General features: G+C 40.4%; 1 long non-coding RNA gene and 2 pseudogenes across 2 annotated transcripts; all 3 read left to right on the top strand.

Moving 5' to 3' along the window:
* The first annotated feature begins 18210 nt into the window (after positions 1 to 18210).
* Positions 18211 to 23342, top strand: LOC125314345. Of its 2 annotated transcripts, none has more exons than XR_007197853.1 (3): positions 18211 to 18240; positions 22274 to 22370; positions 23267 to 23342. It is a non-coding gene; the product is annotated as an uncharacterized LOC125314345 (long non-coding RNA). The 2 variants fall into 2 exon arrangements; XR_007197854.1 differs by having other exon boundaries at positions 23261 to 23339.
* A 1450-nt stretch (positions 23343 to 24792) lies between these two features.
* LOC115730126 lies at positions 24793 to 42407 on the top strand (annotated as a pseudogene).
* A 1191-nt stretch (positions 42408 to 43598) lies between these two features.
* On the top strand, positions 43599 to 57914 carry LOC125314273 (annotated as a pseudogene).
* Positions 57915 to 72089: the final 14175 nt, after the last annotated feature.

Here is a 72089-nt window from a genome sequence, read left to right as displayed (position 1 = left end):
CCCCGCAAAAATGAGAGAGAAATAATTTTGCTCGAACTTCTTTGAGCGATGCTTAAAATAATTGAACTCTAAGTTAACTCAAGTGTCATAGTCAGAAAAGACTTTTGAAGGGTTGTACCATGGGTTATGATATGGGGACTTGGAAAAGAAAGGATTCATTTTGGCTCAGAAAATGTATGAGAAGCAGCTTGATGTTGGTGACCATCGGAATCTTGTCACCGACCTTGGTCTTCCGGAAATGTCTTCAGAAAGAATTCCATCATTGAATGAGGGATGGTAGTTTTCTACTCGAAAATTGCACTTTGCAAACGACTTCTTGGGGAGTCTTCTTCACAACAAGTGTCTGTCGAGGATTTGCAAGAGACACAATGCAAACATGTACATGGAATTTACAACTTAACATGCAAAAATGTACATTCAAAATTCAGAAGTACTTTACAAATGAATGTGCATTGGCCTTACTTTTGGTAGACACTTTGCTTTTCCTATGCTCTAAATTTTCATATGAGATCAGCCTTTGCTTTTCTTACTCCCGACTCTCATTTTTCTTTTTTACTTTTTTTTTCGAGAGGAGATTTTTTTTTCTTTTTCTTTGAGAGCTCTTCGACATCTCTCTATTTTGCTTTTTTTTTTTTTTTTTTTTAGAGCGGGCCCTTTTCCTTTAAGCTGAGTTTGCCTCTCCCTTTTTTTTTTTTTACAATCCCATGATTTTGAACCAAGAATTACAACAAGCATAAACATTTACAAAGAAAAATTATGTAAACATAAAAAATCTAGCATACAAGAAATGAGTCCATTCAGGAATTCTCTGTTGACCCAACCATCTCCAATTCTAATCCTTGGGAAAATGCTATCTTCGTCTTTGGAATGAGCAAATGATCACCAACGGGGGTTTAAGAAATGAATTTGCGGGTTCAAGTGGACTATGCAAAGAATGAAGTGTATAGGATAGAGAAATGAATGTTATTTATCATCATAAGGCACTTGAATTAAAATTTGAGTATAAATGCAAAGAAACACCCGAAGATTAATGTTAGTTCGAGCAAGAAAATTTCTAACCATTTACCTCGTATTGCTGCTGGAATTAACTCGTCTGGACCCCGATGTGGGGTGGTTCTTGACAGGGGTAAAGAAATGAAACCACCGCTCAAAAGGGGTAATCAATGGATCACCTGTAGTGTTTGGGATAGAGAACTGAATGCCTCAGTCATTTCGGCTATCGTACCTTTTGCGAGAAAACCTTTTACCTTGTGAAATGCGGAACTTAGCCACCGTTCAACCCGCTTGAAAAAATGGGACGTGTTTGGAAAAAGATTGCCTTTCATCATCCTTTCCCGCCCCATTCCATGCATTTGATGTATTTTATGTAGTTCATGTTCCTTATTCAGAGTTGGTAAATTAAACATGAGGAACAGTCATGCACAAATTATGCAATGTATGAGTGTTTTCGAGCATATAAAATGCAGCAACTTTTTATCTTGGTGGATAGAATTTGCAAGCACATAAGAAACTTCTTAAGGGCGTGGATCGTGAGTTGCCCCTGCTCATGCAAATGAGTTGCAAAACTTCATTATCCGGTTCGAGACATGAGATTGTCAAAGGCTTCAAAAATTTCTCATTTCATTAATTTTAGGGAGAAAGGATACTTCCCTATCTGGAAAGGCAAGTGACTCTATAAAAATCAAAAGGGAAAGCGTCAATGTATGTTCTCATGTTCTAAACGAGTTGAAACGATACCGCTTTACCCTTGTACGAATTTCTTGTGAACTTTGAATTGAAAAGATCAACTCATCTGGATCGGATTGTATGTCCGGGATGTTATCTCTCCGGTTTTGTAACCATCCGGGCTGAGCTTCAATCGGCATTGAAATGCGAAGCAAAAAGGTTTTTATTAATCTTTGTATATTGATGCCAAATCCCGAGATCGAACCCGGGACGCCTCGGATCACTCTCATTCCCTCAACCACTAGGTCGTGATGTTGTTGGTGTTCATTGGTGGTTTGCTTTTTGTTATATTGTTCTCAAAGCAGTTGGCAATCCCCCGTCGAGAATAAAATAAGCTTAATTTAGAGTTTGAAACGACCGAGAGCCAATTGGAATGATACGGAGTTACCCATCATTGAGCTCGCTTGGTCTTTTACTCGTATTCTTTCAAGTAAGGCTATTCGGAATCTCTCTTTACGGGCGTTCGGGAGCGTTATCTACAAATTGATTTGCTACCAAGCTAGCTTAACAGGGAACTTACGCATTTGATAAGAGAGGAGGAAATTCTCCATTTAACACTGGATAAATTCTAGACAACTAAAAAGTAAAAAATATCCCACACAGGGGAACTATACACGGAATTAAAGGAGTATTCATGCGAGATTGATTTCGCCTCTTTATCTGGCCACTCCAACGATCGATCGATTCTGTCTTGGACCAAACACTAACAATCGTTGTTTGAAAACTCATAATTACTTGCTTCGGATCACAGCTCTGGAGGTCCTTCATTTCCAAACAGGCTCATCAAGGTGGCAAGGTCATCATCAAAGTAATCTTCTGATTTTTCGAGCAATTGATACTCAAATTGGGCATTGTTACTTGCTAACACCGGCGACAGATTTTCCACTTTGTTTTCGCCGTGAGCGATCTGACTCCTTGAGCTTGAGCCTCCGCCGTTGCTCGGGAACTTGTAGGGATGATCAACCGGTCTGCTGGTAGAACCACCAGCGGAAGGTTGGTATGATCTGTATTCTTGATTGGGAAGTGGCCGGGTACCTTTTGCTCGTTAGGTTTTCCCGGTATTGATCTTCCAGTTAACTCAGGTCCGGTCGCCTTAGTCCCAAGCTGCATCGTGCTTCCTCGACTTATCTCTAAACCTTTGAAGGTGATTCGTGACACTTTGCATGGTGAGTCCGTCTATATTCATTGTTTTGAGTACAAATTCTGGTCGTCTTGAATTGATTCCTAGCAGTCGAACCGCCTCAATGAATATAGAATGAAGCTCGGTGGATCAAAGGGGCCTTTTCTTTTGGACAAATCGTCGTCGTCACCTTGGTCGTAGTTTTTTTGTTCGAGTAATTGCTTCCTTACAACATGTTGCCAAATGTTTTGAAACACTCGAACGCAGACCGGCTTCAGTAGGACGTCTCGGGCACCATGCAATATGGCCCTCATTATGAACTGCCGATCATCACTTGCTGATACTACGATGACCCGTATGTCCAACTCGGAATCAGTGATCTTTAAGAGATTGAAACCATCCATGTCGTTCCCTACCATGGTTGTGACGACAATGTCGAAATCATATTTGTACTGCCTCGGCACTTCTAAGGCTTCCGTTGCTTTCGCATAAGCGAAACCCCCGTACATGCAACATCTCAAGATAGCAACGAGGACCGAGAGGGAAACGGGGTTGCCATCAATGGCCATGACTCGCAGATCCTCAAGATAGGAAGCTTCCCATACTTCCGCCTGGAATGAATGTGTTTTGCTTTTAAAACCTTCCATATGTAGACCGAAAATGGCAGTTTCGACCCGAGACCGAGCTTTAGATGTTCTCGGACTTGCAAAACAATTTGCCCGAAAATCACAAAAGCGATGGTGGCCTTTCGTGACGAGTTCTAGTGGTCATTAGGTGCATAGAGACTTTATAAACTTTTTCCGATCTGTTAGTCTTGCATATAGGTTCTCGCTTTTTCTACGAAAGAGGACAGCTTTTTCTCTCCTTTCCGGTCTTAGTGCTTTGGATCCATTTCGTAATAACTCTTACCTCTCACTCAATCTGTCATCTTTTTCCTTTTCCGATATGTAGGAGCCCTCAAATCTTTTCGCTTTCTCCATGAACGAGGCGGTTATTTCCCTCCTCCTACGAACGAGGCGCTTATTTCCCTCCTCAAATCTTTTCGCTTTCTCTACTAACGAGACGGCTATTTTTTTTCAAATCTTTTCGCATCTACCTATGTGAAGGCTTTCAATGCTTTTCTTTTCGGCGTTCAATCAAATCTGACAAGGAATTCACGCATTTAAGCATGATGATATTCGCGGATAGTACTATTCTTTACCCCCTAGATTAACTCTAGGCGTAAAAAGAATAATGTCTCACATGGGGACTTTGTAACAAACAGTACATTCATTCATGCATGTCCCTACTTCTCTTGAGGATTCGTAAGGGCTAACTAATAATGCTCAAAAGAGTGATATTTTGAGAGCCCATAATAAAAAACTCAAGCTTCGTGTAGGCTACGGATTCGAAGTTCCATCGGCGTTGAATTGGCCGACCGTGACATCGGGGAAACTCCAATTGTAGTGATGCATGTCCCTTCCCTCGAAGGGCATCGATTCTGCCTCCGCAAGATCGACTTTCTAGGACTTATCCCCAACGAAATCCGATTGTGCGAGAACTTGCTCTAGGGGATGAACCGATAAATGAGCATCTTCAATGCTCGGATGTGGCTCATCGAGGAACATGTCACCAATGGGGGTGCTACGGACATGGCAAACAGCGGTGTTAAGAGCATCCATATACCTCTTGTTCTCTGCTCGAAGCTTTTCATTTTCTTCCTTTAGAGACGCAAGTTCATGACTTTCACTTTGAACCTTCACTCGGGCCCGCTTGTTTTGAAACCGGAACTTGACCTTCAAGGGCTCCATTCCTAGCTTCCGGCTCAATTCATTTTTTCGTTTCTTGTTCATGTAAGGGCACTCCTTGAAGGCAACTTCGAGCTCTTTGATTTGATGTTTTCTTTTATGGGGTTGACTACGGCTGCTGTTGCTATTGTTGTTGCTGTTATCGAGATCTTGAACTTCACCGCCAAGGGAGTTGGGTTTTACGACTTCCGCGCTGGATCTAGCCTCGAAATCCAGCAGTTCGTTCTCGGGGATGTTTAGGTTGGTTACCTCCAATAAGTGCTGGTAGCCTCCAAACATGTTGGATTGAAATACTTCTTACTGCCTTTTGTTCACTCTACTCTCCGCCGTATGCTTACTCTCTCCAAATTCTTCTCTTCTTTTTTCTTTTGAGTAATCGGGTATGTTCCAAAGCCTCCCTTTTAACGTGGATGAAAACCATCAAGCCGGCGCTTCTCCCAAGATTTCGTGTTTCCCGCTCCGTCCTCTTCCTTTCCTTTTGACATGGTGGGACCCTTAAATCTTTTCTGCAGGTGTAGACTTGTCTCTCTCTTAATTTTTCAATTATGGCGGGACCGTTAAGTCGTTTCGCAACTTTTTCAGATTTATGAGGCTTGAGATGGTAGATCCGTAATTCACGGACGAAACGTCCGTAGTTTTACCCGGATAATTAACTCGGCCCCCACCGCAATTATTGCTATGACTTTTCCCGCCCTTTAAATTAGGATTTAACGTCGAGACGATTATCGCTTTCATATCTTCATCTCCAACCTTCTAAGCACTCTTTCGCATCCATTCTTTTTCAGCCGCTTCAACAACAATGGCCTTCCTCCCCGCATACGTCTTCTCGGCTGAAGTTTTGGCCAAATGGGAGAAACTTTACAATCTCCTAGGCCAGGGCTATTCTTATATAGCCAACCATCCGGATCTTAGGCCGAAATTCGTCTTATGTTTAGGGATATGGACACTGCTTCTATTCAAGGTACCAAGTTAGAAGAGGAATATAGAACCTTCCCTACCCTCTACACTAACTTCCCGGAGGCTTACAATCATGTTCATCAAGTTGTTACCTTGACCCATCTTGTGAGAGCTCACTATCGGGATCGGTCAGACCGCTTGGTGTTGGCCAATCTTGTAGCCGAGAATTATAAGAATGCCATTGACTATGGTAATGAACAAGTCTCACTGTTGATTCGTGAGAGGGGGAACTTGGTGGAACGTTTAGCCATGTCCCGGATCATCTTCGAGCGGGATCCGCTCAATATTGTTTTGAAATTCCAATGCTCATGGCTCGAAGAAAGGATGGACGATCCGACTCTCGATATAGCCCGCGGAAGAATGCTGATCCATGACCTGGAATTTGCTGCCGAGTACCACGAGGACAAGGTAGCCAAGCTTAAAGAGAAGTGTGAGCTCCTCCTCTTTAAGCTGGCGGATCTTGATTCTCGGAGCGATCGGTGCAAGCGGAGCATCAATTGTATGGAGGATCGGTTAAACTCCTTTGTGATGCTCATCGGGGCTCGGTTTGGCTTTACGTTCCCACCCCGATGATCTATTTGTAAGGCTTTCCGATGGATGAAATGAATGCAAGTTTTTACTCATTTGCGTTTCGCTTTCGTATTATTCGATCTTCCATATGCTGATAGATTGAAGGGGCTCTTCGTTTTACTCATTTCATCTTGGTCGTCATATCTTTTTTCGCGAGATAACCCTTTTACTCTGTGAATATGTAAATCTCACGCTACCGATGGTCAATTTAATTGGGCCGGAGAGACTCCCCCATTTGAAACAATCTCTCAGCAAAGATTAGTAGCGAGAAAACAAACGAATGCCCAAATGTGAACAACTCGTGAATCAGTATTAATATTATAACTCGATTATGAAAACATCAGAGTGAATCAAGTATAATATTTCTTTACAGAGTCAGAATTGACTGGGTTGGTAAAGACACGACCATCCATCTCGGTCAGAATCAAAGCACCACCAAGGAGCACCTTCTTTACTATATATGGACCACCATAGTTTGGAGCGAATTTCCCTTCCGGGAGTGGGACTATTGACAATAATTTTCTCAAGACCAGGTCATTGATCCGAAAATATCGAGGCCGAACTTTTTTGTTGAATGAATTAGCAACCCTCTGCTGATAACACCGGCCATAACATATAGCCTTAAGTCTCTTTTCATCGATCAGATTCAATTGGCCTGCCCTCCGATGGATCCATTCAGCTTCAGTCGGCATAGCTTGAGACAAGATACGTAAGGAAGGAATTTCCACTTCAACCGGTAGAACAGCCTTCATTCCATATACAAGAGAATACGGGGTTACCCCAGTAGATGTCCGGATCAAGGTCCGATACGCCATAAGTGCAAATGGCAACCTCTCATGCAAATCGCGATAATTTTCAGCCGTCTTTGCTAAGATTTTCTTAATGTTCTTATTGGCGGCTTCTACTATTCCATTCATCCGAGGACGATATGGGGAAGAGTTCAAATGCTTGATCTTGAATTCCTTAAACAATTCGTCCATTAGTTTGTTGTTTAAGTTCGAGCCATTGTCGGTGATTATAGCTTCGGGTGAACCGTATCGAGCAATGATATCCCGATGGATAAATTTCACGATATTTCGTGCCGTGACCACTAAATAGGATGCGGCTTCGATCCATTTGGAGAAATAGTCAATCACCACCAAGATGAATCGATGTCCATTGGATGCTTAAGGGTTGATAGGGCCGATAACATCAATGCCCCACATAGAAAACGGCCATGGTTCGGATAATTGATGTAACTCATTTGGAGGGACATTAATCTTGTCACCATGAATCTGACATTTGTGATAGCTCCGGACATGCTGAATACAATCTCTTTCGAGTGTGAGCCAATAATAACCCAATCTCATAATCTTCTTAGCTAACAAGTGGCCGTTCATGTGTGGACCACGGATCCCTTCATGTACTTCCATCATCAGACGAATCGCTTCGGTTGAGTCAACGCATCTTAGCGGGACGGAATCGAATGACCGTTTGTATAAATTCTCTCCGTTCAAGAAGAACTTCGAGGCCATCTTCCTTATGTACTTTTGGTCGGATACGGTACATTTTTCAGGGAACTCCCGCTTCCGAATATAAGTCTTGATGTCATGGTACCACGGCTTACCATCGGGTTCATCGATTACGACCATACAATATGCCGGTTTTTTAAATACCTCGATCTTTAGTGGATCAACCTCAAGTCCATTGGCGACTTGTAACATTGATGAAGACAAGGTAACCAATGCATCAACGAATCGATTATGAGTCATGGACAGATACTCAAATGAGATATCCTCAAATTCCTCCACCAGTTTATCCAGATACTCATGGTAGAGTAGCAATTTAGCATCTCTCGTCTTCCACTTTCCAACAATCTGAAGGATAATTAAAGCGGAATCTCCGAACACCTTGAGTCCGGCTATCCCCATTTCAATCGCAGCCTGCAGACCGAGGATGCATGCCTCATATTCTGCTATGTTATTTGCACAAGAGAATACCAATTTTGCTGCCACAGGATAATGTCGACCACCTGGAGATATCAGAACCGCGCCCGTGCTCGATCCCGATAAATTGACAGCTCCGTCAAAATACATAGTCTAGATATAATCCTCCACCGACATGATTCAATCTTCAGAATGATAGGCATCATCATCTCGTCCCCGATTTTCAGCTAGGACATCTGCTATAGCCCATCCCTTGATTGACTTTCGGGACAAATATTGAACATCAAACTCGGAGATGAGGATTTGCCATTTGGCAAGTCTACCAATCAAGGCGGGTTGATTTAACAAGTATTTGATAGGATCGCACTCTGTCACCAGAAGCACCTGGTAATGCAAGGTATATTGCCGAAGCCTGTGCAGTACCCGCACTAACGCCGCACATGTTTTCTCCGCTTTAGAGTATTTCATTTCCGAAATTGTGAATTTCTTGCTCAGATAATAAATGGCTCGTTCTTTTCCATCCTCCTACCTCTCTTGGGCTAACATAGCACCCAAGGACTCACGAAGGATTGTGATGTAGAGGATTAAAGGTTGCCCCAGCTTTGGAGGAACAAGCACGGGTGGATTCATGAGATGCTGCGTCAGTTTCCCAAAAGCTTCTTCACATTCGCTATCCCATTAGACTAGCGCATTTTTCTTTAACGGTTTGAGGAATGGCTTAGCGGTTTCTGATAACTAAGAGATGAATCGAGCAATATAGTTTAGCCTACCCATCAAACTTCGAACTTCTTTAACCGTCGTCAACGGCTTAAGCTCACGAATAACCTTGACTTTAGAAGGGTCGACCTCGATGCCGTTGCTGCTTACCACGAATCCGAGCAACTTACCCGAGCTGGTCCCAAAGACACACTTGGCGGGGTTGAGGCGTAACTTGTACTTTCGGAGTCTGTCGAACAATTTCTTCAGCGTTTCGACGTGATCTTCTCCACGCCTTGTTTTTGCTATCATGTCATCGACGTAAACCTCAATCTCATTATGCATCATGTCGTGGAAAAGGGCAACCATGGCTCGTTGGTAAGTAGCTCCAGCGTTTCTGAGACCGAACAGCATCACCCGGTAATGGAACATTCCCCATGGTGTAGTGAAAGTGGTTTTCAACTTGTCATTTACATTCATCGGGATCCGATTGTACCCGGAGAAACCATCCATGAATGAAAACAATTCAAACCCTCGCAGACTATCAACAAGTATGTCGATATGCGGGAGGGAAAAATCATCTTTATGACCGGCCTTATTCAAATCTCGATAATCGACACGAACTCGAATACGCCCATCCTTCTTCATGATTGGGACTATATTGGCAACCCAATCAGAGTATTCTGTAGTCTCAAGGAATCCGACGTCAAGCGACTTCATGACCTCTTCTTTGATCTTCCGGACCAATTTTGGTCCGGCCCTCCTTGACTTTTGCACCACCGGCTTAGCCAAGGGATCAATCGGCAAACAATGTTCGACAATGGAACGGTCAAGACCGGGCATATCCGCATAGGACCAGGCGAAAATGTCCCGGTAATCCTTCGGGAGCTTAATCAAGCGTTCGGACATCTCTTTGGAAAGGTTTGCCCCGATCTTAACTTCTTTAGGGTTTTCCGCATCACCTAGGTTGACCGAGATAGTTTGTTCACCGGTCAAGGGCTTGATCTCCTCATGTCGTTCGAAATCCCGACGAATTTCCTCATAATCTGACGTGGACTCATCTAAGTCGTACACTTCCGAATCCACTAGGTTTCCCTCTTCATGTATCCCTCTGAAACATAAAATAATAAAATCAGAAGGACAAACAAGGCTTAATTGCGGTGTGATTTTTTTTTAATTTTTTTTTTTATTTTTTTTATTTTTTTATTTTTCAAAACCGTGGGACATGAATTCTTGAAGAAACCCAACCCTCATTTCTTACCATGATGACAAACTTGTTGGTCGTTGGTTATCGTCATCGGGTTGGTTTGGGATACTTGAACAAGATTCGAAAAATAGTGCAATTTTATTGATATGAAATTACATGTTCTAGGAAAGAAAATCCAAAAGTGCAAGACAGAATAGAAATCCAAATGCGATCTAAAACCTAAAGGAAACAGAAAATGTCCCACGTAGGGGATTGCATAAACATAAAGATGTTACTCTGAATCTAAACCCTCCGATGGATCATCATATATGGCATTAACGAATGATTTGGAAGGTTTAGGCACTAGGTAAGGTTCCTCCTCATGCGCTCCGCTCCGTCTTCAGATATAGCAGCAATAGTTACATCATCAAAACAACCGGCGATATCGAAGACCTCTTCATCCTCTTCAAACCCTATTGGCTCAACTGCAGTGCCTTGATCCTTCGGTATGTCGAGGAACACAATCCCCAAGTCATCTTCGAGTTGGGTCAAATTGTCGTAGCCTCCGACCACTCCAACTGATCGGAAAGTGGTATATAGAGATGGGGGTGAAAGATCGTATGCACGCTTACCGTGACCCATTACGCCTCTTTTATACCCACGCCCTTGACATCCCGCACCGGCTGTGTGAGATTGGCCTTTGGGTTCAATTGGGGTGCGAATCCGTTGGCCATGTCTACCTAAACCCATACCGGGCTTAAAGCCATTGCCCACCATTATCTTAGCCACCATAAGAGAAGTGGTTGACATTTCGAGAACCGGCAAAAGACTTTCCGGTGATGCATGGATGATGTGTACTATCTCAAAAGCGTAGTAGGAATTTTCTTCATCATGAGCCGGCTCAATGTAAGGGATGGCCGTTTCATTGAAAATCTGGTGGTCTTCCTCTCCATGGACAATCACCAACTTCTGTTCGACCACGAACTTAATTTTCCGATGAAGGCTTGATGGGACAGCTCCGGCATTATGAATCCAAGGTCGGCCTAGGAGAAGGTTAAAGGCCAAAGGAATATGTAGTACCCGGAAGAGAATGTCAAACAAAAAAGGCCCGATCTGAATCTCCAAGTTGATCTCGCCCAAGACATCCTTCTTTACACCATCGAATGAGCGGACGGAAGTCTTGGCCGTCCGCAACCCGGCCGTGTCAATTCCAAGACGATTCAATATGGCTAATGGGCAAATATTCAGTGCCGACCCATTGTCAATAAGTACCCGAGCTACGTGGGTTTGCTTGTGTTTGATTGTTATGTGCAAAGCTTTATTATGGCCCGATCCTTCGAGCAGAATCTCATCGTCGGCGAATGTGACACGATCTTTTAGAAGGATCGTCCCTACGAGGTTCTCTAGTTTGTCATGTTCAATATTCTCGGGTACGTGAATTTCACCGAGTACCTTCATTAAGGACTCCCGATGCTTCTCGGATGACCGTAGAAGTTCAAGTAGGGATACCTGAGCCGGTGACTTTCGCAACGGGTCAACAATGCTATACTCACTCGCCTTGATTACGACCAAGAATTCCTTAGCATCTTTTTCAGTGACTTGTTTAGTAGGTTGGTCATTGCTATAAGCGTATCCTAATCTTGTTATCAAGGCAAGATCGTAGGATCAAGGAACCGCCTTGTCACTAATGTACGAAAAAGGCCGGGGCGAGGCAATGACTATTCCAAGTTCATCGTCCGCCGCATCTTTCAAGGCGGGCATGTCTCGCTAACTCGGGTCGTTCTTGATCAAGTTAGTCACATTGGCATCTTCCACTTAAGACTCTTGAAAGGTCTCGGGTTGGGTCAAAACTGCGAGCTCCTAATTCCAGCCAATGATAATCCGGGATATAGTGGCCACTGTCCGGGTTTGACTTGCCCGCACTATGAATCCGTCCTTCGGGAGAGCAGAGACCTTTTCCTTCAACCGATGAGTGATGTTAGTTCACCGACCTCATAATATCCTGCCCTGATCGGAGCGTTGAGAACATCGGCTACTTCAACCTTAATAGCACCAACCCGTCCGATTCCCAGCCAGAATACATTATTAACTTTACCGTAATGATCCGGCAAAGGATTATTCTAGACATTCGGCTGTTTGTTGCCTTGGAACGAGAATGCTTTAGAATCGAGGAGATCTTGAATCCGATGCTTCAAGATGAAACAGCCATCGGTGTCATGTCCAAGCTCCCCGCAGTGGTAATCACATTTCTTCGATGGATCATATCTCGGCAAGCTTGTGTTACTGGGTCATAGAGGCTCGGAAGTCGGTAAACCTCTCTTACGTAGAACCGCGAGTACCTGCGACGGGATTCCCGGTAAAGGAGTAAACCGCCGAGGGGACCGTTGATTCCCTCTTTCTCGTTGCGCGCCGAAATTAGCCTCTTGCTGATTAGGAATTTGTATGATCGGCGTCCGGGTCGTGGGTTTTTGGCTGTAGGTCATGTTGACCTGTGGGGCCGGCTCTTTGTCTTTCCTTACCGCAAACCTCTTAGTCGTCGTGGCAACATCACCGTACCAACCTTCCTTCATGCCGTTCTCGATTTCTTCAGCCATCGCGATGAGATGGCTGAATGACGTGGCAATGGATCCCAAAATTCGAGTTCTCATAACTCGCGGCGGGGTGGAAACAAACAATTTCATGAGTTTCCTTTCGGGAGGGACCGGTTTCAACTGAGATGCCACGTTCCTCCACCTGGTAGCATACTGCTTGATTGTTTCTCTCTTATTCATCTCAAGCTGCTCAAGGTCTTGTCTGGTGGTGATCACGTCCAAGTTAAAGCTAAAATGTTTGATGAAAGCATTAGCTGCCTTTTCCTAATCATCCATCCGGTAGATCTCGTAGTCCGTATACCATCTCATGGCAGCTTCTTTTAAACTAGCCTGGAAAGTCCGAACCATTAGGGGTCCGTTGGTCGCATGCTTATTCATTCTTGCCTGGTACATCCGGACGTGCTAAACTAGGTTGGAAGTCCCATCATACTTCTCGAAGTCGGGCATCTTGAACTTCTCTAGCACTGTGACCTTTGAAAAGACAGACATGTCAATCTGGGGTATGTTGTGAGTTCCCTCGACCTCTCGGATCCTCTGTTCCATTTGGGCCAACAACTTGGCCGTATCACCATTCAATCCGGGGGCCACGGGGCTGGCTTGAGGGATTGGGACTACGGGCGGCGTGCTCGAGCTCACGCCCGTGAAGATCACATCTTCTAGCGGCATTGTCCGATGGGGAGCGGTTTCCAGGGCTTTACCGGAGTTGTCCATAGGAGGAATTAGAGCAGGAATGGTTAGCGGCGGGCTAGAGGTGGATGATTGAAGTTTGGCGAAAAAGGCGGCCATCATTTCCTCCATCTTTCGGGACATCATCCCTTCAAAGTGCTCGGTCAAGGAGCCAAGTTTCTCGTCTAGGGCAGCACTAACGGTGGCGTTAATGTCGGCCATCCTCTTCAGAATCGATCGAGTAATATGTGGAGGATCCGTGATAAATTACCCGTACGCAATAACAAACCCAAAATGAGTACAGGGAGCAAGAATAGCGAGCCAGCCCATGGCATCCCTCTAGACTCAAACGAACAAAGTAATTATGACCAAAGGAATAGAACAGGCAATTTTCAGTTTGTCCGCTTTTACGAAAAAATCCGTATTAATTCGTACGTTGATCGAATTTCATCCAAATTTTACGAGCTTGTAGTTGAGAAGATGGTAAACAACTTTTATGTTGGCCAATCGGACTGGAAATGAGCGGATCAAATCAGTTTAATGTGTCTTTCCGAAAAATCGCATTTAGAAAACTGTTATAACCGCAGGTAGTTGAAAAAACGAAAGGCCATCTTAAATTATGAATTTAATTCTGAAATTTTGTAGGATATTAGTTGAAACATAGGTCTACAACTTTCATGTTTGGTACTTACTCAAAACTCGATCATAGAATTTAGTAAAAATCGTACAACAGGAACAAGCCAAATCAGAATTGAGGACAACCGATGAAATTGTAAAAACTACAGAAGCAAAGTGTGAAATTGGAAACAAGACAATGAGATTCCTAAACAATCAACCTATGAAAGTAAATACATGACTCAATTTAAGCAAACCAATAAATCAAACGGTCTTTCTTTTTTTAGAGGCCACATGATCTGTAGACGAATGGGCCTTTAAGGCGCGCCGCAATCGTTCATTCTCCTTCGCCAAAGCATCTGCCTTTTCTTGGGCCTTCATCGCCTTCTCTTCGCTTGCTTTGAGTTGAGCTTGACGGGTATGCTGCATTGTCACGATCGGGATCTTCGGGAGTATCTCAGCGGGGATGGCATGAAACCGAATATACTGAGTTGTGGCAAAGTGACTCCTCATTTTTCCGGTGAGCTCTTCTATGGGCCAAATCAGCCTTCGATTAGAACACTCCCGCCAAGCCTCGAAATGACATCTCAATTCTGCTCTGTAGTTCTCGTCCTTCTCAAATTGAACTTGGAATTCGTTGGGCCCAAGTGAAGGCGGGATGTCCCGGAGAACCCGAAATTGTCGTGTAACCCGAAGAGGCCGATAGCTGGTTGCTCCATAAATGCCCATCAAAGGCACGGGTTTCTGGTCACCATGGCATAGTCGAGCTTCTACCACTCGGAACCATACAGGTTGCCAAAGGAAAATCTTAGGATTTGGATTTTCGAATAAATGGACCCACTGCGTATAGTGCAAGTTTTTAGTTCGATCCTGTATTTGTTTAAATCTTAAAATAGGGTTGTCGATCATACCCATTTCAAATACAATCATGTTTTCCCCGAATTGAGAAAGGTGTGAGAAAAACCAGATTTGTAAAAACTCAATTGGGGCTCGAAAAGTCTTATATTTTTCTTTCTTGTTTTCTTTTTTAGAATGAGCGAAACGTGTTAATGAAATGAAAGTTTCAGCAAGGATGATGTTTACAAAATTAACCCCACCACAAACTTGTTTTACCGTCCATGCTATCACGGGATCTATAGCGTTCTGACGGAATGGAAAAATGATAAGTCCGAAAAAGGTTAAGATAAAAATCTTAGATCTCATGAGATCGGAGTTATTTTCAAAACATTCAATGAGGAAAGATAATGGGAATGCCTGGCAGTTACCCTTCAGCACTTTTTCAATTTCTTTTTTAGTCGAACCTAAAAATTCAGCGAGCACTACCACCGGATCTATCCGAATAGGTGGTTCAACCACATCCAACTCAATTGATTTTTCAATGGCAATAATGTATTCTTCCAGAGTGGGTGTGAGCTCAAACTTACCTCCGAACACAAACGTGGTCGTCTCGGGGCACCAAAAATGAGCAAGTGCTTGCATGATCCCGCTTTGAACATCAATATCAAGAATTGGCAACATGAACCCGATATGCTTGAGCACGTACTGCTGGCCATCCGACTTCAACTTACCCCATAACTTCTTGAGCTCTAGCTTCGGAGTAGGCACGAAACGGATATCGTTGCGACCCATTCGTATATAGATCACGTGCCAATTAAATCAACCTAAACCATGGACCAGCCCAAAATAAAAATGAGATAACATGGCATAAGAGACAAGAAATTACCGCTCGTAGGAAGAAAATGTCAATCACAAAGACATGCGCATGAAGTGTGGATTCAGATTTTAGTTCTTTTAGCAAAATGAAATGAAAGACAGAATGACATGTCGCAGCCTTGCGTATGTTCATCATGACTAGTTGCTGCCTCGCATACATAGTCACGATTAGTCGGGTCCAATCATCTCGGCTTGGTTCGGTCGACAAGAGCAACTCTCATGCATCATAGCCTCACGTGCATGAGAATAACTCTTGAGCCATTTTTTGAAGAATTCGGGATCCAAGCGGGATAACCTTTAGCGAAGCCTTACCGCCAAGATTAAAGAACCATATAAATACCATCCCGAAACTATCGGGTGACCCGGGTTCGGTCACAAGTCAAAGTGGTGTAGTGCAATTATATAGAGGCATGCACGACATTTTAAAAGCAATCAGCACTCCGATAGTTCAAAAATTAAAATTCTCATCACCAAGCACGCAAAACGTAGATTAGCCACGAGACTCCTCCCCTTATAACTCCCTTTCTCGCAAAAACCATTTAACACCTAAGGATTAAAATTCAAAAAAGATTGCCAAATCAAGTGATTTTATTTTTTATGAAATTATTCTGGCCTAAGTTCTCTTTGGGTCCCAAGTGGAGTCGCTAAGTCGCCGTGACCTAAAAAAATAAACAAGTTAATTTTCGGGCTAATGGATTATCGGGTTAATTAATTAACCAACCTAACTCGAGACTCTCCCAAGTCCATACCAAATCGCAACTTAAGGTACAAATAATTAACATGCAACGTGTTTTGAATTTGGAGTCGCCACTAATCATTTTCGGTAGGTTGATTAGAAACCTAAATAAAATAGCGGGAGAAAACTATCTTATTTCCGCGAACCGAGAGATTTTGAATTCGGGGGATTTGGTTACGCTAGATTACTCTAACGCCCTTTCGGTACCATTTTCATGAAAAATATTTGATTTGACAATTTTGATGGATTTTACTTGAAATTCAGAGATGCAAATTTTTTTTAGTTTTTTTCTTCTTTTTTATGAGAATGTAAAACATTGAACTTTGTGCAATATACACCATGAATGATTTAGAAAGAAAGAAAATGCAGCCAATCACGAGTATTTATAAAAATAAATTAACATGTAATAATGCTAAAATTTGAAACACGTGGCATGTCTAAAATAAACAAACAAATGTTCAAACCAAATGATTACATTTTTGTAGATCGAGATAGAAAAGATTACCTTTTATTACACAAAATCTTACTCACGTACACATTATAGTTCCCTTCAAGATCTCGAAGCTGGAAGAACGCGACTGTCGTCGAAAATGGCAAGCAGTGGCGTTGTTGGGTGGCGAGAGGCGAAATATGTGTCGGGACTCGTCGAAGATGATGCTCGACTAAAGCTCTTTTCTTCACTCTCGAATTTTCTCTTCCGATTTTTCTCAAGAACTCTCTTTTTCCTCTCTAAGAATTCCTCTCAAAAACTCTCTCAATTCTCTTCCACCCCAAAAAACTCTCTCAATTCTCTTCATCTTTTATAGGCAAAGTTCTTCATCCTTCATTCTTCATCTTCACTTCCTCACCTTCCATTTTCATCTTCTCTTCTTCATTTTCATCTTCATTTCCTCACCTTCCATTTTCATCTTCCCTTCTTCATATTCATCTTCTCTTCACCATCTTCCTTTCATTATCTTCTCTTCACCATCTTCCTTTCTCCATCTTCTTTTGGTATTTGCAATACAGTCCCCGAAGTTCCAAGTATTTGCAATACGATCCCCGAAGATTTAAGTATTTGCAATACAATCCCTAAAGTTTCAAATCTTCTCGGTGTATTTTTCCATCCCGTGCCTAGTCTAGACGCATGTTAAATTAAGTGTTACGCTTGCCCAATTATATGTCAATGCAATGTACGCTAAAAATAAATATGTGAGATGATTTTTATAATTTTTATGCAAAAAATAGATTATTCAAAATTTAGGCGTCAACAGCTTTGTGTTGCGTTTTAAGATGTAAGAACTTGCTCCTCGGGCACATTTTATCAGACAATGGCCACATGAACAGAAATAGTTTAAGCCTGGTCTTTAGTAGAGATCATCTCTTATCTAATAGTCTATCTCGTAACCGTTTATAGATATATGGTGACGACACACTACTATAGATGACTTTGTGGACGGTAATCAATGGTTGATGTGAAAATTATTTGGCCCTTTCGGTATCTTGTAGAGCATAATAGAAAAACAAAGGCACCATGCTACAAAGGAATATATCATAATTCTACCGGAAAAGATGGAGGTGGCTCATCCAATAAGAAGCCTCTTTCACCATTTGAGATTCTCAGCTACTTCAGGCGAGCAAAACTTGTTGACGTCATGTAGTATATGCCACGATCAATCTTATGTATACTCGGTCTGCTCACTTGAGGAGAGAACATTTCTCATGAAATTATTTCCTACTACACTAAGAACGACTTCCTCACCGACAAAGCTCCCGATATGCTTGCATTATTTTTTTCTCTTTGTGCTTTCATAGGCAGCAAGACATGCAGCGGCGGAAGCTCTTGATGATGTTCTTGAACAGCAGCAGAGGACTGGATTTTCGGCTGCATAAGGTGCAGAGGAGTCTTAACCATGCTCTTTTGCATGACATGTGAACCATGAATATTGTGTGCAGCAGCATTGTCGATCATTGGTACTGTTGCGCGGAACAAGCAATCGAACAATAAAATAGATAGAACAAGAAAATAAATCGGACACCGGATGTACGTGGTTCGGTCATAGAGACCTACGTCAACGGGAAGAGCAGCAACGAATTCCACTATAGATCAAGCGATACACGGAGATTACGGATCACACTCGAGTCACTCAAACACTCTCGGTGTTTCCACTTAATTACATCCAAGAACGCACACAATGTTTAGCCCCCAATTCCTAGCGAAACAATCTCTCGAACTCGCAAAGGAATTAAAACAAATCTAACCTCAAGATTTAATCGGCTTTGACACTTGAATACTTGATGTAATTTCACAGAATAGATCCCACGAGCAAGCACTCGATAACCGGTGCTTTAAGAAACTCTGCATCAACTTCGGCACACCAAGCACTCAAACGAAATAGGTGCTTCAAGGACTCAAAGTGACAACCACGGTGTTGCTTTCCTTTTATACGAAAGTGAGTCCCACAAAAAGACAAAACCTTAAGTTCTTCATATCACCACTTGAGATATCCACGTTGGTTAGCAAAAGAAGGAAAAAACCTCTAATTGACCAAGTCCACCTTGGACTTATCTTTCCCTTGTTTTAATTTCTTTCTCGCTGACTCCAACGGATCAAATCCAATCTTGATCGTGATTTGCATCATACGAACAGGAAATATAATTTCCACCGCTTCCATCAAGATTTCAGTGATATTCAAGCAAATCTTATCTTTAATTTCAAGATCAAAATATATCTATTTTGGAATTTAAATTTCCGTTTCGATCTTAAACTCGAGACATATTTTCAACAATCTCCACCTTGGCTCGACGTTTAAGCTAAGTCATAATCGCTTCGCTAGTATCCGAACATCATTTGCTACTCTCCCAACAGCCCCAATGGGCTCAACCGCCACAGATATCATCCAAGTCCAAGCCGCGATTGAACTTTGCCATAACCGTGGACCTCATCGGAATACCAATTCCATATGCACCTTTAAGCGCTCCACAAGGACACTCTGACACAAGCTCCTTAATTGCGGATAAAGCAAAACCACCGTTGCATCCATATCCGTCGGGAGATCGAACACGTACCTTATCAATATCAGCAGTTACAACAACCGTTGGCTCTACAAGCTCCATCTCGCTACAAGTACCATACGTGTCGATTATCACGCTAGTACTCGCTACCTCGGGAGTTTACGGTTGCAACTCCACCTCAAACCGAACACCGTTCGGATCCGTATTTATCTTGCCACAAACAATCCTACCCTGAAGTACTGGAGACTCGTCAAAGGTAACTTTTCTACTGCAAACAAGTGAATTTATATTTGAGCACCACAACCGATAGCCCAGCTCACCTCGTGCATAGCCATGGAATATGCACCTTGCCCTCACATCGAGCTTACCATCACTTACTCGATAATAACACGGGCAACCAAGCATTCTAAAAGTAGAATAATTAGCAACATTACCTGACCACACTTCTTCGAGAGTCCGAAATCCGATTACGATCGATGGAGATCCGTTCACCGGGTAGCTCACCATACTAAGCGCATCCGCTAGAACTCTTCTAGCCATACCAGCACTAGAGATCATTTTACGGGACATCTCTAGTAATGTTTTGCTCATCAATTCTGCAAACTGTTGTGGTGTACTAGCACTAGTGTGGTGTTTCACTATGCCCTTTATCATGCAGAATTTATTTACCAGCTTCGAGCGTAACTCCATGCTATTGTTAGTTCGCACATGCATGATCAACTTACCGGTCTCCGTCTCAATCAAAGCTCTCGATCGCGTATTCCCGATAACAAGATTAAACTTGTGCTTCCGCACAGTCACCCAAGTCTTTCTCGAGTAGTCGTTAGACCGTCGAACGGATATCGATGTCTCCAGAGTGAAACCCGCCAATGTCTCACCTTGAAGTTCATATAGGCTTCCATGCTTGATTCCTTTCATTATCACCAAGGCACCTCGAACAATCTTCAGAACTCCACCTTGTGAAGAATACCTGCATCCAACTGAATCTAGGGCACCCAAGGAAATTAAGTTCTTTTTCAATTCTGGAACGTATCTTACTCCGGTCAATGTCCTCACAATACCATCATGCATCCCGATTTTAACATCACCAACACCCACAACATCGCATTCGGCGTTGTTCCCCAAGCGCACTTTACTACTATCCGTGCACCGATAAGTAGCAAACCGGTTCCTATTTGGTGTAGCATAAAAAGAACAACCAGAATCCATAATCCATCCGTTAAATGATGAATTCTCACTAACGGACAAGACACTATCGACACCATTAAAATTTTCTGATACAGCTGCAATATCATCCGTAGATTCAACTCTAATTTCCTTACCTTTCTCGTTTTTCAGCTTTAAGCAATTCCTTCTAAGATGTACTCTCTTGCCATAGTTCCAACAGACAAGACCGCCAGTTCTAGACTGATTGCGTCTATTTGAGTTCATACTACTTTTACTACCACGAGTATCAGTTCTTCCTCTATTTTCACCTACTAAAGCGGTAGATACATATTCGCCAGATTCTCTTCTACGGATGTCCTCACTTAAAATCAAATCTCGAATACCATCAAACGTCAAACTTGTTGACCCGGAAGAATTACTAACAGCAGAATGAGTAGTATTCCAACTATCGTGCAATGAGGATAATAGAATCAAAGCACATACCTCATCTTCAAAGTCAATATCAACCGAACTCAATTGACTAACGATCACATTGAATTCATTGATATGATTAGTAAATGACGCACCTTCGCTCATCTTCAAATTAAACGGACGTCGCATCGGATAGACCTTGTTGATCGCAAAAGGCTTCTCGTACATATCCGATAGGGCTTTCATCAAACCCGCAGTAGTCTTCTCTTTGGCGATATTAAACGCGACGTTACGAGCCAACGTCGGTCGAATAACACCCATCGCTCGTCTATCCAGCAATTCCCAATCGGCTTGCTTCATCGTCTCCGGTTTCTCCCCGGACGGGGGCAAGTGCGGCTTCATCCGATATAGATAGTCTTAAATCTGCATCTTCCAGAAACCAAAGTCCTTCCCCTCAAATCAGTCGATTTTCACTTTTACTTCTTCTGTCGCCATCGATTCGCTTCAACTCGACAAACCTAGCTCTGATACCAATTGTTGCGCGGAACAAGCGATCGAACAATAAAATAGATAGAACAATAAAATAAATCGGACACCGGATGTACGTTGTTCGGTCGTAGAGACCTACGTCCACGGGGAGAGCAGCAACGAATTCCACTATAAATCAAGCGATACACGGAGATTACAGATCACACTCGAGTCACTCAAACACTCTCGGTGTTTCCAGCCCCAATTACATCCAAGAACGCACACAATGTTTAGCCCCCAATTCCTAGCGAAACAATCTCTCGAACTCGCAAAGGAATTAAAACAAATCTAACCTCAAGATTTAATCGGTTTTGACACTTGAATACTTGATGTAATTTCACAGAATAAATCCCACGAGCAAGCACTCGATAACCGGTGCTTCAAGAAACTCTACATCAACTTCGGCACACCAAGCACTCAAACGAAATAGATGCTTCAAGGACTCAAAGTGACAGCCACGGTGTTGCTTTCCTTTTATACGAAAGTGAGTCCCACAAAAGACAAAACCTTGAGTTCTTCATATCACCACTTGAGATATCCACGTTGGTTAGCAAAAGAAGAAAAAAACCTCTAGTTGACCAAGTCCACCTTGGACTTATCTTTCCCTTGTTTTAATTTCTTTCTCGCTGACTCCAACAGATCAAATCCAATCTTGATCGTGATTTGCATCATACGAACAGGAAATATAATTTCCACCGCTTCCATCAAGATTTCGGTGATATTCAAGCAAATCTTATCTTTAATTTCAAGATCAAGATATATCTATTTTGGAATTTAAATTTCCGTTTCGATCTTAAAATCAAGACATATTTTCAACAGGTACATCTGTTGGTCATACTATACTTGTTGAAGATTATTCGGTTAGATAACTTTCACACATTGTTAGGTATAAAGGAAGTACACTGCGGCTGTGTAAATGATAAATTTGGAGGCTGTGGCTCAATACTGTTGTTGCATCAAGTTAGCTCCGAGGAATGCATTTGGTCAGTGTCTAATCTTGCTTTTGTTGCTGATATCTGTCTACTTTACTCCACTTTGAAATTGTGACAGATGACATTGACAACTAAAGCTTCCTGGAGGTTTATGACTCCTTATGTTGATTACTGATGGATGTGGTTTTCGCTGTAATTCTGCTTCTTGTCACGATGACTCCACTTTTCTGTCCTTTTCCTAGTCGAAATGGAAGAAAGCGGAGTTCCCCGTAAGCATTAATAAGTCAACTTTGTCTCAATTCTTTCTTTCCCTGCTTGTTCCCTTTGTCATAAATTCTTTGTGACTTGTTAGACATTTTCGTATTATTTTTATTCGCCCTAAAGAAATTTACAGTTCTGGGAATTGCAACGAGTTAAGCTAATATTAGTTTGTCCTATCCTTTTCCCTTTCCCCCTGTTTCTCCATCTCTTCTTCTTCTTCTTTCTTTTCAGTGCTGTGAGATTCTTTGATGTCTTTAATGTCCTCACATTTATATCCGGAAATATAGTATCTTCAATGAAAAACAATATTTTATCTACAAGGAAGTCATCCTTTGTGATATGCCCTGGGCACTGTACCTGATAAAGAAATCGTTTTCCTTTTAATTAGTTGCAATTTTCTCTTCTTGCTTACATGACAGCACGTTCTTGCTAAATCGTGGTATACTGCTTGTGTTTTCAGTTTCATCTGTCTGACACTGCCATGATCTGACATTTCATGCTTCCTAGCTTGTTCAGAACTCATCAATTTTTCACTCAGTCGTTGTTGACGTAAAAGTCACAATTTAGTGATAAAGGATTTGTTTCAATGTGATTTGAGCAGTATATGAGGCAGCTAATCTAGATTATGGATTCGACCAAAAAAAAAAATCTAGATTATGGACATTGTCCTTTGGTTTAAGTATTAGTTTTGAAAGAAACAGCTCAAGTCCAGGGGGAAGAAGCAAAGAGAGATGTATGAAGGATGCATCTAAACAAAAAATCTAGGTAAAGAAATAAATCACGCAAACTTTGACTTTTAGAGCCTGAAATTTATATTTATGCTTCTCTGAGTCAAAAGTATTGCGAGAAACATGAAGTAGCTCATTGCCTTTCCGAATACAACATCAAGCAAGAGGACTCATCTTGCAGATAAAGGACCGCCTTGCTCAATTTCCTAAGCAATGTTTGGAAGACGTAGTTGATTTAAACCCGTCCCAGCCAATACTAACTCACAAGTCGTCCACAAATCTTGTCTCAGTCAGATCTGTGGTGCCAAGATCTCTCTGAAGCGAAGATGCCTGTCTGAATTAAAAGCCTCTAAGAATCGCCCTGTTTATATTTAGATGGTCGGCAGCCTTATCCAGACTGACACTAACTATCGTTTATTGACTGGAGCGGCGTTCGGCCGTATGATTGTTGGTAAGTAAAGTTTGCCCAGTAAGCAAAAGCTAGAGTTTCAGATGCTCAGTCTTTATTTTCATATGCCCTGTTTATCATATGTAGCTTTCCTCTAGAATGAGTATTCTTAGCCAGATTGCCATTCGAGAAATTGGTGTTGATCCTAGCATAATAAGATTCTCCCCTGCTTGTGTTTTCAATTATTCACTGCACTCTAACTGGCATTTGCTGCTTTTCCAATCCCGGAATTTCGTCAGGAGAGCTGAGAAAGGAAGCGTAATCCATGTTCGAATGAGTTTTTGTCCGAAAGTTCAAGCGTTTCCTGAGGGTTGCAGCTGCAATGCCAAGTCCGTTTCATGCTTTTAAGTTGAAATTATCAGATTGTTAAACTAGTTTACGGCAAAAGTTATGCGTAACTCTGCATACGAGTTTTAATAGGTCGGGAACATGCCCATATTCATCGCACGTCGCATAAATGAATTGCCAAGAAGTACGATTGGGATATCATTCTTGGCTCGAGCTGGCGAGGGTCGAGCGGGGGTCAAGAGCAGCAAGACAATGCGAGGCGAGGCGTGCGAGAGACGAGCGTCAAGAGCGAGAGAGGAGTAAGGACTCGAGCAGAGAGACGGAGAGCACGAGTGAAGACGATAAAATTAAGGATTTAGGGTTTTTGATTTCAGTTTTCAAAATTGAGTCTCATCACTTGTCAAGCTATTAATACACACTAACTTTTGTATTCACCCAATACATGTAATTTTAGAAGGAAGATAATTATGAGTCACTACGTCCACATCAAAGGGAACCAATCCCATGATATACGCATTCGAATTACTCCAAATTAACTTATACAAAATCTTATTTGAATCATTGATCAGAGAAGTATATCACGTAACGGACATACCTCATTTTCACAAATTAAATATACCCGAGGCAAAGAGAGATGTTCATCCCAATATCACGTTACGGGAGAGGAGAAGGGAGAATCATCGTCGTGTTTGTCACTGTGCTTTCTTTTTTTCCTCTATTTTTTATTTTTTTTGTGAATGTAGACGTGATGCCTTTATCACGTGAAGCTAAAACTCCTGGATTCTTCTTGAATGTTCGAGTAAGACCCGACTAATGAAAGACAAATTTCCGAGGTACCAATAGTCAGACACACTAGAAGGAGCATCATGCAGTTTGTCAAATTAGTTGCTGTTATTGCTTTAGTGTTGTTAGAGCCATATCGGTATTAGGTTGGGATTGCCTTTGAATTACAGGTTATGTGATCAAAATATTATACCGGACCTGCATGATCCCGATCTTATAGCTACAAGATACAGATTCATTCCCCCCATCCCGCCATTTTTTTTTTTTTTTGGGGGTCAAATAATTCATTTCATTATTAGTTGCGTATTGATACTGAAAAATTTCTACTGCTAGCAACTTCACACCGATTTCCTCTTGAATTGCCCGAATGCACGTATGACAGAAATTCTGACTGTTTATACTCATATTTTTTTCTCCTAGCAAATAACAAGACTTATGCGCCTTTTTGTGTATAAGGCAGAGCTTGCTTTGGACAGCCTTGAAGTTCAAGTTGAGTAAGAGACTGATTTTCAGTAAGCGGGCGCATTTTAGATGTGTTACTTTATTTTCTAATTAAGATAATTAGTATTTTCATGATTTCACATTTTGCTTACTTATATTAGACCTTGATTGGACAGCTGTGTGATTGTTGAGGAAGGGCACCTTATTGCGGCAAGAAGAAACAGGACTAATGAGACACAGAATGTATGTGTATCATTGCTTGTCTACCCCTTTCTATGGATTTTGGCCGACAGCACTTTGTTGTTGTTCTGAATTGATAGTAAGAAGAATGCTCTTCAAACAATGTCCACACCCTGACATTGAGGAGCAGAGAGAGTTTTCCATGCTTCACGCATAAGATCATGTCTTAGACTCTTAGTGTTGTGGGTATTTGAAGAAAGAAGTGAAATTTTCCGGATACGGTGTATCGATGATTCTGTCTTGGAGATAGTGGCTCTTCCAATAGGATCATGATCTCATGCAGTTGGCTTTGGCGAAAATCCCGTCCTTAGGATATAGGGATCTTCCTCACTTGGTCTACATACCAAGCAGAGGATGGACACAATTGAAGCCTTGAAAGAGTAGTCAACATGGAGCCGATACGAAAGAGGCAATCTGAACAGGGAATAGGCGAGTTATGGTTGTGTTGCTATTATTTGCTTCGGTTAACTATTTGTTATTTGCATTACTATAGCTCTCCTTTCGACACCGAGGAAGAAGGAAATGACGGTGAGAGATGCAGCGATTCAAAGATAAACTATTGGACTCCAACGTTAAGCAGGAGTAACAGGAAAAAAAAAACATGAAGGAGAAAACATTTTTCATGAAATGCATTTCCTAAATTTATGTTGAAACTACATTTGGAGCAAAACTTTCGATCTGACAAGCTCCTAAGGTTGGTATGCTTTGCTTATATTTCTCCTTGCGATTTCCTAGGCAAGAAGACGTGCAGAAATGGAAGCTCACTGATGTTCTTCTTGAACGGTGGCGGAGGACTGGACTTTCGTCTGCAGAAGTTGCAGAGAAATTTTCAGCGTGCTCCCTTTAGGTTTCATGTGAAGTACGCATAATGTGTGCAGCAGCATTATCGATCATTGGTACATTTGTTGGTTTTCATACTGAAATTAAATTTAGTTTGTGTAAAGTTTTGTTTGTTCATAAATGTTTGGATGACTGTTAGCCAATTTTCAGTATAAAAGGAAGTATATTATGGCTGTGCAAATGATAAATTTGGAGTCTGTTGCATTGAAGTAGCTCCGGGGCATGCATTAGATCAGTTTCTGAACTTGTCTGATTCTGATTTTTTGTTCTCTCACGAACAGATTTTCCTTAAATCAATCACCACATGAACCTCTTCCTCTTTTCCCTCCCTCTTTTTTTCATCCCTGGCCAGCTCATCAATCTTTTCAAACTCCAGGTCGCCTTGTTTGCTCTGTCTTTTGGTCATCACCCACGGTTCCTCTGTGAGTGTTTGGCCATGTTTCATTTTCGTGTAATCCAATTCTCTTGACCGCATTTTGCTCCTTCAAAATCCCTCTTCAAAAAATGGGTTGTTTTTTTTTTTTTTTCGTAACAGTCCGCTCTCTTGGCCGGCCTTGACTCGTCTAATCCTCATCTTCAAATTTTTTGTCAAAACTTCCACAATTCTTGCATTCGAGATCCAACTTGCTCGACTCATATGTGACTCCACAGCAAAGAGTTAGGACTGATCCCGCTATCTTGGAATCATCAATCCCACAATGTTGAAGATGGCTCCAATGGCGCTATCATGAAATTCTAGCCAACTCCCACGATTCTTGAGTTTTGAATTCTAGTTCATCTCGCATGTCAAGCCATCCATTGGCCGATCCAAAATGAAGATGTTCATAGCCGAGCCCCCTGTTTAATTCGATGCAAACATGCTTCGTTTAATTCAATTGCATTAAATGTCCCCATTATCTAAATATAGAGATATAATAAAAGTTCGAGTTTAGGACTAAGATAAGCAAATATTTCTATTAAAGGATCCAAGCGCACCACATCGGCGAGCTCGATTCTTAATTTTCTCATAGAATAAATGGAAAAGAATATCCCAAAAGTATTAAAAGTTGTGTATGGTAGGGGGTGAGCGATTTCCGATCCGACTCGATTCCCCTCAAGAACCGAGAACCGGACCGGTGATCCCGAATTCCAATTTTCGAAGTTGGGAATCGACCCGAACGATCAATCCGGTCCATTTCCCGAGCGGTCCAATGGAATCGTTAATAAACTGTAGTATTTTATTTTATCCCATTCGGTCCCAAACTGCAGTAAGTCAAATGGTGACCCAGAGTACATCCGGGAACCGCGAACTGGATCGCCCGACTACCGGTATACATTACTTGCAGATAAAGTGCTAAGTCACGTTGAAGTTTAAGAAAATCGCACACGGGGCATGACAAAATTCTTATTGATTTAACCTAGGATAAGTCCTATAAACCACTCAAACTCCGGAAACAACGGAATTGTCAATAGGCATAACTAAAATATTATCGCCAGTCGTCATCCATCATTCTAAATTTTCACCTTGCTATCCCCTCCTATTGCATACATTCTCCGTTTTTTTAGAGAGAAAAAAAAAAGACTCAAACTACCCGAAACTATCCAGAGGTCAAGTTGCGGGACCAAGCATTATCGTTGAATTCTCGCAAAGGCAAACTTGAGCCAAAACGTTTATCATGAGTACAGTGACCATGTTTAATTCATCAAACTCCAAGAAAGAAGGGAAACATTAAATAAAATCTATGGTTACGTTTATTAATTTAAAAAATAATAATAATTAAAATTGATCAGTCCGGTCCAATCTCGTACCCTTGGAATTGGGAATTGGACCAGCCGACCACTGGTTCCATTTTTAAGGAACGAGAGCCAGACCACCACCCTTTGGGCCTGGGAACCGGACCACCAATCCTGTCTGGTCGGTCCGATTTGCTCACCCGTAGTGTACCGCACTCACTTTAGTGCCACAAGTTTCCGTCGGATCACTTAAGTACTAATTCTTTTGAAATACAATCACTTAAGTGCCAACTCCGATCTACTTGACTGGAAATTCAACGTGACATTTTTTGTCAATATTTGAAGCCAACATGGCTCGCTAGAGGTCTAGTCAGCAATAAAAAAGGCTAAAAGATGAAAAAAAAAACATAAAAGACAAAAAAATAAAAACTTAATTAGATTTTAAAAAATAAAAAAGCTAAAAATTTCAAGAAAAAAAAAGGACATATATACTAGAGGTCCTAAAACTTGTTATGAGAGTGCAATTGAATTCTAAAATTTATAAAAAGTTTATTCAAGTCCTAAAACTTATCAAATTAATACAATCGAGCCTTTCCTCCAATTTCGTCAATTTGGACTAACGAAGAAATCGACGTTATTTTTTTTTAATATATTTTCTAGGTAATGCCGTGACCAAGACGCCGTGAGCCGCGAGCCCCGCCCATTAGAAAGTACTATTGTCATACATATTATATGTGGTCTGAGTGGTCCCGCGTTAAATTATTACTTGGTAACGAAGAAACTACACAGAGGTGGGGGATAGGAATAGCCATTTCGTGGAAGCCAGCAAAGTTTTTCCCACCAGTGAGCCTATGACAAGATGACGAGAATCCACCACCCCAAGGCTGTTTCTCCACTACTTTTGTCGGCCACAGAGAAGCCTGTGTCCGTCAGAGAATCCCAACAACGCGTTGGTGAAGAAAAGTCCATGTGTTCACACCTATTGACTTATCTTGGTCAATACTTGAGCGCCATGTTTTTCTAAAGTTCTATAGAAGGCCAGTCCAAAAGAGATCACTTCGTTGAGAGCAATTCAACATAATGACTTGGCATTGACTGTTCGCAACTGGAGACTCACGTGCTTGAATCTTGCTGTGCAAAGTTGGTATGGCGTTTATTTTTGCCTCATTTCATGTTGGGGAAATTTCTCTTCTTCTATTTTTTCAAATATGATATGTAAAGGGAGGCTACATAAATATAAAGAGATATTTAGGACTTGTTGTCAAGTGATGTGGGACCATCCTTCAATAGTGTTCGTGAGCTCCACTTGTCGTTCGAAGCAACTAGAGACAGCGAAGCTCAAAGAATGGGCGAAAAAGAGACAGATTCTTCAAGTTTCAAATTCAAAATTTTACCTCGCATGCAAGCTTGAACATTATATTTATCACCCAATAGGTGACTTTTCGTGGCAAATTATCCAAGGAAAGAACACTTATTTGCGGTAGCTAGCCACGATGCTTTGCTGCAAAAATGTCCTCGTGGGTCGTGGCTATGTCCCGATACTTGGCTCTCCAAGCTAAAGATACATAAAGGGAGAGCACGAAAGTGTCCATTTTGCACCGAGATAAAGATACCTCAAATTTTGCGAACGCCCCAACGAGGCTGGAACTCTTCCGACAGAGGATTCTAGCTTCTTGAGCACCGACGCAATTCAAGATGGATCGTCCTTGCAGAATGAGATCTCTACAGACTTTTAAAAACTCCACCAAAAGCAAATTGATTTCTCATCAATGATTTGATTATTTTATTTAAAGTCGCCACTAGAGTTAGGGGCCGAATAAAATGCGAGAGACTATTTACTTCTACGAACTAAAGATTCGTATATTCGAAGACTTGATTATGCAATAGAAATATAATTCTTGTTATGGTACCTCTTCTTTTATAAAAGGCTTTGCATGCATTTTTTTTTTTTTTTGGGTTTTCTAAGAAGAAATGGAAATGTAAATAATAATCAATTTATGGATACTCAAAAAATACAAATACAGATCCAATTAAATAATGGAAAAATAAAGTAAAAGATGAGGAAAGAAATAACTGGGATTGCATCCAGCCACATTATTTAATGCCGCGTTATTAAGTTCCGGGTTGGGATCCCCATGACCATGAGAAAAGAAATAACAGGAATCGTATCCGACTATATTATCTAATGCCTTGTTATTAACTTATCTTGATTCATATATGAGCGCCATGTTTTTCCAAATTTCCACTATTATCTAATTTTACTATTTACTTGCACACCTGATTGTGCGTGGGATTATATATGTCTTTGAGTGGTCATAGGGTAAATTACTACATAGCAAGGAAAAAACTAAAGTTGTTTTATGAGTGAGCCCACGACCAAGATCACGAATGTCCACCACCCTAGAGGTGTTTGTCCATCCGTACAATAATTTTGTCGGCAACAAACAAGCTTGTTTCGCTCAGCATAGTCGAGATTCCGAGTAAGGTGGTGGTCCATGGACTTCAGTAAAAAGTTGTGCATCTCTGTCCTCTAGTATACAAGAATAAATCGACAAGAAGATCAAGTGGTGAACGGGCTACTTAAAAAAACTGTTATGAAATCTTAAGCTCACGGTCGTTTTTGATGGTTGAACTCTATTATACCAATGGCTTCTTCATCGAAATCCACAGGCCTTACGATATCTTTTTGAGTTTCAGAGAGACGATACGTAATAGCTTCATCAGCCATTTCTATAATTATTAATAGATCTATTATTTTTTTGGCTGGTACACTTGATTGTGCAGAAAGACCGAAGGACAGTCCGAATAGTTCCACAATTATTAATAGATCACTTGATTGGGATATTTCTGGTAATTACATGTCTCTTGAGTGGGTCATGTGGTAGATTATTATTTAGCAAGGTGAAAACAACTTCACGAGGTTGGGGATGAAATTTCGAGGAAGCCAGCAAAGTTGTTTTTATCAGCCCACGACTAGCTTTTGTCGGCCCACGCGGTCTTCAGTGAAAAACGTCCCTGTGTTCACACCTTTAGATATCTCTCAATCCGGACAACACGGCAGTACGCGGTCTTTCAGTGAAAACAGTCTCTGTGTTCACACCATTACCTGTCTTGGTCCATCCTTAACCGCTCCCATTTTCCAAAGTCTCTGTCCTGTAGTATAAGAATCAATCAACAAGAAGATCAAGTGGTGAACGAGCTACTTGAAAACACTGGATCAAATCTCAAGCTCACTGTCGTTCTTGATTGTTGAACTCCATCGTTCCGATGGCTTCTTCATCGAAATACACCGGGCCATACGCGGTCTTCTTGAGTTTTAGAGGTACAGACGTGCGTAACAACTTCGTCGGCCATCTCTATGACGCGCTAGTCCGAAATGGAATACACACTTTTCTAGATAACGAAGAACTGAGGAAGGGGCAGGATATATCGATGGTCCTAAAGGCCATCGAAGAATCGCACATCGCAATCATCATTTTCTCTAAGGATTACACTTCCTCATGGTGGTGCTTGGAAGAGGTGGCCAAGATTATGGAGTGCAAGGAGCAAAATAAGCTCACCGTTCTACCAGTGTTTTATAAAGTAGACCCAAAAGAAGTGAGAGGGGGAGAGCGAGTTATGCAGATGGCCTGGCTAAGCACGAGTCTAAGTATCCGGAGAAAATGGAGAGATGGAAGAAAGCTCTTTCGGACGCCGGTAACTTGTCTGGGTGGACTTTGAATGATGGGTAAGTAGAAAGAGTTCTATCTTTTGTATATGAAACTATTCTTTACGAGTGTGATAATTTTTTATTTATTTAGTTATGGGCTATTTGAGGTCTTCACGTTTCATTTTAGTCACTTTGAGTTCTATAGATTTTCGATTTTGGCCAACCATTTCACAAACTAGTTACAGGTGGCATTTTGAGTTCGAAAAATCACGTGGCTATCCATAAAACAGACGCGTGGCTTTTCCAATAATTAAAAATATGGACACTAGCTCTTCATCGGCTGAAAATTTTATTGATTCATTTGATCAAAATAGAATGTTAAAACTTGTTTGCCAAATGGACAGAATGTTAAGTAGCGTTATTGCCCTTACCCCATTTTGTACAGGATTAATTAGCGTGTGCAGGCCATGTAAAACAATAACATCGTGCTTTCGGGGAATTTAATGGTTTTGGAATCAAAATCTTAACCATCGTTCAAAGTCCTAAATCACATGAGAGTCAAAACGAAGAATAAGTGAATCGTCACGTCTAAAGCGAAAGTACACGAATCACTTAAGAAGACAGATACATGTTGTGATTGGTGTGGAGCTGTCGGAGTTCAAATTTGACTCGATGGGAATACATTTTCTTTTGGCTATAATTATCTAAAAATGAGATGCACTGCTTTGTCACTTTTGGCTGGTGATTGCTCGTTATTTGCTTATTCCAATTGCTAAAACGATGCTAAAACTTCCTTTCATTGTTTTTGCCAGAGATGATGAGTCAAATGTTTTACAACAAATTGTGAAGGACATCTCAAATCGCCAAAGCCAAACACCTTTAGAAGTTGCTGAGCATCCGGTTGGGATAGAGTCCCGAGTGGCTGAGGTGAAATCAATGCTAAACCTTGAGTCTAAGGATGTTCTCATGGTGGGATTATGGGGACAGGGAGGCATAGGAAAGACAACATTGGGAAAAGCCATCTATAATGAGATTTTCAGACAATTTGAAGGTTCAAGTTTTCTAGCACATGTTCGAGAAAATTCAAAAGATTGCATGGGCTTAGTTACTTTGCAAGGACAACTATTGAACGATATATTATTACCACACGAAAAGATAGTGGTGCCCAATGTCGATAGAGGCGTTAATCTAATACGAGATAGACTCCATAACAAAAGAGTTCTTGTCATCCTTGATGATGTGAATGACGAGGAACAATTATGTGCTTTAGCGGGAAAAGCCAAATGGTTTGGCGGTGGGAGTAGGATCCTCGTTACTACAAGAGATAACCATTTTTTGACTCCCGGGTTAGATTGGGATCATGTGCGTGTGTGTGAAGTTGAAGTGCTGGATGACGGTGGAGCTCGTGAGCTACTTAGAAAGCATGCTTTTCCGACATACCAAAAATTAGAAAGCAGGACAGATCTAGTGCATGGTTTTTTGAATCATGCTAAAGGCCTTCCTTTAGCACTTGTGGTGTTGGGTTCCTTATTACGCGGTACGACAGAAGATGTATGGGAAAGCATACTAAAGAAACTTTCCAAGAACCTTGACAAAAAGATTAGTAATGTGCTCAAAGTGAGTTATGATGGACTAGATGAAGATGAGCAAGAGATCTTTCTCCACATTGCCTGCTTCTTTAATGGGAAAGCAAGAGAGTATATAAGGAAGGTTCTCGATAGTTGTGATCTTCTAACAGCTATAGGATTTGATACTCTTATTAGGAGGTCCTTGATTAGCATTGAGCATGGAACCATACGAATGCATGACTTGATTCAATTGATGGGTATGGGTATTGCGAAGCAAGAGTGCAAGGATCCCGGGAGGCACAGCAGACTATGGCTATATGAGGATGTTCTTGATGTTACGTCATGCGACATGGTAAGACTTGCAAATACAATCAAATCTATCCTTCTTATATTTGACTCTAATTACTGAATATGCAAAGTCCAAATATTCGTGTACATACGGGGAGATTGTGCAGTTAAAGCCATAGTATTGGAGCTACCAAAGCCAAGAGAGATGCATATTGGTCCAAATGCTTTTACAAAAATGAGAAGGTTGAGAGTGCTCATTCTTCGCAACGTGCATAATTCTTTCCATGGTCCTACATATGTCCCTAATTGGCTAAGATGGTTTCATTGGGATGGATGTGCGTCCCGGATTCCAGAATTTCCTTCGGGTGAAAATAAATTAGTGGGACTTGGTATGGGAAATTGGAGTATCCCACCGGTGCCAAATCAATTAAAGGTGAGCAATTTTTACTTGGCCTTTTCATTATCTACCTACGCATACACAAAAGGAAGTATTGTTACTCTGTTTTAGAAACCATTTCTCTATTTTCTTTCAAAATGACGCTAACAACTTGCCTTAGAAATACTTTCAAGTGCAGCAAAATTGGCATTTGAAAAATTAAGCGAGCAATTTTATTGGAAATACTCAGTGGAAAACATTTTGTTAGTAAAGTACACAATACAAAGAAGTTTTATACATATATGTGGAAAGAAAAAGATATTTCAAGATTTGAAGTTTTTTTTATGATCGTCATTGCATCATTAGATGACTTTTCATATGGAAATACGTGAGAGATAAAAAGTAAAATAGTAAATGCCATGTATCCGTTCGTGGTGTGATATCCGTAAAAAAAGTAATTGAGTATAACTAATGGAAGGAAAATATATGAGAAAAAAGATTGAAATCTTTCAAAGTTACAGATCCTCTTTATGTTACATGATAGTATAGATAAGTTTTATAGCTCTAACTATCAACATAGATATATTTCAAATCACATCAAATCTACCCAGTGAAGAAATTCAAAATGCGATTTGCCACCGGTTGTTTACGTGTAAAATTTTTGTTTTATGATGTTGACATGTATATAGAAGTAACAATACCCAAGGAGTAGCTGGATGAGTGGAAGGCCACATAGTCATCAAGTGGTAGAGCCTAAACGCCGGAGATTTGTCCAGCATCAATAAAATTAGCTCGGTCGAAGGTTTGAATGCATCATTCTGTAAAACAAGGCATTGTTTATTGCTTACATCAATTCTTAAGGACGAACACTTCTAAGTGGACATATAATAGAGTGTTTATTAGGAACTTTGCCAGTAATGTGTGTATTGTGTGCACAACTAAATCAATATAAGTGATGCGATACGGCCATAACACTAGTTTCTTAGTAGAAAGTCAGAGCCAGATTATTAGTTGAGCATACGAAATTTTTATTTTCCTCGTAATGTTTTTCAAAGTTGGTTTGATTGGCTTTGCATTAATTCAAAAATTTTAAAGTTCTGAAAATTTTACGCAATCCCATTCATCTATGATATATAGTTAACGCCGAGACCTAGCAAAGTCTTCATTCCTATGCTCGTCATGTGATGCTTCATTTTGCTTCTGTGGTTGCCACATGACAACCCGTGGAACAGTTTTGTCATGTGGCCGCATCCACACACAGCCACATGGCACTTCACTACAGTCCTATGATTGTCATATGACATGACGCGTCGCATAATTTTGTTATGTTCTCTACATTTGCATACTATTCAAGTGACACTTCACTTGAATTTTGTGATTGCCACATGCATGACACGAGACATAGTTTTATCCCGAACTAATTTTTATCTACTAATGAAGAGTAGATTTGGGTGAGAATTATCAGTTTGCGATTTATTTTGTTAGATGAAAATTAACTTGGGGTAAATGTGTCATGGTCATCCTAGTTTAGGATTTTCATGAGACGAAAATTAATAAGGGATAAATGTGCATGGGATTTTTATTGGTATTTAATCTATTATTTTCATACTTGTTAACAGAATTTTATTTGCGAACTTTTCTATATTGTATATCTATATATTTTAAATTCTTTCAAATAATTCCTGAAATGTAAAGTGATAAGAATTAACTCTAATTTGCTAATATTTACATATGTATGAATGAGTACTGGTAAAGTTTAGTAATTTCTCAATACGATTTTAAATCTTCCCACATCAGTTTATAGTAATTTTGAATGAAAAGTTAATTACTAGGTTCGAAAATTTACTCAGAAACCTGACTAGTAATTATTCCATATCCTTTCCCTCGCGCACCCAATCTCCCTCACGTGTTGTGGAGCTAATTTTATAACCCTCAATCAAGGTAAGCCCCCAAGACCGAAAAAAAAGATTATGATATTATTAATGATCAATATTATAAAACCATGGACACCGTCAATTGCATCGGATATTAAAGTTCACGAGCTTGACTCCCCCGTCTATGTACAACAACTAGCATAATGCATATGTGTGGACTCTGCAGCAGATCAACTCTACATTAAATAAACAAATTGCTCAAATTTTACGATTGACGACCTCAAATGTAATAATTTCGTGAAAGATACAATAACGGATATGCTTCAGTGGCAACCTATTCTCAAACGGGAATTCCACGTTCTAAATATAAGGAAGCAAACATCATCCTACCAACAACCCCCCTTTTTGTCCCTTCCAGAATGTTTATCAAAGCTGATTTCCCCGTTTCTGCAGGATTTCCGAAATTTGAAGTACATGAATTTCAGCTTCTGCAAGTCGTTGGTTCGCACGCCCGACATATCGTGGACTCCAAATCTCGAGAAATTGCGTCTCTATAGTTGCGAAAACTTGGTAGAAGCCCACGAGTCCATCGCAGATCATGGCAAGTTACAGGTCTTGGATTTACGTGATTGCTATGAACTCAGCGTTTTTTCAGAAGTGCTCAAGTCAAAAAATCTACGAAAACTCAAACTTGGAGGATGCACAAAATTAGAAAGGTTCCCTGATGTTCCACATAAACTGGAAGGCCTTACAGAGCTTGATCTTAAAGAGACCGCTATTAAAGGACTTCCTGCATCAATAGAAAATTTGGTCTCTTTGGAGAAAATAGAATTATATAAATGCAAGAACCTGGTAAGTCTTCCGTCTAGCATTTACAAGTTACAAAACCTTAAATTCTTGATGGCTGAGTGCTGCACAAACTTAATCGGGTTTCCAAAGTTTGAGGATTCAGATGATCCCTGCATGAAGACCGGACTTTCAAATTTACTCTGGTTGGATCTTTATGGATGTAATTTGCCCGAAGTAGAGTTTCTTGAGAATCTTTCCTGTTGTCCCATCTTGGCACAACTACAACTGGGGAGGAACAATATTAAGAGCCTTCCTACGTCCATCAGTAAGCGTGATCGTTTGTTGGATTTGGATGTTGGAGGATGTCCTCAATTACGAGAGATTCCCGAGCTTCCACTGTTCTTGGGCACATTAGATGCCGATAATAGCGAATCTCTGCAAAAAAGTGACTCAACTTTAATTCATCATTTTGTCCGTAGAGGGCTGGCCATGGCTGATATTTCTTCACTTGACCAGGTCAGATTCTCTCTCTCTCTCATACACGCACATATTGATGTGGAGTATATGCTGAATTCAGTGTGCGCTTGTATATTCCAATAGCAGATAATGCAAGATTGGGCTTCAGAAAAGCAAACAAATATGAAGTAATTCTGCACGAGTGCATGCGATGGCGTACTTTTATAATAATGATCCCATCACATGAAACTTGTATATTAGTGCAACCAAGGATCACTGGATCTATACTCATTTAGAGAGCTAGAACTACTTGCTAAAGTCGAAATGAATTCTTCTATTTGGGCACAAATAACAAACTCGAGTTCTTTCTAACGGTATCTCTTCATGACAGGTACCTCGTTATTTGGAAATTTTTCTCATGGAAGGAGAGATGCCAGAGTGGGTCCTCCCTGTTGAAGAGGGCTCCGTATCTTTCAAGGCTTCAAAGGATTTATATGACAAGTTTCTTGGATTGGCTTTTTGTTTCGATGTCCATGAAGGGGAAGATAGGGAGACCCGGCCCAAATTTGATATTTTGCCATATGTTGATGGCGAAATGCGGAATTGCCAAGGAGATACGAATGATTGTTGGAGGGGTCCAGATTATATGTGGCTTCGGTATTTCGTACCATCTGACCTATGGGATGTAGTTGATTTTGGTCAAATTGATGGGAATTATGTACAATTCAGCCTTAGAGTGTTGACTACAAATGTGAAAAAGTGGGGACTCCGAATAATATGCAAACCACTAGAGGATGATTTGAAGGCCGTACTTCGAAACAATCGGCTAATGGATCCAACTTTACTCGTCGAGGTTGTTCTCAAATCGATAGATTCGGAAGTCGAGAGCAAAGTTAGTTCGATCAAGACAGATATATTGAAGGACATGGAAGATTGTCAAATGAGCACTGAGAAGCACAATCAAATAGTATCGATGAGAAATCAGAAGCTCATTCTCCCTCAAGACAAGCAAACCAAAAAATTGTTGACTTCCAATTCAACCGATGGAGATGAGAATCGGAGTGTTGGCTTGCAGCTTTTGTTGTTAGAATGATGGAAACTTGCTAAGGAAGCAATTCGTAGGTATGTGTAGTCAGCTGATCTTCATTACTATGCCTTCTTTCTTCTTCTTATTCTCGTTTAATTAATGTTCCAAATAAAGTTCGGTAATTCTTTCTTCATTTTTAGCACACACGACTTATCATCTTCCATTAGACACCAGCGAGCTCCGACAAATGTAAGAGTTCCTAGCGAACCGACGGCGATGGAGACCCGTGAGCGGAGGCGACAGACTGCCACCGCTGACCAAAGCCGTAGAAACTGGTAAGATTGCTCTAGATTAGGCAATGCCTGGCACATCCAAATCGTATTAAGTTGGTGTAATGTTTGAACTGGATTTTGAATCCGATTAGTCCGGTGCTACATTTCCCTGTGAACTTGAAGAATGTGTCTTAAATTTCATCGAGAGACATTCGTTAAGTGTTTCTTCGTAAGTTTTCTCTTTGGATGCTTGGTAGTGAATTCACGGGCAATCGACGTCACGCTGCAAAATCACCAACAATCCCTAGAAGTTATAGCTTTTCTTCTTTCTTTTGATAGGTGGCAATTTATCCAAAGAAACAGGTCAAGTCTACGTTCAACGGAAAAACAATCGACGTCACACACGCTGCACATGGGCTGGTTCGGTCGAAACATTCTATTACGCAAAACAATTTGCCATTGTGCCCTGTCTGGAGCCGTATTATGCTATTTATCTGCTTTTGTTAAGTTCCTAACAATCTTTTCTTAGGCCTTACGTTAGCTAGACTTTAGTATTCTTCCTTGGTATAAAATTGCATTATGAGCTTTGTGTTGCGTTTTAAGATGTAAGAACCTGCTCCTCGGGCACATTTTATCATACAATGGCCACATGAACAGAAATAGTTTAAGCCTGGTCTTTGGTAGAGATCATCTCTTATCGAATAGTCTATCTCGTAACCGTTTATAGATATATGGTGACGACACACTACTATAGCTGACTGTCACGACCTAAAAATTAATTTAGGTTAATGGATTATTAGGTTAATTAGATGAATTAACTAACCTAATACGGACTCTCCCAAACCCTACTAATTCGCAACTTAGGTTTGATTTTTAATTTAGGAGCCGCCACTAATCTTTTTTGGTAGGTAGATTAGATACCTAAATAAAGTACGGGAGAATACTTTATTTTACGCTAACCAAAGATTTAGGGTTCGGGGATTTGATTATGTTAATTTTTAATTAACACCCTTTCGGTACCAAATTCCATGAAAATGTCTTTTCCCGATTGATGATTTGTGATTTTAATTTCCTTTTTTTTTTCATTTTCGGATTTTCCCTTCTTTTTTATTTTCGGATTTTTGAATTGAAACATATGAATTTAAAAAAAATTAAACAAAAATGCCCATAATATACCTTTAAATCCGATTTTCGATAAATCTTCTCATTCCCGAAGATCCGGGCCGGAGCGAGATTTTATCCGCTACATTCTCGAAGATTCGAGCCGGTATGCGGATAAGTATATAGAAATACAACGTCCCTTCTCGCCAAAGGGCGTAATGCGAATTTCTATATTTAAATCACCTTCCCATCTCATAAGATCATGGGCGTGGCGTGTGATTTAATTTTCCGACGGGGACTAGGCACGGGGAGCATACATTATAGGCAGTTTTGTTTAAAGATGTGCAAATATTTATTGAATTTTTAAAATCCTTAAGGGATTCTGAAATTTTCAAGGAGATAAGCTCCTATCCAAAAAGGATTTATATCTTTTAAAATATGGAAAGATTATCTTCCGAAAATTTTCAAAGTATATTAGATAGCTTCCCAAATTTTAAAGATGAGCTCAATATCTAAAAAAAAAAAAAATTGAATCTTGAGTTATTTGAATATTCCGAAAATATATTAATATTCTACAAGATATGATTGCCTCAAAATCCAGTGTGATCTTATTCTGCGAGATATTCCGCAAGATTTTATTTTTTCGAATTTTCGAATTTTCCAAATCGGATTAGGGACAAATCCGAAAACATGGGATATACTTCAATTTGGCATCTATCAATCCAAACAAACAGATATCCGAAAATTCACTCGTCCACAAACATTCAAATCAAACAAACAATTTCCAGTCCAAGCATGGCAATTTGCACGAATTTGATGAACAATTTCAAAGCAATCCGATCGAATCTATGCAGAATAACATAACAAAACGTTTGAGCTCCATCTAGAGGATATGGAACACGTAAAACAACTAAAAAAAAACGTGCAAACAATGCATGACAACGACATAAAGCAGTAGTTTCAATTCTATCAAAAACGTGACAGATTAGTGATCATGAAAACAACGAAAGCAGGCGTGTTTTTTTTTCTGTTTTGGATCAAGCATGGACATGGAAATGACATCAAAAATAGCATGAATCATGTGTAGAACAGCAGCTAAAAACAATCAAAGACTCGCCTTTTAGCTCACGCAAATTCGTGCATGAATTAGTTATCATAGAACATGCGAAAGCGAATATTTTCAGACCAAACAGCATGCCATAGTAACAGAAACAACATTAAAACAGCAAACAAATCACCTAGAAAACATGCTTATTTCAACCCTAAAAGTGCGCGAGAGTTACCTTGATTCGTTGGACGGAACTCGAGCTAATTTGATGCGAAAAACTCCACTGGACAGCAGCGAAATAAACCCAAACAGCAGCGTATTATCCTTGGACAGCAGCAGATATTTTTGGATTGAACAGCCGCACGTCGTGAGGTTGAGCAGAAGCCAGTAGAACAACAGGATCGGACTTACAACAACGTCGTTTTAGCCTTTTGGAATTGTTGAGCTCCTCCTCTTTCTCTAGCCTACCTCACGTGAATTCTAAGTATGTGAGCAGAAAAAATTTTTCCCGGCCTCTTGTGTTTGCTCTCCCCTATTTTAGAAGAATATTGCCGACCCCCCTTTTCTTTCGTGAACATGAGGATCTATTTATAAAGTAGGCTAAAGGTTTCTACCAACAATTCCCTAATCTTTTATTTCCTATCTTGATAATTTTTTTAAAAAAAAACTGAATTTTCCTCCAAGTTTTCATTAAATCGGCCATTTACCTTGCAAATATTGGCGAAATTATAATCACGAGCTCTGCCAATTTTCCTCACCGCGGGCTTTAGTCCAATTTGTCGACAAGTTCGAAACCTCGAAATAAGCCCTTCCACCGCCGGTCCGATTTTCTCTACTAGGCTCTGATCCGATCGCTTTGTGAATTCAAGCACAAATCCCATCGTCAGTCCAAATTGATGCAAATGCAATGCATGAATAAGAAAATTAATTATTCTATGCATGAGAACTTTTTTTTTTTTTTTGAGAACTAAAACTAATTCTCATTTTTATGTGAAACAAATAATTTAAGGAAATATCAAAATTTAGGTGTCAACACTGACTTTGTGGACAGTAATCAATGGTTGATGTGAAAATTATTTGGCCCTTTCAGTATCTTGTAGAGCATAATAGAAAAACAAAGGTACCTTGCTACAGTGGAATATATCATAATTCTGCCAGAAAAGATGGAGGTGGCTCATCCAATAAGAAGCCTCTTTCTCCGTTTGAGATTCTCAGCTACTTCAGGCGAGCAAAACTTGTGGACGTCATGTAGTATATGCCCTGATCAATCTTATGTATACTCAGTCTGCTCACTTGAGGTGAGAACATTTCTCATGAAATTATTTCCTACTACACTAAGAACGACTTCCTCACTGACAAAGCTCCTGAGTTTTGATATGCTTGCATTATTTTTTCTCTTTGTGGTTTCATAGGCAGCAAGACATGCAGAGGCGGAAGCTCTTGATGATGTTCTTGAACAGCAGCGGAGGACTGGATTTTCGGCTGCATAAGGTGCAGAGGAGTCTTAACCATGCTCCTTTTGGGTGACTTGCGAACCATGAATATTGTGTGCAGCAGGATTGTCGATCATTGGTACATCTGTTGGTCATAATATACTTGTCGAAGATTATTTGGTTAGATAACTTTCACACATTGTTAGGTATAAAGGAAGTACATTACGGCTGCGTAAATGATAAATTTGGAGGCTGTGGCTCAATACTGTTGTTGCATCAAGTTAGCTCCGAGGAATACATTTGGTCAGTGTCTGATCTTGCTTTTGTTGCTGATTTCTGTCTACTTTACTCCACTTTGAAATTGTGACAGATGACATTGACAACTAAAGCTTCCTGGAGGTTTATGACTCCTTATGTTGATTACTGATGGATGTGGTTTTCGCAGTAATTCTGCTTCTTGTCACACAATGACTCCACTTTTCTGTCCTTTCCCTAGTCGAAATGGAAGAAAGCGGAGTTCCCTGTAAGCATTAATAAGTCGACTTTGTCTCAATTCTTTCTTTCCCTGCTTGTTCCCTTTGTGATAAATTCTTTGCGACTCGTCAGACATTTTCGTATCGCCCTAAAGAAATTTACAGTTCTGGGAATTGCAACGAGTTAAGCTAACATTAGTTTGTCCTATCCTTTTCCCTTTCCCCCTGTTTCTCCATCTCTTCTTCTTCTTCTTTCGTTTCAGTGCTGTGAGATTCTTTGATGTCTTTAATGTCCTCATATTTATAGTATCTTCAATTAAAAACAATATTTTATCTACAAGGAAGTCATCCTTTCTGATATGCCCTGGGGACTGTACCTGATAAAGAAATCGTTTTCCTTTTAATTAGTTGCAATTTTCTCTTCTTGCTTACATGAGAGCACGTTCTTGCTAAATCGTGGTATACTGCTTGTGTTTTCAGTTTCATCTGTCTGACACTGCCATGATCTAACATTTCATGCTTCCTAGCTAGTTCAGAACTCATCAATTTTTCACTCAGTCGTTGTTGACGTAAAAGTTACAATATAGTGATAAAGGATTTGTTTCAATGTGATTTGAGCAGTATATGAGGCAGCTAATCTAGATTATGGACATTGTCCTTTGGTTTAAGTACTAGTTTTGAAAGAAGCAGCTCAAGTCCAAGGGGAAGCAGGAAAGAGAGATGTATGAAGGATGCATCCAAACAAAAAATCTAGGTAAAGAAATAAGTCGCACGAACTTTGACTTTTAGAGCCTGAAATTTATATTTATGCTTCTCGAGTCAAAAAGTATTGTGGGAAACATGAAGTAGCTCATTGCCTTTCTGAATACAACATCAAGCAAGAGGACTCATCTTGCAGATAAAGGACCGCCTTGCTCAATTTCCTTGCCCTGGAGCTCAGAAACTAGCTCCAAGTCTTGCATAGTTTCATGATGGTGAGAATGAGACTTTTGTCATAAGGGTTGAGCATGGTTCCTAAGCAATGTTTGGAAGACGTAGTTGATTTAAACCCGTCCCAGCCAATACTAGCTCACAAGTCGTCCACAAATCTTGTCTCAGTCAGATCTGTGGTGCCAAGATCTCTCTGAAGCGAAGATGCCTGTCTGAATCAAAAGCCTCTAAGAATCGCCCTGTTTATATTTAGATGGTCGGCAGCCTTATCCAGACTGGCACTAACTATAGTTTATTGACCGGAGCGGTGTTCGGCCGTATGGTTGCTGGTAAGTAAAGTTTGCCCAGTAACCAAAAGGTAGAGTTTCAGATGCCCAGTCTATATTTTCATATGCCCTGTTTATCATATGTAGCTTTCCTCTAGAATGAGTATTCTTAGCCAGATTGCCATTCGAGAAATTGGTGTTGATCCTAGCATAATAAGATTCTCCCCTGCTTGTGTTTTCAAATTATTCACTGCACTCTAACTGGCATTTGCTGCTTTTCCAATCCCGGAATTTCGTCAGGAGAGCTGAGAAAGGAAGCGTAATCCATGTTCAAACCAGTTTTTGTCCGGAAGTTCAAGCGTTTCCTGAGGGTTGCAGCTGCGATGCCAAGTCCGTTTCATGCTTTTAAGTTGAAATTATCAGATTGTTAAACTAGTTTACGGCAAAAGTTATGCGTAACTCTGCATACGAGTTTTAAGAGGTCGGGAACATACCCATATTCATTGCACCTCGCATAAATGAATTGCCAAGGAGTGCGATTGGGATATCATTCTTGGCTCGAGCTGGCGAGGGTCGAGCGGGGGTCACGAGCAGCGAGACAATGCGAGGCGAGGCGTGCGAGAGCCGAGCGTCAAGAGCGAGAGAGGAGTAAGGACTCGAGAAGAGAGACGGAGAGCACGAGCGAAGATGATAAAATTAAGGATTTAAGGTTTTTGATTTCAGTTTTCAAAATTGAGTCTCATCACTTGTCAAGCTATTAATACACACTAACTTTTGTATTCGCCCGATACATGAAATTTTAGAAGGAAGATAATTATGAGTTACTGCGTCCACACCAAAGGGAACCAATCCCACGATATACGCATTCGAATTACGCGAAATTAACTTATGCAAAATCTTATTTGAATCACTGATAGAGAAGTGTATCACAGAATGAACATACCTCATTTTCAAAAATTAAATATACCCGAGGCAGTGAGAGATGTTCATCCCAATATCACGTTATGGGAGAGGAGAAGGGAGAACCATCGTCGTGTTTGTCATTGTGTTTTCTCTTTTTTTTCTCTATTTTTTAGTTTTTTGTGAACGTAGACGTGATCCCTTTATCACGTGAAGCTAAAACTCCTGGATTCTTCTCGAATGTTCGAGTAAGACCTGACTAATGAAAGTCAAATTCCCGAGGTACCAATGGTAAGACACACTAGAAGGAGCATCATGCAGTTTGTCAAATTAGTTGCTGTTATTGCTTTAGTGTTGTTAGAGCCATATCAGTATTAGGTTGGGATTGCCTTTGAATTACAGGTTATGTGATCAATATATTATACCGGACCTGCATGATCCTGATCTTATAGCTACAAGATACGGATTCATTCCCCCCATCCCGCTTTTTTTTTTTTTTTGGGTGGGGAGGGGGGGGGGGGAGGGGTTCAAATAATTCATTTCATTACTAGCTGCATATTAATACTGAAAATTTTCTACTGGTAGCAACTTCACTCTGATTTGCTCTTGAATTGCCTGAATGCACGTATGACAGAAATTCTGACTGTTTATACTCATATTTTTTTCTCCTAGCAAATAACAAGAGTTATCTGCCTTTTTGTGTATGAGGCAGAGCTTGCTTTGGACAGCCTTGAAGTTCAAGTTGAGTAAGAGACTGATTTTCAGTAAGCAGGCGCATTTTAGATATGTTACTTTATTTACTAATTAAGATAATTAGTATTTTCATGATTTCACATTTTGCTTACTTATATTAGACCTTGATTGGACAGCTGTGTGATTGTTGAGGAAGGGCACCTTATTGCGGCAAGAAGAAAGAGGACTAGTGAGACACAGAATGTATGTGTATCATTGCTTGTCTACCCTTTCTATGGATTTTGGCCAACAGCACTTTGTTGTTGTTCTGAATTGATAGTAAGGAGACTGGTCTTCAAACAATGTCCACACCTTGACATTGAGGAGCAGAGAGAGTTTTCCATGCTTCACGCATAAGATCATGTCTTAGACTCTTAGTGTTGTGGGTATTTGAAGAAAGAAGTGAAATTTTCCGGATACGGTGTATCGATGATTCTGTCTTGGAGATAGTGGCTCTTCCAATAGGATCATGATCTCATGCAGTTGGCTTTGGCGAAAATCCTGTCCTTAGGATATAGGGATCTTCCTCACTTAGTCTACATACCAAGCAGAGGATGGACACAATTGAAGCCTTGAAAGAGTAGTCAACATGGAGCAGATACGAAAGAGGCAATTTGAAGAGGGAATAGGCGAGTTATGGTCGTGTTGCTATTATTTGCTTCGGTTAACTATTTGTTATTTGCATTACTATAGCTCTCCTTTCGACACCGAGGAAGAAGGAAATGACGGTGAGAGATGCAGCGATTCAAAGATAAACTATTGGACTCCAACGTTAAGCAGGAGTAACAGGAAAAAAAAAACATGAAGGAGAAAACATTTTTTATGAAATGCATTTCCTAAATTTATGTTGAAACTACACTTGGAGCAAAACTTTCGATCTGACAAGCTCCTAAGGTTGGTATGCTTTGCTTATGCTTCTCCTTGCGATTTCCTAGGCAAGAAGACGTGCAGAAATGGAAGCTCACTGATCTTCTTCTTGAACGGAGGCGGAGGACTGGACTTCCGTCTGCAGAAGTTGCAGAGAAATTTTCAGCATGCTCCCTTTATGTTTCATGTGAAGTACGCATAATGTGTGCAGCAGCATTATCGATCATTGGTACATTTGTTGGTTTTCATACTGAAATTAAATTTAGTTTTTGTAAAGTTTTGTTTGTTCATAAATGTCTGGATGACTGTTAGCCAATTTTCAGTATAAAAGGAAGTATATTATGGCTGCGCAAATGATAAATTTGGAGTCTGTTACATTGAAGTAGCTCCGGGGCATTCATTAGATCAGTTTCTGAACTTGTCTGATTCTGATTTTTTGTTACTTTCCAACTCTCACGGACAGAGTTTCCTTAAATCAATCACCAAATGACCCGCTTCCTCTTTTCCCTCCCTCCTTTTTTCATCCCTGACCAGCTCATTAATCTTTTCAAACTCCAGATCGCCTTGTTTGCTCTGTGTTTTGGTCATCAACCACGGTTCCTCTGTGAGTGTTTGGCCATGTTTCATTTTCGTGTAATCCAGTTCTCTTGACCGCATTTTGCTCCTTCAAAATCCCCCTTCAAAAAATGGGTTTTTTTTTTTTTTTCGGTAACAGTCCGCTCTCTTGGCCGGCCTTGACTCATCTAATCCTCATCTTCAATTTTTTTATCAAAACTTCCACAATTCTTGCATTCGAGATCCAACTTGCTCGACTCATATGTAACTCCACAGCAAGGAGTTAGGACTGATCCCACTATCTTGGAATCATATCCAATCCCGCAGTGTTGAAGCCAGGTCCAATGGCGCTATCATGAAATTCAAGCCAACTCCCACGATTCTTGAGTTTTGACTTCTAGTTCATCTTGCATGTCAAGCCATCCATCGGCCGATCCAAAATGAAGACGTTCATAGCCTAGCCACCTTTATAATTCAATGCGAACAAGCTTCGTTTAATTCAAATGCATTGAATGTATCCATTATTTGAATGCAGAAATGCAATAAAAGATTTGAATTTAGGACTAAGTTAAGCAAATATTTTTGTTAAAGGATCCAATGGCACCGCATTGACGAGCTTGATTCTTAATTTTCTCATGGAATAAATGGAAAGACGACACATAAGTATCAAAAATTGTGCACGACTCTCAATTTAATGCCAAAAGTTTCCATCGAATCACTTAATTAAGTACTAATTTTTTTGAAACACAATCACTTAAGTGACAATTCCGATCTACTTGACCGGAAATCCAATGTGACATTTTTTGCTAATATTTGAAGTCGACCCGGCCGCCAAAGGTCTAGTCAGCAATTAAAAAAAAAGTTAAAAGTTGAAAAAACATAATAAAAGATTAAAAAAATGCAAATTTAATTAGATTTTAAAAAATAAAAAGCTAAAAATTTCTTTAAAAAGGACATATATACTAGAGATCCCCAAAACTTATTATGAGAGTGCAATTGAGTCCTAAAATTTATAAAAAAAATGCGTTAAAGATCTAAAACTTATCAAATTGATGCAATCGAATCATTTCTTTAACTTCGTTAATTTATACTAATGAAAAAATCGGTTTTTTTAACATTTTTTTTCGTCTATGTGGTAATGACGAGCTAAGACGACGTTAGCCGCGACCCTCGCTCAATAGAAAATATTACTGTCATACGTATTATATGTCGTCTCAGTGGTCATGTGTTAAATTATTACTTGGAAACGAAGAGACAACTCAGAGGTGGGGGATAGTGATAGCCATTTCGATGAAGCCAGCACCACCCCAAAGTCGTTTCTCCACTGCTTTTGTCGGCCACAGACAAGATTGTGTCCATCAGAGAAGCTTCTGTCACGCCGACAGTCCGAATGACGCGGTGGAACGCGGTCTTTGACCAACAATAAGTCCATGCGTTCAGACGTTCACACCATTTTCCTAACTACTAAAACGAGTCATGCATCTCTGTCCTCTTATTATAAATCCAAAAGATCAGGTGGTGAACGAACAACCTGAAAACACTATCAAATCTTAAAGCTAATAGTCGTTGCTGATTGTCCAACTCCACCATTGGCCAATGGCTTCTTCATCGAAACCCAAAAAGATTTACGACGTCTTCTTGAGTTTCAGAGGCACGGACGTACGTCACAACTTCGTCGGCCATCTCTACCAAGCTTTACACAGGATTGGAATATACACTTTCCGAGATAGCGAGGAACTAGAAAAGGGACATAGTATATCGATGCTTATGAAGGCCATCGAAGAGTCGTGCATTGCAATTACTGTTTTCTCTGAGAACTACGCTTCATCAGAATGGTGCCCGACAGAGATGGCGAAGATTATGGAGTGCAAGAACCAAAACAACATCACCATTCTACCAGTGTTTTATAAAGTGAATCCAAATGAAGTGAGAGGGGGCAGAAAGAGTTACAAGATTGCTATGGCTGAGCATGAGTCCAAGTTCGGGAAAGATTCAGAGAAAGTGAAGAAATGGAAAGAAGCTCTTCTTGACGCCGGTAACTTGTCCGGATGGCATTTGAATGATAGGTAAGTAGAGTGGAGTCTATAATTTTTAGGAAATAAATAGATCTACGCACACATGATTGTAACTGTATGTATAGATGCTTCATCTTATGATTCCTGAAAATTCTTAAGTTGCTTAAGTTAGTAATTTCATGAAAGAATTGGTAAAATTAAGTATAGTTAAGAAAGATAAATAAAATTTGGCAAAAGATAAGAAAATTTGATAGATAAAAGAAGAAATAAACTTGGGAAGTAACCCAAACGAAAATTGTTAACCTAAAATTAGTCGGTAACTTGATCGAAGAAAAATTGATAATTCAATAGAATAGAGGTTGACAATTAAAAAAAAATGAGTTAGTAAGTAAATGGAACGAGAGCTGGTAACTCGAACGTTAGAATTCTGCCTTTACCTTTTGCTAAGCCACGCTTCATTTGGCTGAGGTCCGTAGCTCTTTCTTTGGGATCCTTGTTGCCCTCCTCAAAGTGTAATAAAAGTTTTAAACATGTTTTCTGTTAGCTATTTGAGGTCTTCACGTTTCATTTTGGTCTATTAATTCTATAGATTTTCAATTTTGGTCATCCGAGTTCTAAATTTATCACAAGTTACATTTTGAGCTCGAAAAATCGCATGTGGCTACCCATAGAACATACAACTTGGCTTTTTCATTGCTGGCTGGTGATTGCTCGTTAGTTGCTTATCTCTGATTGCTAAAAACGATGGTACAACTTCTTTTTTCTGTTTTTGTTAGAGATGATGAGTCAAAGCTTATACAAGAAATTGTGAAGGAGATCTCGACAACTCACCTAGGCCGAACACCTTTACATGTTGCTGAGCATCCGGTTGGGATAGATTCCAGAGTGGTTAAGCTGAAATCAATGTTGAACCTCGAGTCTAAAGATGATGTTCTCATGGTGGGATTATGGGGACAGGGAGGCATAGGAAAGACAACTTTAGGGAAAGCCATTTATAATAATATTTTCAGACAATTTGAAGGTTCGAGTTTTCTTGCGTATGTTCGAGAAAATTCAAAAGATAGCAATGGTTTAGTTACTTTGCAAGAAAAATTACTAAACGATATATTATTACCTAAAGAAAGATTAGCAGTATCCAATGTCGCTGGAGGCATTAATCTAATACAACAAAGACTTTGTCATAAAAGAGTTCTTGTCATCCTTGATGATGTGGATCACTTGGAGCAGTTACGTGCTTTAGCAGGAAATGCCAATTGGTTTGGTAATGGGAGTAGGATCCTTATTACTACAAGAGATAGCCATTTACTGACTCTCAACATAGATGAAGATCATGTGTATGAAGTTAAAGCACTAGATAACAGTGAAGCTCATGAGCTGCTTAGTAAGCATGCTTTTCCTCCGCATCACAAATTAAAAATCAGGGAAGATCTAGTGGATGGTGTTTTGGATCATGCTAAAGGCCTTCCTTTAGCACTTGAGGTGTTGGGTTCCTTCTTATGTGGTAGAAGACAAGATGAATGGGAAAGTGTGCTAGACAACCTTTCTAGAATTCCTATGAAAGACATCAATGATGTGCTCAAAATAAGTTATGATGGACTAGATGCAAATGAGAAAGAGATTTTTCTCTACATTGCTTGCTTCTTTAAGGGATGGAATTTTGATCGTGTTAAGGAATTCCTCAAGGGCTGCGAGCTTAATGCAGTGATAGGATTACAAATTCTCATTGAGAGGTCCTTAATAAGAGCTGAGTTTGGATACATACAAGTGCATGACTTGATTCAATTGATGGGTAAAAATATCGTGAACCAAGAATCCGATGATCCTAAGAGACGTAGCAGACTATGGCTATATGAGGATGCTCTTGATGTCCTGTCACGTGACATGGTAAGACTTGCACATAAGCTCAAAACTCCGATTCTCATCTTTTGACTCAAATTACTGAACATGCATGACTTAAAAAGCCTTGTACATGCAGGGAGATTGTGATGTAAAAGCCATAATGTTGGAGCCACCTGTGCCAATAAAGCTATCTATCGGTCATGATGCTTTTACAAAACCGAGAAGTTTGAGATTGCTCATTTTGCGGAATGTTTCTTTCCAAGTTCCTATATGCTTTCCACATTGGCTCGGATGGTTGGCCCGGCCCGGTGCTCCCCGGATTCCGTAATTTTCCTCCGGTCCAAACAAATTAGTGGGACTTGAAATGCCCGGAGGCAGGATGACAACAGTGCCAAAACCATTGGTGGTGAGTATATTTGTGTATTATATATACTCTTACCAAAGTGTTCCCGTGTTTTGGAAACCACTTCTCTATCTTTCAAATTGACTTTTTAATTACTCGCAGAAATATTTTATGTGCAACAAAATTGGCATTTGAAAAATCAAGCATGAACAACTTTATTAGAAATAATTAGACCGCACAAAGAAATCTTATAAATATACGCAAAAGAGGAAGGCATTTCAAGATGTGAAAATTTATTGTGAATGTCATTGCATCGGGAGAAAATCCAAATTATGATATTGAAAGTTGGGAGAGATAACATAGAATAACCTATTTCATCTATCTGTCCATGGAGATAGTATTTATAAAATATGTAATTGAGTACAAGTGATAGAAGGAATAAAAGAAGGTTCAAATTCCTTAAAAGTAGGAATGTAACTTCACTCTTATTGTGTCGGTTATTTACATATAACCTTTTTTATTTTATAGGAAAATGGTATGATGATAGCATATAAAGAAAACAAAAATACGAAGAGTGAGCCCGTTGATCTTGTGTATAAAAGTAAAATCATCTAAGGAGTCGCTAGCTGAATGGTCAAGCGCTTGATTTGAACGTGGCGAATCAAATATCATAATCATAGCAGCTTCAGCTCAAAGTAGTCGTCAAGTGATGGAGCCTTACCATACCCAATGCACATAGGTTGACGGCCGTATTTGTTCCGCATCAATAGAATTAGCTCGCTCGAAGGTTGGAATGCACCGGACTACCAAAGCAAGGCATTGTTAGTTGCAGAATTTCCAAATAGATGTGATAAAATATTCCAGTAATGCATGTACCGTGTTTACACGTAATCCGATATAATTAGGGATTTAGTAGTTTCCACTAGTTTCTTAATCTAAAGGGAGACCCAGATTTTGAGTTGAATTTTATATTTTTTTCTTACATAATGGTTTCCAAAATTCGTTTCGTTGTCTCTGCATGACTTCAAAAAAATTTGAAAGTTTCTTAATTTTTGGGAAAAGTTCATCGTGAGAGAATGTTAACTTTAACTGATTATACATAAAATAGTCACTCCGATACTCACGACGTAACACTTTCACTTGGCTTTTTTGATTGCCACATAGCAGGAGACGTGGCCAGCATCTAATCAATATTCATTAGCGTTTTGATTTGACTATATCTAATTTTCAATCTCTCACCCGATACATGTATAGATTAAGGTTTACATACTTCCTAAACCTAATAACTCTAACTATCAACATAGATATATTTCAAAATCAGGTCAAATCTACCTAGTGAAGAAATTCAAAATGCAATTTGCCATCGGTTGTTTACGCATAAAATTTTTGTTTTACTAAAAATTTGTATAGTGATCGAACAAAGAAGGAAGCAAAAATATGACCAACCTACCCAAGGAGTAGCCGGTTGAGTGGTAGGCCACATAGTCATCAAGTGATAGAGCCTAAGCGCGGGGGATTTGTCCCGCATCAATAAAATTAGCTCGGTGGAAGGTTTGAATGCATCATCCTGTAAAACAAGGCATTGTTTATTGCTTACATCAATTCTCAAGGAGGAACACTTCTAAGTGGACATAAAATAGAGTACTTATTAGGAGCTTTGCCAGTAATATGTGTATTGTGTGCACAACTAAATTAATATAAGTGATGCAAGACGCCCATAGCGCTAATTTCCTAATGGAAAGTCAGAGCCAGATTTTTAATTGAGCATACAAAATAAAATTTTTATTTCCATTGGAATGTTTTTCAAAGTTGGCTTGATTGGCTTTGCATGAATTCAATAAAATTTTAAAGTTCAGTAAATTTTACGCAATCCCGTTCATCTATGATATATAGTTAAAGCCAAGCCTAGTAGAGTCTTCATTCCTATGCTCGTCATGCGACACTTCGCTTTGCTTTTATGATTGCCACATGACATTACCTGTGGAACAGTTTTGTCATGTGGCCACATCCGCACTCAGCCACATGGCACTTCACTATACTTCTATGATTGTCACATCGCATGACGCGTGGCATAATTTTGTTATGTTCCCTACACTCACATGCTCGCCTCATGACACTTCACTTGAATTTTATGATTGTCCCATGCATGACATGCGACACAATTTTATCCCAAACTAATTTTCGCCTGCTACCGAAGGGAAGATTTGGGTGAGAATTATCAGTTTATGATTTTTTGTTAGATGAAAATTAACTTGGGATAAATGTGTCATAGTCATTCTAGTTTAGGATTTTCATGAGACGAAAATTAATATGGGTGCCAATGAGGCGTTGGCTGAGTTGGTGAGATCCCCGGGCCTTAGACAGTTAAACCGATGAGGTCCCAGGTTCAAATCTCCCCGGCCGCATCTTGACGAACTTAACAGATGGCATTGGTACTCATACCCCCACCACCCCGAGGAATAGTCCATTGCAAGTGGGAAACCTCGGTTATAAAAAAAAAAATTAGTAAGGGGTAAATGTGCACACCGACTTGGGATTTTTATTGGGATTTAATCTATCATTTTCATACTTGTTAACACAATTTTATCTGTGAACTTTTCTATATTGTGTATCTCTATATTTTAAATTCTTTCAAATAATTTCTAAAATTTAAAGTGATAAGAGTTAACTCTAATTTGATAATACGTACGTACGTATGTATGTATGTATGAGTACTGGTAAAATTTTTAAGTGTTTAGTAACTTCTCAGTACGATTTTAATTCTCCCCAAATCAGTTTATAGTAACTTTGAATGAAAAGTTAATTACTAGGTTAAAAATTTACTCAGAAACCTGAATACTAATTGTGCCATATCCTTTCCCTCACAAACCCAATCTCCCTCATGTGTTGTGTAGCCAATTTTATGACCCTCAATCAAGGTAAGCCCCCAAGACCGCCTCCAAGACCACAACCCTCCCCTCCCCCCCTCTTCCCGGGGCCAAAAAAAAAAAATCAACGTAAGCCCCTACAAATAAATTATGATATTACTAATGATCAATATTATAAAACCATGGACACCGTGAATTGCATCCGATATTAAATTACCATCATTTCACGAGATTGACTCCCCCGCCTATGTACAACAACTACCATAATGCATATATGTGGACTCTGCAGCAGATCAACTCTACATTAAGTAAACAAATTGCTCAATTTTTACGATTGACGACCTCAAATGTAATAATTTCGTGAAAGATACAATACCGGATTTGCTTCAGTGGCAACCTATTCTCAAAAGGGAATTCCACGTTCTAAATATAGGGAAGCAAACAGCATCCTACAAACACCCCCCTTTTTGTCCCTTCTAGAATGTTTATCAAAGCTGATTTCGCCGTTTCTGCAGGATTGTCGAAATTTGAAGTACATGAATTTCAGTTACTGCGAGTCCCTGGATCGCATGCCCGACCTCTCGTGTACTCCAAATCTCGAGGAATTGCATCTCTCTAGTTGCAAAAACTTGGTAGAAGCCCACGAGTCCATCGCAAATCATGGCAAGTTACAGGTCTTGGATTTACGTGGTTGCTCCGAACTTAGCGTTCTTCCAGAAGTGCTCAAGTCAAAAAAGCTACGGAAACTCCAACTTGGAGAATGCAGAAAATTAGAAAGGATCCCTGATTTTCCACATATACTGGAAGACATAACAGAGCTTGGTCTTGAAGGGACCGCTATTAAAGGACTTCCTATATCAATAGAAAATTTGGTCTCTTTGAGGATACTAATATTAGATAGATGCACGAATCTGGTAAATCTTCCGTTTAGCATTTACAAGTTACAAAACCTTACAAAATTTCAAGCTCGGTGTTGCACAAACTTAATCGGGTTTCCAAAGTTTGAGGATTTAGATGATCCCTGCATGAAGACCGGACTTTCAAATTTAGACTGGTTGGATCTTGCTGGATGTAATTTGACCGAAGTAGAGTTTCTCGAGAGTCTTTCCTGTTGTCCCATCTTGAGGGAATTACATCTGGGGAGGAACAATATTAATAGCCTTCCTACGTCCATCAGTAAGCGTGATCATTTGTTCGATTTGACTGTTAGTGACTGCCCTCAATTTCGAGAGATTCCCGAGCTTCCACTGTCATTGGGCATATTACAGGCGGATAATAGCGAATCTCTGCAAAAAAGTGACTCAACTTTAATTCATCATTTTGTCCGTAGAGGGTTGGCCAGGGCTGATATTTCTTCACGTGGCAAGGTTAGATGCTCTCTCTCTCATACACGCACATATTGATGTGAAGTATATGCTGAATTCAATGTGTGTTTGTACATTTCAATTGCAGATAATGCAAGCTTGGGCTTCAAAAAAGCAAAAAAATATGAAGTAATTCTGCACGTGTGCATGCGATGCCGTACTTTGTTACTAATGATTCCATCACATGAAACTTGTATATTAGTGCAAGCAAGGATCACTGGATCTATACTCATTTAGAGAGCTAGAAATACTTGCTAAAGTCGAAATGAATTCTTCTATTTGGGCACAAATAACAAACTCGAGTTCTTTCTAATGGTATCTCTTCATGACAGGTACCTCGTGATTTGGAAATTTTGCTCCTGGAAGGAAAGATGCCAGAGTGGGTCGTTCCTGTTGAAGAGGGTTCCGTATCTTTCAAGGCTTCAAAGGACTTATATGACAAGTTTCTTGGATTGGCTTTCTGTTTCACTGTTCATGAACGGGAAGATAGGATGACCCCTGCCAAGTTTGCGATTTTTCCATATGTTGATGGCAAAAAGCGGAATTTCCAAGTAGATCCGAGTTTTCTTGTGGATTTTCCAGATTATACGTGGATTCAGTGTTCCGTACCATCTGACCTGTGGGGTGTAGTCGATTTTGGTCAAATTGATGGGAATTATGTACAATTCAGCCTTAAAGTGTCAACTAGAAATGTGGAAAAGTGGGGACTCCGAATAATATGCAAACCACTAGAGGATGATTTGAAGGCCGCACTTCGAAACAATCGGCTAATGGATCCAGCTTTACTCCTCGAGGTTGTTCTCGAATCGACAGATTCGGAAGTCGAGAGCAAAGTTAGTTCGATCAAGACAGATCTATTGAAGGACATGGAAGATTGTCAAATGAGCACTGAGAAGCACAATCAAATAGTATCGAAGAGAAACCAGAAGCTTATTCTCCCTCAAGACAAGCAAACCAAAAAATTGTTGACTTCCAATTCAACCGATGGAGATGAGAATCGGAGTGTTGGCTTGCAGCTTTTGTTGTTGGAATGATGGAAACTTGCTAAGGAAGCAATTCGTAGGTATGTGTACTCAGCTGATCTTCATTACTATGCCTTCTTTCTTCTTCTTATTCTAGTTTAATTAATGTTCCAAATAAAGTTCGGTAATTCTTTCTTCATTTTTAGCACACACGACTTATCATCTTCCATCAGACACCAGCGAGCTCTGACAAATGTAAGAGTTCCTAGCGAACTGACGGCAATGGAGACCAGTGAGCGGAGGCGACAGACCGCCACCGCCGACCAAAGCCGTAGAAACCGGTAAGATTGCTCTAGATTAGGCAATGCCTGGCACATCCAAATCGTATTAAGTTGGTGTAATGTTTGAACTGGATTTTGAATCCGATTAGTCTGGTGCTACATTTCCCCGTGAACTTGAAGAATGTGTCTTAAATCTGATCGAGAGACATTCGTTAAGTGTTTCTTCGTAAGTTTTCTCTGTGGATGCTTGGTAGTGAATTCACGGGCAATCGACGTCACGCTGCAAAATCACCAACAATCCCTAGAAGGCATAGCTTTTCTTCTTACTTTTGATAGGTGGCAATTTATCCAAAGAAACAGGTCAAGTCTACGTTCAACGGAAAAACAATCGACGTCACACACGCTGCACATGGGCTGGTTCGGTCGAAACATTCTATTACGCAAAACAATTTGCCATTGTGCCCTGTCTGGAGCCGTATTATGCTCTTTATCTGCTTTTGTTAAGTTCCTAACAATGTTTTCTTAGGCTTTATGTTAGCTAGACTTTAGTATACTTCCTTGGTATAAAATTGCATTGTGAGCTTTGTGTTGCGTTTTAAGATGTAAGAACCTGCTCCTCGGGCACATTTTATCGGACAATGGCCACATGAACAGAAATAGTTTAAGCCTGGTCTTTGGTAGAGATCATCTCTTATCTAATAGTCTATCTCGTAACCGTTTATAGATATATGGTGACGACACACTACTATAGATGACTTTGTGGACAGTAATCAATGGTTGATGTGAAAATTATTTGGCCCTTTCGGTATCTTGTAGAGCATAATAGAAAAACAAAGGCACCATGCTACAGTGGAATATATCATAATTCTGCCAGAAAAGATGGAGGTGGCTCATCCAATAAGAAGCCTCTTTCTCCATTTGAGATTCTCAGCTACTTCAGGCGAGCAAAACTTGTTGACGTCATGTAGTATATGCCCTGATCAATCTTATGTATACTCAGTCTGCTCACTTGAGGAGAGAACATTTCTCATGAAATTATTTCCTACTACACTAAGAACGACTTCCTCACTGACAAAGCTCCTGAGTTTTGATATGCTTGCATTATTTTTTCTCTTTGTGCTTTCATAGGCAGCAAGACATGCAGCGGCGGAAGCTCTTGATGATGTTCTTGAACAGCAGCAGAGGACTGGATTTTCTGCTGCATAAGGTGCAGAGGAGTCTTAACCATGCTCTTTTGCGTGACATGTGAACCATGAATATTGTGTGCAGCAGCATTGTCGATCATTGGTACATCTGTTGGTCATACTATACTTGTCGAAGATTATTCGGTTAGATAACTTTCACACATTGTTAGGTATAAAGGAAGTACATTACAGCTGCGTAAATGATAAATTTGGAGGCTGTGGCTCAATACTGTTGTTGCATCAAGTTAGCTCCGAGGAATGCATTTGGTCAGTGTCTGGTCTTGCTTTTGTTGCTGATTTCTGTCTACTTTACTCCACTTTGAAATTGTGACAGATGACATTGACAACTAAAGCTTCCTGGAGGTTTATGACTCCTTATGTTGATTGCTGATGGATGTGGTTTTCGCAGTAGTTCTGCTTCTTGTCACACAATGACTCCACTTTTCTGTCCTTTTCCTAGTCGAAATGGAAGAAAGCGGAGTTCCCGTAAGCATTAATAAGTCAACTTTGTCTCAATTCTTCCTTTCCCTGCTTGTTCCCTTTGTGATAAATTCTTTGTCACTTGTTAGACATTTTCGTATTATTTTTATTCGCCCTAAGGAAATTTACAGTTCTGGGAATTGCAACAAGTTAAGCTAACATTAGTTTGTCCTATCCTTTTCCCTTTCCCCCTGTTTCTTCGAAATGCCCGGAGGCAGGATGACATTTATGCCAAAACCATTGGAGGTGAGCACTTACCTACGTAGACAATTTTATTATAAAGGAGTGGTGTTCCTATGATTTAGAAACTACTTCTCTGTTTTCTTTCAAAATGATCCAAAGTACTCGCAGAAAAATTGGCATTTGAAAAATTAAGCATAAACAACTTTATTAGAAAAAGATTTGACAGCACATAGAAATGTTGTAAATATATGTAGAAGAGAGACATTTCAAGGTTTGAAAATTTATTATGAAGGTCATTGCATGAAGAGAAAATTCAAATCATGATTTTGAAATAAAGGGAACAACTTAGTTCAGGTTTCTATCCACGAGGATAGTATTTGTAAAATATGTGATGCGTATAATTGATGGAAGGAATAAAAGAAGTTTCAAATTCCTTGAAAGTAGGATGTCCATCTTACTGTATATCGTAATATGGATAGAGCTTGCATGTGCAAATGTACTAGTCTAAGCTGTGTAACTTCACTCTGATTGTGTCGGCTGTTTACATATAACCCTTTTAATTTTACAGAAAAATTGCCTAATAATATGATATAATGAGAAAAAAATATGACGAACAAATCTGTTGATAATGTATATTTTACACATAGTCTCTTAATGTAAAGGGAGAGCCAGATTTTGAACAGAATGTTATTATTCATTTTTTTTTGGTAAGGTATTATTATTCATTTTTGTTCATAATGTTTTTCAAAGTTGATTTCATTGTCTTTGCATGAGTTCAAAAAAAAAAAAATAATAAAGTTCCTTAATTTTTGGGAAAAGTTCATTGCGATAGAATGCATTTTTTTTTTTTAACATTAACTGATTATACATAAAATGTTTACTCCGGTGCTCGCCACGTGACATTCACTTTGCTTTTGTGATTGGCATGTGGCTTAATTCACATGCCGCGCGACACTTGGCTTTTGTTATTACCACATAGCATGACACGTGGCTTATATTAAATCAATATCCATAAGCATTTTGTTTTGTCATCTCTAATTTTCAATCTCTCATCCAATAAATGTATAGATTTGTAATCACTGATAAAGTTTGTAAGTATTGACTAATTTCACAATTTAATTCTAATTCTCAAAATATCAGTTTATAGTAACTTTCAATGATAAGTTAGTTTCGCCGTTTGTGCGGGAATTCCGACGCTTAAAGTACATAAATTTTAGCCACCGCACCTCACTGGTTCGTATGCCCGACATCTCATGTGCTCCAAATCTCGAGGAATTGTATCTCTCTAGCTGCATAAACTTGGTAGAGGCGCACAAGTCGATTGCAGATCATGACAATCTACGGCGGTTGAACCTAGCGTTTTGCTATGAACTTCATGATTTACCCAAGGAGCTCAAGTCAAAAAAATTCCAACATCTCGGTCTTTTTGATTGCGGAAAGTTGGAAAGGTTCCCCGATATTCCACATAAACTTGAAGGCCCGACAAGACTTAGTTTACATGGCACCGCTATTAAAGAACTTCCCGAATTAATAGAAAATCTCGTCTCTTTGAATTCAATCAATCTAAATGACTCCCAAAGCTTGGTAAGTCTTTCATCTAGCATTTACAAGTTAGAAAATCTTAGTGCAATGGGACTTGAGGATTGCACAAATTTAGTTGGGTTTCCAGAGCAAGAGGATTCAGGTGATCTGTGGATGAAGACCGGACTTTCAAATTTACAACATTTATACCTCGAGGGAAGTCATCAATGCCAAATAGATGTTCTGCGGAATCTTTCCCGCTCTCCCTGTTCGATAGGTTTATATCCGAATGGGAGAGCTACCAGTACTGTTCCTATCTTCCTCAATAAGCGGGATATTTTGTCCCCAGTGGATGCTGCAAAATCAAAATGCCGTCGATTTCAAGAGATTCCCGAGTTTCCACCGACGCCACTTTCAGCATCACGATCGCTCCTCTTCCATCCGACGCCACCAAGCTCTACCTTCAACTTGAGACGACGAACGTAAGAAGCTCGTCTTCCCGAAATAGAGTTAGCAGTGAACCGACGGCGACGGAGGCGGGCAAGCGAACTTCCCGAAATAGAGTTACCATCAAACCAAAGGTGACGGAGGCAGGCAAGCGAACTTCCCGAAATAGAGTTACCGGTGAACTGGTGGCAATGGCAAGCGGAGGCGACAGACTACCACCGCCATCCGAATCCATGGGAACCGATGACGTACCCTTCGGTTGAACCATTCTCTCCCGAGGTTTTGGGCTTCCTTCGGCGTGCTACAAATCGGGTAAAGCCCGGCACATCCGAATTGTATTAGTTCATGTGATACTTGAGCTAGATTTTGGATTCGATAACATTTGGTGCTGCAATTGTGCGGGAACTCGAAGAATGTGTTGTTGAATTTGTTCGAGGGCGTTGAATTAGTGTTTCTTCATAAGTTTAGTCTATGGATGCTTGGTAGGGAATTCATTGGTAATCAACGTTACACGCTGCAAAATCAGTGACAATCTCTAGAAGGTATAGCATTTCTTCGGAGAGAGAGAGAGAGAGAGAGACAGAGAGAGAGAGAGAGAGAGACTTGGGGTTGCATTTGGCGTGTCTAGGATATGTGGTATGTAGCTATCAATCATAAAGATGTGTAACTGGTGACCGGTTTGACAGGACAATTGAATTTTGAGAAACTTCGGTTATCGGCATAGGACTCAGTCGCTGAGTTTTGTCAGGCGCTTGAAGAGGCAAAACTATCGAGGAATGAAGAAGATGCGGGGAGATCGCAAGCCACCACCAAGTGTTGCTTGACTGTCAGAGTCAATTTTACCATTTTTCACACTTTGGCAACTAGGGAAAAATGAATCCAATTGTGCTTAGGGCATGACAAGAACATGAGCATTGGCTTGTACCCGTAGGTAACAGGTCAGGCGGTTATTTTCTCTCGCCCTTTGACTGTGGATAGGAAAAAGAAAAGAATCACGATACATGGATTCATTCTATGTATACTATACAGGACTTGCAAAATCTTGATCATATAGCTATGAGACATGGATTCTTTCAATTAGTTGCTGCCTATTGATATCGAAATATTTCTACTGCCGGCACTTGATGCTGATTTCCCCTTGAATTGCCCGAGTGCACGTATGAGAGAATTCCGACTCTTATATTTTGGTTCTCCTAAGTCCAAACAAGTAACAAGACCTATCTGCTTTTCTTATACAAGGCAAAGCTTGCTTGGGACAGCCATGAAGTTCCGGTTAAGGAAGAAACTTATTTTCAATAACCAGGTGCATTTCAGATACGTTACTTTATTTTCTAATTGACATGATTAGCATTGTCACTCCTAATTAGTAAATGATTTCACACTGTATTTTATCTTATTATACTTTGATTCAACAAATGTGTTGACACTTAAATTTTGATTTTTCTTAAATTATTTATTTTCACAAAAATGAGAATTAGCCTTGATTCTCACAAAAAAAAAAGTAGTTTTCATGCATAGCATATATAACTTAAGCATGCATTGCGTTTGTGTTATTTCGCGTCAATGACGGGATTCGGATCCAGATTGACATGTGGAAGACCGGAGCCCATATTCCATAATTCAGCCATCATAAGGGAGCAAGTGTCGAAAATCACAAGGCCTTAGGGTCAACTTTTCAGTCCACTAAATTTTGATTTCGAAAAAGGCCTTTTAATCAAAGTTTACTAATCAAAATAAGGCCAAAACTTAAGCCCGCACTATCAAATTTTGACTTAGGGTTTCTCTATATAAACATGGCTAGGTCACGTTTAGAAGGTGAGGGAGCAAAAAAATTTTCTGCACACATAAAGGGGGTTCACGTGAGAATAAAGAGGGAGGAGGAGAATATTTTTAGAATTCCACTACATGGTAAAGAAAAAACGTGAGAAAGGTAGAGGTCTCATAGTCATCCATCAAGCCACCACCGGAGACATCAAATACCAGTATTGGAACTTGCGTTTGCTCCCTACTGGACCGTTTTTGGCCTCTGCACGTGGCTGCTACTGGAATTGTTGCTGCGGTGTCCCGAGATCATTCGAAGTAGCCCCGACGCTTTCCAAGCAACCATACCCGACGCCACCCTGCTTTTGCACCACTCAAGCTTCAGATCAGCCATTGTTTTGTGGTAAAGCAGCCTGTTTTTCCCTTCTTTTTTGAGATCTAACGTGGCTGCTCACCTTGTGTTAGAGCCTCGGTTGAATTTGAGTTCAATCTGTGCGAAATTGGATAAAAGGAGGTTTTTTTTAAGGCGAATTGCAATACGTGAGTCCATAGTCGAACCTATCCGCGAAGGTTACAGTATCAAACGGATCAACATTCAAAGCGTGAATATTCGAGTTCCGTGCAAAGTTCGATTAGCAAAGACGATATCCGGTTCAAGGTAAAGCTTTCTATCACCGAATGTTCACTAGCCTAGTTGGTTGATTCGCATATGTTAATGAATGTTTTTGCATGTTTGAGTATATCATCGGATATTTGTTATCATGGGCTGTTTCTAGAGCTGTTTGTGAGTTAATTTGTCCTTATATGGGTCTTGAAATCTGCTGCTATTCCAAATTCATTCCACGGCTGATTTTTTTGCAAGTTGACGTAAACAGAACTTTTTTTTTATGATTGCTTGTCACCGATCAGCGTATGCTTTCTTGTTTGCTATTGGGGCTGATTTACATGTTATTTTGAGTCAATTATCCTTGCCATTTGGTGCTTTTTGGAGAAGTGCGATGTAAAGGTCCAAAATTTTTGCAAAATTCTCTGAATCGAACATCAACAAGAGCCGCAAGTTCCACCCGCGGATTGATCTTTCGAACTTGGCAATTGATTCTCCAAATTAGATAAATTATAGTTGCTCAAATTAAAATCTCAAATTTGGAAACATCTCGGGATATTGTGCATATATACTTTCGGATCACTTTGAGCGTATCTATGAGAAAGTTTGTTACATAAATCCGGTATGTTCGAAAATTTCCGAGTAAATCTAGGATATCATCCTTATCTTTTTGGATGCTTAGCATATCATCCGGTAATTTGATTGTGAAGTGATTTGGATCATATCCGCAAGATAGCAATAGAAATTTTTTTTTCTTTTCGAAATGTTTGAGCATATTTCATAGCCTAATCGAATTTTCGAATATATCAGGTATATCTATTCGGATATTGGAATATAACTTTAAAATTTGGGAAGCTATCTAATATACTTTGAAAAATCTCAGAAGATAATCTTTCCAATTTTTAAAAAAGATATGCAATCCCTTGCGGATAGGGCCATATGCCCTTGAAAATTCCGGAATCCCCTAAGGATTTTAAAAAATTCAATAAATATTTGCACATCTTTAAACAAAATTGCCTATAATGTATGCTCCCCTGGTGCCTAGTCCCATCGGAAAATTAAATCACACGCCACGCCCACGATCTTATGGGATGGGATAGTGATTTAAATGTAGAAATTCGTATTCCGCCCTTTGGCGAGAAGGAACGTTGTATTTCTATATATTTATCCGCATACCGGCTCGAATCTTCGAGGATGTAGCGGATAAAATCTCACTCTGGCCCGGATCTTCGGGAATGAGAAGATTTATTGGAAAATCGGATTCAAAGGTATATTATGGGCATTTTTGTTTAATTTTGTTCAAATTCATTTGTTTCAATTCAAAAATCCGAAAATAAAAAAAAGGAAAATCAAAATCACAAATCATCAATTAAGAAAAAGCATTTTCATGAAATTTGGTACCGAAATGGTGTTAATAAAAAATTAACATAATCAAGTCCCCGAACCCTAAACCTCTGGTTAGCAGAAAATAAAGTATTCTCCTGTACTTTATTTAGGTATCTAATCTACCTACCAAAAAAGATTAGTGGTGGCTCCTAAATTAAAAAATCAAACCTAAGTTGCGAATTTGTAGGGCTTAGGAGAGTCCGCATTAGGTTAGTCAATTCATCTAATTAACCTAATAATCCATTAACCTAAAAATTTATTTTTAGGTCGCGATAACTTAGCGACTCCACTGGGGAATTAATTTTAATTTTTGAAAATTAAAAGGGGTCAACCAAAATTTTAATTAATTTTCGAAAATTAAATTTGATTTTTCGAAATTAAAATTAATTTTCAAATTTTAAGGTTGATTTTCGGAATTTCCATCCAATTCCCCTTAATTTTCGAAAAATTAAAATTTTGTGGACTTAAGCCGTTGATTTTCATGATCTATGCCTTGATTGATTGATTGTAATTTGCCTTGAATGTGATTGATTTTTTTTGGAACGACTGATCCGGGGTTTGATTGATTTTTATTCGATTATATCTTGCATTATCTTACTCCATTGTGATTCATTTTTCTAATGATTTTCTATGGGTTTACTTGTTTTTTGGCATTTAATTCAATTGCCCTATTTTATTATAAAATGCCATGATTGAGTGGATTGTACTTGTCGTGCATGATTCATGACATTGCATTTGACCTTAAAATATTAGACGAACCTAGGATGGTGTCGGGGTAAGAATCAGCCGGGCCTCGGGATGGAGGAATGGACGTTCTTACCCTTGACCCCGATTATGTTAAGACTCCCCGTTTAGGCTTGAATCTGCGGGCACGAGGGGCTTTTCTTAACATTCCCTAAGCTTAAAAGGGCGAAAACACGGCTTAAATCGTTAAGTCAGGCCACTCTTGAAGGCTCTAAAAATCTAGCTAATCAAGCATGCATATGCCATCTTGCTTGTTTACGCTATCATGAGCATATTTTCGTCTATGTGTTTTTTTTATTATGAGTTGGTCCATGGCTATTAAGTGTCTTATCTTATTATGTGTGTCGTCTTGTTAGTCTATCACTTCATGGGGCACGACAATATTCGTCTTGTCACGGTGGCGAAGAAGGATTTGGTTGATTGGCTCCCACAACTTGATGAGGTTACACGCCATTACGTGGAGAGTCAATTGGGGAAGCTCATTCATCTTCTTGATATTCATGTTCGCATCGGTATGATCCAGGCCCTTGCTCACTGTTAGGTCTCTCAGACGGCTACTTTCTTGCTCGGTAAGCATGAGCTCACCCATACATTGGAAGAGTATAGCATGCTCATTGGTAAGTCTCTTGATGCCAAACTCATTAGCCCGTACTTGAAAGCGGATGCCTCACCGGTTCTATCCGAGTTTTTAATGGTCGATCTATCCGTCGTGCAAAAAATTTTGAAAGGAAATTATGGATATTGCTCTTTTACTTTCCTCACAGATCGCTTTAACAAAGCCCGATCACTCCAAAAAGGCAAGATCTTTTTACTGGCTTTCTTTGGTTTGCTTATTTTTCCTCATTATAAAAATTCTGTCATTCCCCATCTAGCACACTTTGTCCAATAGGTTTGTGAGGAAAGAAATTTTGTGCATACCATCCCGGCTGAAACTGTCATTTCTCTAAATAATTTTAGGTGGGGCAAGTCTAAAGTCCTTAGGGCCCCCGCTCGGCTTTTGCAAGTATGGTTTCTATCGCATATTAAGGAATGTAAGGAGCTTGTGTCAACCGATGTCTTGAGAAATTTCGTACATCTGTTGGTTATTTACAAAGAAAAGCAATATAATACCCCTGACTATCATTTTTCTGAATGGATAAAACTCGTGAGAGCTCCATTCGATAAGTCTCTCTAATGGCATGTTAGCTGGTTCCAATGTAAGGAGGCTCGTCTTGCCTCTAGTCTCGTCGGGCCGCTCCCCCTCCCGGGCTTTACGGGGATAGTCGAGTATGTTCGCCGGTTCGGATGCGTTCAGAAGATGCTTCTGCCTTTACCATCCGTCCGGACCCAACTGAACCTTGAAGACTTCACGATGGATTATGAGCGGACAGTTGTCACCACCCATTATCTGTGGGCCACGAGCCAACCAATCAAGCTTAGTTTTCCTAGGAAGCCTTTGGAACCCGCTGAAGAAGCTTATCAATCCAGCAGGGAATATTGGTTGCAACATTCCATTCCCGAAGATTGGCATCCGAAGCTTCCCGATGTCGTCCCAACCGGTTACACAAACAATGAGTCGAGGCGTTCATTGGCCGAAGCCCATGAAGAGATCGTCGTGGCACTGAAGACAATCAAGCGTCCCAAAGCTCAAGCCGGTTCCCAACCGAAGCAATTGAAGAATGGAGCCGGGCCCTCGAAGTGATAGGCTTTCGTCAAGTCGTGTCATTATGTTATTTTTTTTCTTTCCTAGGTCTCATGTTATGAATTTTTGTCAGATTTTGGGTTTGATCATACTTTTGTCCAATTATTCGGTTTTGTTTTAGTTTGACTTGTGGGAGGTTTTCGAATTTTTACACCCGTTTCAAGATGTATTTTGATGTTCACAGGATTCTCATCTATCACGTTGGAAAATTTCATGGTAATCTGATGCATTTCCTATTTAATATCGAATTAATGGTCGAGATGGAGCAGGCTAGCATTTCACATGTTTTCAGACTCCATAACCATTTCGCGATTTACCCTCAATAAACGGCTTCTTCTGTTAAACCACCAAGCATGAAAGTTGTATTTTGATGTCTCAACTAATATCCTGCAAAATTTGGGAATTAAATTCTTAGTTTAAGGGGCCCCTTCGTTCTTTTAACAGCAGGTGGACGAAACAGTTTTCTGAACGTAATTTTTCGTAAAGACACATTAAACTGATTTGATCCGCTCAGATCTAGCTCGATCATCCAACATGAAAGTTGTTTATCAACCTCTTGGCTATAAGCTGGTAAAATTTTCACACTATTTTCACTATCAGGTGATTTATTATGAATTATTTTCCGAAACCCGATGAGGCTGGAACCCGCAGGTCGAGGTTACGAGTCAAATGCTCATGAGTCTAGTATAGCCATGGATCGACTCGACGTCTCTCACGCATTATACTCATCATATGACCCTCTTTTGTAGGTAATTTATCACGGATCCTCCACAAATTACCTAATCGGTGGCTAAGAAAATGGCGGACAAGGTTGAAATCAACAACGCGGTCCAAGAAGCTCTGTGAGAGCAATTCGAGGCTATGAACTAAAGGTTTGAGGGTATGATGAGCCGGATGATGGAACGTATGATGACTGCTATTGTTGCTTCTGCTAATCACCCGACCGGTCCAACACCTCGGAACGTCGTCTCTCCGACCCTTCCCGCAAGCAATCTTGAGAAAGCTTCCGAGCATGTCCTTGGTTACTCCATGCCGCTAGAGGATATTGTTATTACCGGCGCTAGCTCGAGCGCCCCATTACCAGCTCTCATCTCCCAAGCCAGCCCTATGACTATGGGACCGTCTGATGAAATGGCCAAGTTATTGGCCCAAATGGAGCAGCGGATCCGTGAGGTGGAAGGAACGCACAGCATACCCCAGATTGATCTGTCTGTCTTCTCAAAGGTCACAAGTGCGGAGAAGTTCAAGATGCTCGATTTTGAAAAGTATGACGTGACTTCTAACCCGATCCAGCATGTTCGGATGTATTAGGCAAGAATGAACAAGCATGGGACCAATGGCCCCCTAATGGTTCAGACTTTCTAGGCTAATCTAAAGGAAGCTGCTATGAGATGGTATACGGACTACGAGATCTACCGGATGGATGATTGGGAGAAGGCAGCTAATGCTTTCGTCAAGCATTTTAGCTTTAACTTGGACGTGCTCATCACCGGAGAGGATCTTGAGCAGCTTGAGATGAAGAAAGGAGAAACGATCAAGCGGTATGCCACTAGGTGGAGGAACGTAACATCTCAGCTGAAATCGGTCCCTCTCGAAAGGGAGCTCATGAAATTGTTTGTTTCTATCCCGCCGCAAGTTATGAGAACTCGAGTTTTGGGATCTGCTGCCATGTCATTCAGCCATCTCATCGCAATGGCTGAAGAGTCGAGAACGGCATGAAGAAAGGTTGGTACGGTGATGCCACCACCACAACTAAGAGGTTTGCAAGGAAAGACAAGGAGCCGGCCTTACAGGTCAACATGACCTACAGCCAAAAACCCATGACCCGGACACCGGTCGTACAGATTCCTAATCAGCCGCAGGCTAATTTCGGCGCGCAATGACAAAGAGGGAATCTACGGTCCCCTCGGCAATTTACCCCTCTACCGGGAACCCCGTCCCAGGTACTCGTGGTTCTATGTAAGAGAGGCTTATCGACTTCCGAGCCTCTGCGACCCAGTAACACGAGCTCGCCGATATACGATCCATCAAAGAAATGTGATTACCATTGTGGGAAGCTTGGGCATGACACCGATGGCTGTTTCGTATTGAAGCATCGGATCCAAGATCTACTCGATTCTAAGGCATTCTCGTTCCCGGGCAACAAACAGCCAAATGTCCAGAATAATCCTTTGCCGGATCATTCGGGTAAAGTTAATGTTGTATTTGGGTTAGGAATCGGACGGGTTGGTGCCGTTAAGGTTGAAGTAGCCGATGTCCTCGACACTCTAATCGGGACAGGATATTATAAGGTCGGTGAACCGATATCACTCGATCAGTTGAAGGAAAAGGTCTCCGGTCTCATAAAGAACGGATTCATAGTATGGGCAAGTCAAGCCGGGACAGTGGCCACCATATCCCGGATCGTCATTGATTGGGATCGGGAGCTTGCAGCTTTGACCAAACCCGAGATCTTTCGAGAGTCTCGGGTAGAAGATGCTGATGTGAGTGACTTGATCAAGAATGACCCAGAGTTGGCAAAAATGCCCGCCTTGGAAGACGCAGTGGATGATGAACTCGGAATTGTCATTGTGTCACCCCAGCCTTTTTCGTATGTTAGTAACGAGGCGGTTCCTTGGTCCAACAATCTTGCCCTGGTAACAAGATCGGGACGTGCTTATAACGATGACCAGCCAACTAAGCAAGTTGCTGAGAAGGATGCTAAGGAATTTTTGGTCGTGATCAAAGCGAGTGAGTATAGCATTGTCGACCAGTTGCAAAAGTCACCGGCTCGGGTGTTCCTACTTGAATTTCTACAATCATCCGAGAAGCATCGGGAGTCCTTAATGAAGGTACTCGGTCAAATTCACGTACCTAAGAATATTGAGCGGGACAAATTGGAGAATTTTGTAGGGATGATCCTTCTAAAGGATCAAGTCGCATTCACCGACGATGAGATTCCGCTCAAGGGGCGAGGTCATAACAAAGCTTTGCACATAACGATCAAACACAAGCAAATTCATGTGGCTCGGGTACTTATTGACAACGGGTCGGCGCTGAATATTTGCCCATTAGCCATATTGAATCGTCTTAGAATCGACTTGGCCGGGTTGCAGACGGCCAAGACTTCCGTCCGGTCATTTGATGGTGTGAAGAAGGATGTGCTGGGGCAAATCAATTTGGAGATTCAGATCGGGCCTTCTTTATTTGACGTTCTCTTATAGGTCTTGGATATTCCTTCGGCCTTTAACCTTCTCCTAGGCTGTCCTTGGATTCACAATGCTGGGGCTGTCCCATCGAGCCTTCATTAGAAAATTAAGTTCGTGGTCGAGCAGAAGTTTGTGATTGTCCAGGAGAGGAAGATTACCGAATTTTCAATGAAACGGCTATCCCTTACATCGAGCCGGTTCATGATGAAGAAGATTCTTACCATGCTTTTGAGATAGTACACACCATCCATGCATCTCCGGAGAGCCCTTTACCCATTCCGGAAGTGTCATCCGCTTCCCTTATGGTGGCAAAAGTAATGGTCGGTTGCGGTTTCGAGCCCGGCATGGGTTTAGGTCGGCACGGCCAAGGGATCCGCACCCCGATCAAGCATAAAGAGTAATCCCACACGGGTGGTTTGGGATATCGATGGCATAACCACCCTAGGCGTGACAAGCGATATACAACGGGTCGGAGTAAGGAAGAACGCAGTCCTTTGCCACCTCCCTTGTACACTACCTTCCGATTGGGTGAAGTGACCGGTGGTTTCGATGAGTTGAGCCGGTTTGATGATGATCCGGGAATAGTGTTCCCAGAATGCCAAGATGCTAATCCGATGGTGCTAGACAAAGAGGATGAGGACCTCGACCTTGCCGGTTGTTTCAATAATCTGACTATTGCTGCTATATTGGAAGAGACCATAGAGGCTGATGGCGCATTTGAAGATGAGCCTAATATAGCACGTGGACTCCCGAGGCTATCTGTCAACGCCACGTTTGACGATCCGCCGGAGGGATTGGTTTCAGAGTAACACTTGCTTATTTATTTTCATGTTCTCTGCGTGGGACATCTTTTTGCTTTCCTTTAGGTCACATTGCTCTTGTAGGATTTTGATTCAATGTCGTACTTCCCTTTCAATAAGATGTAATTCATTGATTTGTGTAACCACTGTGACGTCCCAGGCTTGCCACGTTCACTAGCGATTAATAACATTTAATTTAAAAAAATGAATACACAGACAAATTTCCAAAACACAGCACTTATTTATTTAGGGTTAATAAAGGTCGGGTTCGCCTATATACAACCCGGGAGATATCCTCGGGTGGCATCCAAAAAGTAACTTGTCGCCCTACCCGATATACCAAAGAACCCATAAAAGGATAACCATTCAAAAAAAAACTCCCACATCGCTAACCCGACAATCATCCCAACTTAGACCCCGACCTGGCTGTACAAAATCATACCACCATTACACGTAAACGCTAGGGCCCACTAAGGTACCACATAGTCGAATGGCGGAGGGCCTACAAAGCCCAAGCCGTTCTCTAAGCGACCATAAACCGCAACAAAACGATGGCGGACCTCCCCCACATCCAAGCCTCTGTTGACCCATAAGGAAACCGTCACCCTCACAAAATCCAACTCTGGTAACCCCGAAACATTGTACGGGGATAAGCTCCAGTGCATTCTAAGGGGCACCCGGTATGAAATGGTAGGCAAGCTAGCCATGATTACCTAAAAAATTTAACAATAATAGGGTGAGATAAATCTCAGCAAGTCGAATCTCTAATTTACCGACTAAACCGTATAACGCAAGGATGAGCAATAACAACTCGGACAAGTAACAATAATTGGAACGTTATATCTACCTACAATCACATTGCACCGACAACTTGCAGGTATGCATTAATACAAGATATGTTCACAAACATATGTTTAGGAATGTTAAATATCTCAACCAAGGACGATTCTTTTTTTCTTTTTTTTTTTTATTTATCACATACACGATGTAATGTCTCGTACCGCCTCAGAGACCGATCCGATCACACAGCAGGATCACCCAGTCACACAGCGGGGTCTTCCCACAAACTCCATGGGGAAAAAAAAATCTCATTCGAGGATGAGGCCCATAATCCGCGAATTTCACTTGACTTATTCTCATGATATGCCAGATTATGCATATGTCCAATAACAATGCATGCTTTAGTTCAAATTATGCAACATTCATGATGATGCACTTTACCACAATATAGCTAACCCATGCAAGAGAAGAATCTAATTATACGAGTAGTCTAAACGTCCATTATAGATTCAATATATATACGGTATCACGTATTTATTACGGACACATTTATTCATTTTTTTTTTATGAACTACCCCTCTTTCGTTCATACAACTCAAAATTCTATACTCTATCGGGTCCATAATGTTTTACTAATTTATTAACCCAATATCCCTCCTAATTTGCTTCGTTACTGCTACGTTTACTAGAATTTGTTTTACTTCGCAATTTCTCTTAGAACCCAACCGGAAGGCCTCCCGCATAAATTCAAGTACAATGACCAAAACCGAGATAAATTCCTTTCCTCCACTGCTGATATCATCGCCCACAATCCTATTATTATTATTATTTCTTTTTACACATTATTACAACTAAAAGTTAACAATCCCAACTACAATTATCTTCTACGTACCGGTCAAACTATTGCAACAATCGAGACCCTTTAAACTTGCTTCTCCCTCAAATTAGTTCCGTCCCACAATTCCACTTCTCGGCACCGAATCGTTCTGTCGGT

The sequence above is a fragment of the Rhodamnia argentea genome, chromosome 3 (assembly GCF_020921035.1).
Source record: "Rhodamnia argentea isolate NSW1041297 chromosome 3, ASM2092103v1, whole genome shotgun sequence".
Lineage (NCBI taxonomy): Eukaryota > Viridiplantae > Streptophyta > Magnoliopsida > Myrtales > Myrtaceae > Rhodamnia > Rhodamnia argentea.
Note: the sequence above shows the minus strand (reverse complement) of the source record. Positions and strands in the feature narration are given on the sequence as shown.